The 72,089-nt window shown below is 40.0% G+C and overlaps 1 protein-coding gene across 1 annotated transcript; it reads right to left on the bottom strand.

Moving 5' to 3' along the window:
- Positions 1–46,186: 46,186 nt before the first annotated feature.
- Positions 46,187–71,879, bottom strand: CCDC34 (coiled-coil domain containing 34). Its single transcript, XM_011000236.3, is given in 7 exon segments — positions 46,187–48,981; positions 50,417–50,558; positions 51,110–51,268; positions 58,316–58,423; positions 66,554–66,689; positions 71,427–71,834; positions 71,836–71,879. Coding segments are annotated over 7 exon segments (1,212 nt in total). The 3' UTR covers positions 46,187–48,766.
- Positions 71,880–72,089: the final 210 nt, after the last annotated feature.

Raw genomic sequence — 72,089 nt, 5'->3', positions numbered from 1 at the left:
TACTGTTTTCCATGGCTGAACCAATTTACATTCCCAAAAGGTAACATGATTAAGATCCTTGTGATATATTCATTGGCCTGTGATTTTGTGTGTGTGTGTGTGTGTGTATTCCAAATAAGTATTGACTTCCATAGTGATCACCTCTTAAAGGCTAGTTGTCCCAAAGGTATAGCTGATAATTCAATGAATTTCTAAAATTCCTCTTTGGCGCTTGCCTGAAAAGTCTTCATATGTTTTATTAAATCTCCTCAATAATGGCAAAACAACAGCCTATGGAGGGAGGTTTTGATTTCTGGAAAAGCCAGCTGACATTTTGTACCAAGTCTGATAAATGAGCCTGGAAACCAAGTCGGACAGGGGTGTTTAGGTCAAAAATGAGGTAAAACTTAACTGGGGCCAAATCTCTCATATGTCTCCAAAACTGACTCTGAATTAGGTAATTCCAAACACTCTCTGAGCCCTGGCAGCAAATGCGGAGGAAGGAAATAAGCCTCCGATGAGCCTGTTTGAAAGAGGAGCGTGGTTTGGTTATTTGAAAACATTTGCGGAAAATCAACCTTCACAAACAAATTGCTCAGAATAACAATCCCACCTCCCAACTGGGTGGTGCTTTGGAGCTTGTAAAGTGCTTTCCTCAAACTGATCGAGAAACGTCCTTTTCAACAAGTACACACTCTAAGAGATTTTGCTATTTTCATTTTGAAGAGCAAGGCAAATGGGGCCGAGGAGGTGGGGACGTGGAATCGGAGCTCTCCTAGGGTCATGAGTCATGAAGGCTTTAATGAAATCGAACACCTCCCGGGACTAAGCATGACTGGAAAAATAAATACCAGCTCCCCGAGACAGCATCACAGGGTGTTCCAGCCAAGTGTAGGCATCCCCCCGAGCCCACCTGTTTGTGCTTCCTCAGCCCAGATCTGCCGGGGCCTGCCCCAAGACTGACAAACATCACTGGGCTCTGAAATTCCATTAGCACCACCAGAATGTTCGCCCCGTAGCTTCTGAGTGGGCAGAAAGAGAAAAAGTATTTTCTGAGCCCCACCTGAAGTTGACAGGAGCCAAGTGCAAGGAGGAGCCGCAGAGCCTAGAGCACTCGATCATGTGATCGGCTTTAGGGTTCTTCCAACGCATCAGGAGGAATCTAGAACAAATATGCCTGTTGAGCCTGTGTCTTGAGGGCCCTCTGTCTTACCACTCTGAACCATCTGGTGTCAAATTGAGTTTCCATTTCAGGATTTCAATGCCATTTTCTCTGGGAAGTGGGTATTCACCTGGGACTGTCCCAGGAAATCCAGGACTTGCCACCCTTCTTGTAACAGAGGCACCCTCCATGGATGAGCTCCAAGTCATTCCATGTTTCCCAGAGAAGGAGAACAAGTAGAACGTTGCCCATTTCTGAGCCAACTGAAACCAACCACCATGCCCTCAGGCTGGTGTCTGACAACACACAGCAGGTCCTGAAACCACAAACCACATCCCCCACCATGCTCTGACAAACAAGAAGGGGCCTGATATTTATTAGGACAGCCAGACATTTGCCTCCATGACTAAACATCCTTTGTCCAGAGTCCCAGGGAAACCCACCACCTCTCCACGTAGGCTTTCAAACCCCCACATCTCCATACCTCCCCCACCCCAAGCCCGTCTATTTTCCAAGTGAGTGGAGTGCCTTCCGTGACCATGCTGTTGGATGGCATCTGTGGATAACCGGGTTTAGGGACTTGGTGACAGATTTTCAAAGGTTTGCTTAGGAAGATGATCGATGATGGAGCAGTTCCTCTCATACCTGGATGTTCGTAGGAATCACATAGGGTTTTGTTAAAATGCAGATTCTATTTCAGTGAGTCTGGGGCAGGGCCTGAGACACTGCCTTCTAACAGGCTCCCAGGTGATGCCGAGGCGGCCAGCCGATGGGCCACATGGCGCCTGCAGCATCTGTTGTAAAGGCTTGATGATACCTTGGGTGTCTTTAGTGCTGACGTGAGGGAGAGCACGCCAATGAACTCTGTACCCACAAGGCAACACGGTGGAAGGAGAGAGAGGAAGAATAAAGGAGAAATCCAGGGGGATAGACGTGAGACAGGAAGGAAGCAGGCAGGGCACGGACATTCAAAGAATGACACAGCCATTAACACCAACATGGAGGAAAATTCAACTCCCAGTAGGCCTTGAGGCCCAAGTTGGTGGGAGATTTGACTTCCAGGAGACCTTGAGCTTCATTATACACTCGTTATAACATATTAGCATAGGAAATGTCACCCCCACAGGCGCCATGACAGCTCCTAGGCTGCCTATAAAAGGTTGAAGAGTGGGCGGTGGCCCAGTTCCTGGGAAATCGCTGCTCCTTCCCCAGAATAGTTGGAATAATCCTCCCACTTGTTAGCACATGAGGTTACCAAGCCCATAAACACTAACAGCCTCCCACCTGGAGGCCCCTGTCCCTGCTGAGAGGGAGGGATCGCACTGTGTCTATGGCGAGTGTAACTCCCTTTACTTTAAACGGAGCGCCCAAACCCCACACCTCATGGCCTTTCTCTTGCCTTCTAAAACAGCCTGCACTGTCTATGGAGGATGTGTCTCTCTGGATAAATCTACCTTTACTCAGCTGTGGCTCACACTTGAATTTTTTCCTGTGTGAAGCCAAGGACCCACACTTGGCGGGACTCATCCCAGGGACTAAACCGAGACCTGGGACACGGCCATCCTCTTGCCCCACATTTTTCCCTTATCAAGTTGAGAAGAAAGTGGGAAAGGGAAAAAAGAAGGAAGAAAGGAAAGAGGGAAACATAAGAGAGAGAAAAAAGAAGAGAATAAAAATACACAAAATTAAGTAGAGAAGAAGAAATAACTGAGAGTTAAGTGGGCTCCTCTGGCATACGCGGAAGCAGCAGCCCCATCCCCACTGCCTGCAGCAGCAGCAGTCCCCTGCGGTAGAAATCTCACACTCCGATGTTCACCGTTGTCGGCCAATGGCGCACAGACCTATAGCACATTGTCCTCTAGTCCAGTGACTTTCCAACTTTCTGATCATCCCTCCCCGGAGAAATACATTTTACACTGTGACCCATCACACACACACACATGCACTCATTCTACAAATGTCTTACAGAAATGGTATTTCCTATTCAATTCAATGTTCTACTCTAACCTACTTATCCTTCAGTTGATCAAATTGTAGTCTGAAAGGGGGAGACACTAGCCTAAGGTCTTAGGGCTGGTTGTGAGCAAGGGGGAGACAGGAACCCAGGGCTCCAGGCTCACTCTCCATCTACTTCACAGCCACTGTGCCTTGACTGGGTGAACTTGACGATGCAGACTCCACAAATGGACTTAAAGGCAAGTTGCCAAGCTGAGATTTGGGCTATGTGTTAGGATAAGATCTTTTTTTTTTTTTTTTTTTTTTTGTATTAATAGTTTCTCCCCCTTTATTTTAGGTTTCATTATCCCCAGCCCTCGACACTTAAGTAATAGTAATCTCCATGATCCTTGTCTTTGAGAAGGAATGAGATAGTGCAGAAAAGTAGAAAATTTTAAGTCTCTTCTTAGCTTTAGTTTTGAAGTCTTTAAGCCAGTAAGGGAAGATTTAGAGTTTAGCCAGAAAGAATAACTGTATCTGAAGAGAGATCTCCCAACCCCCAGCCACAAGGCATGAGAAAGATATCCCCAGGTGAGGGCAAAGTGAAGTGGAGGGATGGGAGACAAGAAAGAGTTACTGATACAGGAAGTGTCCTGTGGAAGGGTCTGCTACCTCCTAATACCACCACACTGAGGGACAGGGATTAGAACTGCAACATACGGATTTGGGCAGAGGGGACATTCAGCCCACAATACCACTTAACAAATCATTCCAAAACTTAGTGCATCAAAACGTTTCTTGTTAACTCTCTTGGTTCTGTGGGTTGCCTGGGACCAGCAGGGTAGTCCTCACTTGGGGGTCTCTCATGCAGCTGTGGTCGTGTGTCAGCTGGATGTCCAAGATGGCTGATGGTCACATGCTGACAGCTCACGACAGCGCTCAGCTGGGAGCTCAGCTGGAGCTGTCAACCAAAGTGCTTACCAGGAGCTTTTCCATGTGACTGGGGCTTCTCGCTGCACGGCAGCTGGATTCCAAGACAGACTGACCCAAGGGCAAGCATTCCAAAAGGCCCAGGTGACAGTGATGTGACCTCTATATTACCCGTACATTGGTAATTAGATACAGAATCTTGATGAGACTCCGCTCCTTTCTTTTGGCAAGACTATTTCCTGGGTGGTGGTGTGTACTTCCAGCAGAAGGGACGGTTTACCTGGTTGTTTGTCTTTTTGTAATAACAGCCCTTGATCATCAAACATCTAGATGTAGTCATTCATCGGGAGTTCAAATTTGCATATTTCAAAGACCATTCTGGCTATCGTACAAATTATCTTGAAAAAGGAATAAATGCCACAGTTATGTGCAGTGTCATGAGAATGGCAATCAAAATCAAGTCACAATTATATAAAGATTTATTGGGTACTTCATCCTGGTTTGGTCATTTCAATAGTCTAAAAATAAATGAGTTCATAGGAGAGAAAAGGAGTAAATTGTTCTGGCATACTTTTTCACTGATATTGTTCAATTATTTAAAAAAGATCCTCATTAAAAAAATTTTAGGGGGGAGGGTGTAGCTCAGTGGTAGAGTGCATGCTTACCATGCACAAGTTCCTGGTGTCAATGGTTCAATTCCCAGTGTCTCCATTAAAATAAAACCAATAATAAAATAAACCTAATTACCTACCCCCCCACAAAAAATTTTTTTAATTTTAAATAAAACATCAGCCCTTAAATGTTAACAAAAAATTTATTTACCCCACAACCAGGATGCATAATTAGTCTTAAATATTAAATTTCCTTAAATGATTCCTTTTTCTTCCCTTTCTCCTCTTTTTTCTTTTCTTTCTCCACTTCCTACCTCCCTCATCCCCCATCTTGCTTTCTCATTTTTTTCTATTTCAGGTAAGGAGATATCAAACTTTTTAAAAAGTAAAGGCAGCAAATCACAAATGGAACAAAATTATAAACGTTGTGATGAAAGATGCTTTTATCCAGAAGTTTCCTGAACTGAGGAGTATGTGCCCTGCTCTGGTAGCCATGGGCAGACCTCTTCCCGGAAGGTCAGGTTGCATTTCAGCAATAAATCAAACCCTATGTGCATCACCGAGAGGAGACAGAGCAGCGGCGAGGAGAGAACACAGGAGCTGGAGCCTGATAAACGTGGACCAGATAGGGCCCCAGCCCCACCACACACCGTGTCATACCCATGACAGTTCAAAGAGGAGAGATTCTTCTCCGGCTTTCATGAGCCTCACAATCACCTGTGGGTTTTGTTAGAATGCAGAATCCGATGCCGGGGTCTTGGAGTGGGATCTGAGATTCTGCATTCCTGATGAGCTCCTAAGTGGTACCTAAGCTCCTAGACTGTGCGTCCCTTGGACAGGAGAGACTCTAGAATCCACGGAAGTCCCTGTTTCTGCCCTGAAAGAATCCCATCCTTTGTAAGTTTTTCCTCTGTGGGACAGGATTCTCACCATTGGATCACAAGCACATCAAATGACATTGTCACTGCCTGAATGATTCCTACTAGTTAAAAACGCTTCCCACATAACTTTGTAATAAATGGTATCACTTACTCCTGGACCACAGGGTGTTTACATAACTTACTCCCAGTAATGCTGCATGTGAAAAAAGAGACCCGGCACTGCCCTGTGCAAGGAGAAGACAGCAGGAGGGTTTGGAAGCCCCCCAAGAAACAATACTCTTGTCTCTGCCTAAGAGAAGCCAAGATTTTACCACAGGGCTGAAGTCTGGGTGGCCCTTTGGGTTTCCAGTCTGCATCAGAGGCATACAAAAAATGACTTTATGATAATTAGTCTCCGCAACATGCTTCCAATGGATGCATTATTTGATCCATGTTATAGGTGGAGAAACTATAGACGTGGGGAAGTTATTTCTCCCAGCCAAGGCCACCCAAAGTGTCAGGGATGAAAATGAGTTCAAGAACCAAAAACCATGGGTAATCCGTCCTCAACATAAGCCATGAGACATTTTCTACGAGGAATGTTCAGGAATTCGTTCAAAAGTCTGTATTAAAAGTGAAGGGCAGAAAAGCATAAAAGAGCTCGAGATAAAATTTTTTGTTATTTGTTATAATGTGTTGTGTTTTGTACGTATTCTTCACCACAGAGGGTTTTCACAATCACCTTTTCTTGAATTATGCCCGTGTGACTCGAACCAGTAATTTAATCTCTCTGTGCCTCCGTCTCCTCACCTGTGAAAAATTGGGATAGAAATTAGGATAATCACTTCCTCTCCGGTGAAAAACTGGGATCTCACCAAGAATGAAATGAGATCACGCCCGTAAGGAATGTTAGCAGAATCTGGCATGTTGATTGGTATCATGTAAGTGTTGGGTTATTCCTACGCAGATGGTGTGACACATCTCCTCAGTGATAATGCAAGTTTGTCCTTGGTGGGAGCCACGGGGATCATTGCATCCGTTTTCTATGATGCTGGAGTGGCGCTGAGCTCAGAGTAGGCTTAAAAAACAATTTCCTGTCTGAATCCCAAGGGAAAAGGGATTCTCTCTCTCTCTCTCTCTCTCTCTCTCTCTCTCTCTCTCTCTCTCTCTCTCTCTCTCTCTCTCTGTGAATCGGTTCCCTTCCCAAGTTTCGTACTGTGCAGACATACCGCTCTAACTTTCCCAGAATAAGTGAGATGCCCAGTTTTCCAGAATATTTTTTAAGTTATAATTTCCTTATTTTTATAATCTTCCAAATGAGTTCACATACATCAGCTCATTTAAACCTTACAGCAATTCTATGAAGCAGGCAAAAATCTTAATGTGTCCATTTTTTAGGGATGGGGAAACTGAGACATACTGAAGTAGTTCCCTCTAGGTCATACTGATCAACAGTAATAATAGTTACTACTGCTAACACTTTTAAAGAATCAACATTAGGTTAAACACATGAAAAGGCTGATATTCAACCATTATAATAGTAAGTTCATATTGTCCAACCAAAATGCTAAGTGTATGTGTCATTTAATCCTCATATCAACCCTATAAGGTAAGAACAAATCCCCATTTGATCAAGGGGAATGAATATTTGGAGGTAAAGACATTTGCCTAAGGTCAAACAGTGGCGTCAGGATTCCCACCCAGGCCAAAATGACTCAAAGCCCAAACAATGAACGACTCTCCCAGACGGCCTAGGAAATGACAGAAATTGCACTGCCACCCGGATCTCTGACTATCGATGCAACATTTTTAGTACTAAAAACACTACGTGTTTATGCTCACTCTCTGTAACAAGCACAGAGGGGAGAAAAGATCCTCCCCATATTGAAAACGAGAACACAGAGGCTCAGAACATTTTCACTGCTTGGTCAAAGTCACCACCTCTTCTACTATATGGCGCCTCCAGGCTGATAAAATCTGGCCCTGAGGTGTCTGCTGTCAGTTTAGCCCCCCAGTAGTGATCTTAATCATGCCTTATGCAGAGCCAGTGCCGACTTCCTAGACACACACTCTGCAAAGGGATCCAAGCAGCAACCAAAGCAAGTCTCAGCAATGGGCCCATCTCCGTCTCGTCCCATTAACAACAATCAGCGGTTACTGAGGCTAACATGGAAAAGGGTTCATCAAAGGAGGTCCTCCACTCTCCCGAGTGTTTAGCTTTCGTCTCAATGGGTAACTCTAAATGGGGACAGCTGAGCATCACTGCAGTCCGGCTGGGGAACAAGGATGAGGCTCTGGACAGCCTTGCGGAGTGGGACAGTCCGCCACCTCCGCCATCACTCACATTCGCCATCTGCAGGGTCAGAGCCCTGATGCTGGGCGTCAACGAGGAGGGATGCACTGCCTCCCACTGGGTCCAGTCACCGCCAGTTCAGAAGACTTCATCTTGACGAACTTCGCTTACTTTCAAAAATATGCTTTTTTGATTCCTGCAAGCCAAACCCATGGAAAAATAACGGAAACCAAATGCCAGGGAAATGGCGCCAAGGCAAACACATATGAGCCCTGAAATAACAGGAGATACTGTGGTCGCGTCTGACCTTCTGAACTGTGCTATGGGTTGAAGCAAAAACAGCCCTTGCTGCTGCTTCAGGGGTGCGGGGTAATACTAGTTTATTTGTAATGCGAAAGAGCTTGGGTTTAGGGAGATCGCGTTTTGAAACTCGGCCTCCACCATGGGGCCAGAAATAATATCATTTTGAGGAATTAATTCTTTTTTAAAGACCACCCTTCACCTCCGTAATCAACATAAGCCCAGAATCTCCTGATTTTTATCTGTCAAATGATGACTAAGGCTCCCAGAGCTTCTTTTACAAATGTTTTTCTTCTGATTATACCAATATTTTGGTGCAGCCTAGCTTAGAAGCAAGAATGCAAGTTCACTTGTTTATTTCAGCAGCCTGCAAGAGATAAACACGGAAGGGCCCAGGTGGGAAGGTAAAATGATCACTCAAGGTCAAAAGTGAACACAGAGGACATTCCTGGTTTCCACCCTGACCAGTCCAGGCCCCCAGGAGTAAGGTAGTCTCAGACCTGCTGGGGGGCTGCCAACAGTCACAGACCTAGCCGTGTTCTGGGCGCACAAAACAAGTCACCGGGAGGAATTTACTCCATGTTAACATTACCAAGAAAAGACCACAAGCTACAGAGCTCATGCAAATAGAGCCTGGTTCCCATGGAAGAGATTAAAACAACTGCCAAGTTTGCCCCAGAATGAAATAGTCATTTTCATATTGTTTTTCAGATCGTATTTTCTTCCTTGAGTTACAGTATTTGCATATGTAGAAGATTTGTGTCTCAAAGAGAAAAAAAATGCATGGTAAAGTTAGCCTTCTCCTAATTATGGTGGGAAAATACCCTGTAAAAGAAATAATAATACAAATACCTTGTAGGGCTTACCATGTGTTAGGTTCACAGGGAAGCTTAACTATTTTTCAGGTATTAATACATTTAATCCTCACAACAAGTGATTGCTATTAGTGTCCAGAAAGTTTATTTTTATTTTAATGGAGTCAGATTTATCAATGTTTTCATCTGTTCTTTCTCTTGTTTGGGAATTTTTGAAAAATCAAAACATCATTTAAGAAGGAAAAAAAAATCCCCAAAATCATAAAAATATTTCTCCTCGATTTTCTTCTACAATGTTCCAATGTTCATATTTAGGTTTATAACTTATCAGAAATTTATTTTGAATGAAGATGTGAGGTAGGAATCAAATATATTTCTTTTTCCAAATGGAGAACCAGTTTTCCAAGTATCACTGATTCCCGGTACCACCATCCTTTCCACACCAGTAACGTCTCATTCCTCATATGTCAAGTTTACATCTCTGTGTGGGTGGGCTTCTGGGCTCTGTTCTGTCTGTTCCCATCGTGACCCCACATGATCTTAATGACTACAGCTTTATTGTAAGTGTCTATCTCGTAGAACAATTCCAACAAGCCTCCCCACCCATCTTGTCTATTCTTTTTGATACTGAACTCTGCCCTTTTATATCAATTTTAGCATCACTTGATTAAGTTCCAGGAAAAACTCTATTGAGGATTTTGCTGTAATTTGCAAGTTAATTTGAGGGAAATGGTATCTTCTTGATACTGAGGCATTACATCAATGAACATGGTCTCTTTCTCCATTCCTGTAGCCTTTTTTCCCCCATTGACAGAAGGAGTCTTTGTCTTGTTCCTGATTTTAAAGAAAAAGATTTTAAAATTTCATCCTTAAAAATGTTTGCTATAGGTTTTTAGTAGACACCCTTATTAAGTGAGCAAAATTCCTTCTATTCCTATTTTCCTGAGTTGGAAAAAGAGTTTTTAATCATGAATAGATATTAAATTTTATCAAGCACTATTGAGAAAGTCACATGGTTTTTCTCCTTTCACCTTTTTAATGTCAACCTATCTTTGCATTCCTATGATAAATCCAACTTTATTTTAATACATTGATTAATTTTCTAGTATTTTGCTTATTTAGGCACATATGTTTATAAACATGGCTGGTTTATAATCTTCCTTTCTTCTGCTCTCTTTGTCTGAGTTGGGAAGTGTTCCCTTTTCTTCTTTTCTTCTATTCTTTGATAAAATTGTCATCAGCAGGCAATTATCCGTTCCTCAAATGATTAGCCAAACTCATCTGGTCTTACAGAGGGTTGGAGATAAACTTTCAGCAACTGATTCTGTTTCTTTAGTGGTGAAGTTCATACTCCTGTTTGATAAGTCATATTTTTCTAGGGCATTGATCTTTGCTGTCTTTTCAGATCTATGGGCATAATATCTTCTTTTTTATCTTTATGACGTCTGTAGTTATGACTCCTTTTTCATTTCTAATAGTCTTTGTGAATGCTGTCCTTCTGTTTGAGTTTTGCTAAATTAGCTTTTATTTCAAAGCATCAATTGGAGTGGACACCGCACTCCACTCAGATTCTCTAGGGTCCTTTCACCCCTCTTCCAGATTCAGGGTGGTTTTGCATCCAATGGCCAGCACCTAAAGCTCTTCTTCAGAGGACAGTCCTCAGGCTACTGAAGCCACTTTGCCCACCTATGCAGAGCAACCACAATGGGAAGTCACATCCACTCCAGTTAACCTGTGGCCAGTAACTGACAGCTGTGGGAAAATGGGACCCACCTCCCCCTGCCACCGCCAACCAATAGGAACAGCTCTGAAGTGTAATTCATACTTCAGGAGCCCACTGTGGGATCAGGCTGAAGCTATCATCTGTGGGACCTGGCCCAAGACTAAACCTTTGCTTAGCTGCTTTTTTTCTGACCGGCTTTCACTGCCCCTCACATGCTTCTCTAGGTGTATTTCTGTAATAGATCAAGAGCACACTCATCTTCATCTCAGAGTTTGCTTTTGAGAGAACACAACAAGACAGCTGTTTTCTCTTTTTCAGTTCTCTGTATTGTGTTTTGTTTTCTGTGACTTTCATTAACACATTTCATCTTTTTATTTTCTTTTTTCCATTATTTTTGGAAGAACTTATTTTCTTGAATAGATGGTTAGCTCCTTAATTGTTAGTCCCATTTTTCTAATATAATCATTTAAAGCTGTAAATTTTATGCTAAGTACTGCTTTAGTGACATCCCACAAGTTTTCATGTGTTACATTTTCATTATTTTTCAGGTATAAATATTTCCTTATGTTCATGAATATTTCCTCTGCATGATAATCATTAGTCTGGTCACTGACATGTCCAAAAGGTCTTCTCTTTTGCCAGAGTCAGCTATGGCAGTAGATGTGCTTTGCCAACATAAGTGGAAGTGATGTGTGTCTTAAGGAAAACTTTAAGAGCCACATATTCTTCCCTCCACCACTGCAACTGGTCCTATGCCAGGTGGCGAAAGCTCCATCTGCTTGGGTCTCAGAGAGAGAGAAATGGGCAACAGAGCTCCCAGCTGACTTACGCTGGAAATGTACCTTAAATGGGAAGGTAACCTCCATTGTTTTAAGCTCTTGAGATATTTTAAGTCTGTGCATTCTTGCAGCATAATTTACACTAATCTGACTGTTGGATCTACCATAGTCTGCAGAAGTCTTTTTCTTTCTTTCTTTCTCGTTTTCAAATGGATAGAGTAATTCCAAGTGTTATTTTCTCTTCAAGTTTATACTTTATTGGCGAGTGGGCAGAAACTATACCCTATACATTACTGAGTCTTTGGCATTTGATGAGATTTCCTTTGTGGGCTAGCAAGTAATCAGTGGTTGGGTCACATATGTGTAGACTAGCTAAAGATAGCTAATTGGGTTGTTCAAAAGCTTCCATATCTTCACTAATTTTTGACCTTTTAATCTATCAATTACTAAGAGAGATGCTTTTAAAATCCTACTACCTATAGATTTTCACATTTTTCCTTCTAAATCAATTGATTTCTGCATTAAAGATATTTGAGGCCATATTGTTAAGTATATACAAGGGGGTGAATTGTTTATATTCGATTCTGAAGTGAATGTCTTCATCCCTAATAATGCACTTTGTCTTAAAATCTATTTGTCAGAGTGGTTGCTTCTGCCAAGGGCTCTGAAGTGATCACTGCCTGGAAGACCACTGGTTTGAGGTCACTTTTTATAATGATTTCTCAGCTGGGCAGATGTGGCAGGCAGGTGCAGGATCATACACATGGATAAATTCAAGTTCTAAACCCAGATGAGAGGGGCTTCTCTTCCTTGTCATCGTTCCGTACTGAGGGTAGGTTTTTTTTTTTTAGTCACCCTTTAGTGGAGGTATAACTCTTGACAGTTCCAGCTTTAGGAAGGAGAGCCAGTTCCAACTCACCCACCACAGCCTCATCTCCCATCCCTAGATGTAGCTGCAGCATCAACCCACGATCTTTCTCCTTTGGTTTTCCACCTTTTTTTTTGGTCCCTAACTTTTTTTGGGGGGGGGGCCCTAAGGAATTTATTTACATTAGGAGGATTTTAGGTCATCTAGTACCAGCAGAACTAGAAGTTGTCTTGATTATACTTTATAACTGCACGTCACTAACACTTCTGCCTTTCTAGGACATGCTCCTGTCCTTTGAAGGACAGACTCTTTATTCTACCTACTCCAAACAAGAGGATGATCAACATCATCACGTCCTAATTTTTTTTCCTTCTCTTTGTTTCATGTTTTCCCTGTCCCTCTAGTTTTCCTTGGAGGCAAAAATCAGGGGCAAGAGATTCCGGGAGCTCAGAAGTGGAATCAGTGAAAGAACACTGCTGATGACACTAACAGAATTAATAATGAACTGACATTTATTAGCATTTACATAAGCCGGGGCCTGAGCAAACACTTTACACATGTTCTCTCATTGGAACCTGGACACCCTATGAGGAACTGGACCACAGAGTGCTAAGCCACCTGCTCAGGTACACACAGCCAGGAAGTGGTAGAGATGCCAACCTCAGGCATTCAAAGCCAGAGCCTGCAATGGCCTGCAGTCTCCCGTGAACATTCCAATGTGAATGTTGAAATTCCTCTTCTTTATTTAATATCCCCTTTACTTCCCTCCCCTGACACAGTATCTACTTGGCCTTTTCATCTCTTCTCTGGTTAGACTGGCAAGGGAATATTATGTGAATAAGATGTCTGGCAGTAACTCCTGGCTATGCTGCAGGACCCGGCTCAGGTGACACCTCCTCCAGGAGGCTTTCATGGTTGCCTGCAGGGGGACCCATGCCCCTCTCAGAGTTCCTGTAAGCATACTGAACCACAGTTATTTCATTCTGTGAATCTCTCCTACTGGCCTATGAGCTTCCTGAGAGTAGAGACAGTCTCCCATTCCTTTTTGTATCTCAAGCACATAGCACAGGTCTGGGCACATAGGAGACATTTGGTAAAACATTTGATGAATGAATGAATGAATGATTAGAAATCATCTTTCATGGAGATCAGAGCCTCAGCTAAATATATTTCCAAGGATGTGGATGTTTCTTTACTATTCTAAAAAAAGTACTAACTTTACTTGTGTTCTGAACACATGCAACGATCTCTCTAGAGGTACATCTTTTTCTGATTTATATGTGAAGTCGCTTTCAAAATTGCTAAGGTGTCACAGGACAAGCAGGGATGCACCTAGGGTCCTGTGACCTTACTCAGCTCAGCATTGTCCTGGGCCTGGGGAGGTCTGCTGCCTCACGGCTTCAGTCCAACTATGTGTCTTCCATCCAGTTTGAGGAACATTCTGTTTTGCCCTGTGCCCAAGTGTCCCTCTCCCCCGTTGTGACAGCATGCTGACCAGATGTTGCTTCCTCTGTGGGTGGCCACTCTGGGAAGCCCTGCGAATTTTTGCAAACTGATCCATTTATCCTGGAAGCAGCATTTTGGCATCATTTTATTCTCCTCACCCCAGGATGCAACTTCGTGCGGATGCCCTTTTAAAAAATTGTAACAAATCCAGGCAGAGGTATAAATCCAGCTGACCATGGCTGGCCCTGTAGGCAACTCTGTTTCCCACTCATTAAAGGCGATAAACCATCTTGCTTTCTTAGAAATAGCATCGAGATGTCTCAGTCACCCGGCTCCTATTAAACCATGCATGCTTCGTGCTCCAAAGCCTGACTGGAAACGTTCCTCTTCTGAAAAAAGGAAAACCACATACACTCAGGAACACAGTTCTTTTTAATTGACCCCAGATGGGACGTGTTAGTACCCCTCCTCTCACTCCATAATAATTCCTTGTAATTAAATAACAAATATGTATTATATATACCAGAAGCATTTCTCAGCGTAGAAAAGTGAGGTGAGAACTGAGAAGCTATGGATGAGCAAAGTGGTAATTTTTTCATACTTAGATGAAGTAGAAAGGTTACACTCAAGGTGCACACAGCGGGGCTTTGAGGAAACTCACTGATCTCAGGCTTCTGCTCTGTCGGTGGGTCAGAGAGAAGGAAGTTGCATGGTTAAGAGCATCGGCCTCAGTTAGACAGGCTTTGGTTTGAACCCCATCTCTGTAACGCGGTAGCTGTGTGATGCTAGGCAAATTGCCTAACCACTCTGAACTTCAGTTTGCTCCTCAGTAAAATGAAACTAATTCTTCCTACATAGACGGTTGTTATGAAGATTAAATGAGAAGTTATGATGCCAAGGCAGGCAGATAAAGCAAGAGCTATCTTGTTAAGAGTGCCAAATCCATCAACAGCCAGGGCCATGTTGGATAAAGCCGGCTGCTGAGACACTCAGACAGAGAACAGGTAAGTTTCCATAAGGGAAAAGGGCAAGAAAGAGGCAATGAATGGCCCCAGGCATAGAACAATACAGCAAAGGGGAAACCTTGGCAATCAGGTCACCCATGGAACATAAAATTAAAAGGGGAGAATGGTGCTGAAAGCTGGGGAGTGGCGGTGGGGAGGATAGGAGAGAAGACTGGAGTCCAACTTCACCAGTTTGAAAATTCTGCTCTAGGTGAGAATTAAAGACAAGATGGATATTTTGGAAACTGGAGCCATTTCTAAGATTCCTATTGAATGATCTGATTGTGTAAAAATTCATGAGTCATCATGAATCCTCATCCTGCATTTCATTTTAGGCTTAAGTCAGGCTGCATTTGAGGAAGAAATGCAGGAAGTCGTAAGTCCCTGTGATAAAGTGGGCTCAAGTCCCTGCCAGCGGTGACTGCGCGGCTTCCCGCAGCCCACGCCGATGCTGGCAGCCCAGCTCTGGATTCGCCCCCAGTTTACTCCTCAGGGCAGGCGTTGGAAGCTAGCCTACTGCATGGAGCCGCCAAGGGCACAGAGAACCCTCAAGTCCTGGGCCTGAACAAGCCAGTGGCCCAACAATATGCCCTGTGTTCATATTCTATTCAAAACGAAGCAATTATCCCCAGTGAGTAAAACTGGGCTAGTGGGCAAAAGCCTCTGGGAGACGACTTGACCCAGTATCAGGAAAGGCTTCCTCACAGTCAGAAGTGACCAAAGGATAGACTATAATGCAGTAAGATCTGGGAGGAGGGTATAGCTCAGTGGTGGAGCTGGTGCTTAGCATGCACGAAGTCCTGGGTTCAATCCCCAGGACCTCCATTTAAATAAGTAAACAAACAAACCTAATTACCTCTCCTCTCCTAAAGAAGTAGTAAGATCACCATCACCAAATGTGTTTCAGGCAGAGGCTGGCTTGTAGAAATTCAGATTTTAAAGAGGAAATTGGACTTGATGAATTGAAAGTTCCTTTCTAATTTCCCAGCCCCTCAAAATAGAAGGCATGACCTCCAATTATAACAAACTTACCCTTAAAAAAAATTTACCCTTTAACCAAGAAAACAGAAATTGTGAAAATTATAGCAGATCCAAAGCAATATATAATAAGTCAAATTAAAGGTCTAAAAACTCGGAACAGCAATTCCAGCTTTCCTGAGAAAGTTCAAGACAAACCTGAAATTCCTTCACACCTGAAGAAAATTCAGTAATTAGCATAAGCAGTATTTAGGCTGGGTTCCTGGTAGTGAGGATAAAAATGAAGTACACAGATGATTTAGAGCCAGAGAATTTGGTACACAAACTCCCAGGCAGATTCCTATTTAAATATAGTACAGAGCATGATGCTTGCCAATAAAAAATAATAATAACCTCAAATAAACAGTTGCTTCGCCATGCCATGAGAAAAATCAGATCTTGGGCTCTATTTCCTGTGTTTGTGCACACAATGAATCCGTGCTCTGTATTTCGCTTTGCAAGAAATAAGAATTCAAAGTCATGGCTTTCCAAACTTCATTGTTAATTCAGAAGATAGAATATGTGATCTCGCGATTTCCCATAGGCTTTGGAATCATTATTTATTCATTCTTCATTTCTGACAATGAGGATTAGAAAAGGCATCCTTCATCCTACTAAAATGCATTAGCTTGAAACAGGAACTAGAGATAAAAATTACCTAGAGCCTTGTTACTCAGTGTGGTCCACAGACCAGCAGCCCTGGTATCATCAGCTCCTCCCACCCTCACGCCCACCCTCAGATCTGCTGAATCGGGATTTGCATTGTAACGCGATCCCGGTGATTTGTGTGTACCTTAAAATCTGAGAAGCCCTAAACTAGGAAACAGTGATTCTGTTGCAACCTTCTGACCTTCACCATCTGAAAGCTTTAAGAGGAAACAGCAGCCTCGGGAAAATAAAAAGAGGAGAAAATTACTCCGATCGTAATCATTAATGGAATCACTGATCGAGCCGTTTGCATTGTTTTAGCAAATTTTCAGTTGTTAACATGGTACAGCCGTGCTTCAAATGGGCTGGTGGAGCCTCTGGCTTGTTCTGACCCAAATCAGCTGATTAGTCTCGGTTAGTTACTAGGCTTCAGGGGAAAGGATAGAAAAGCCTTCAACAAGGGCCTCTACAAGGAAAGGCAGCTGTTTCTCATAAAGTGCCATGAATGGGCCTAGCAGGGCTTCATCCTTTATAACCTGCAACCTTCCTGCCTCTGGCGGCAGAGAGAAGCCCCTTCCTGCTAGGGTGGCTCCTGAGACACCAAGAGCCGCTACAAGAGCTCGGATGTGCCAGCGGATGGGAGATTTTTGAGCCTCCAGGTATGAGAAATATACAAAACAAAAATAAAGTATTTCCTAGAATACTTCCTCAATTCAAAATGACCACTGATCGCAGAAACACCATAGATCTAACAGCAGTTTTTTAGAAGGGGTGCTCAACACTTCTCTGTGTGTAAGTCACAGATATGTCCCCCATGCTTAAAACGTAAAATTGAGGAAGACAGGATTTGTGGGAATTGATCTTAGAACCCAGAAATTTTGGCAGACTGCTGCTTGACAATGTCATTGGCCAGGTTTGCTGATGGATATTCGTGATTAAGTCTTTACATCGCTCCCTGCAAATGCATACAAAAATATGATGTTCAATGTTTTCTGCAGGCATCTATTTTGCTGCAGGACCGAAATAGACCCCAAAGAGCTACAAGGAAGAGAAATATCAAGATCCTACCTTCTCCAAAGAAATCTGGATTGAAAATCAGGTAAGTCTAAGAGTTTTGTGCTCCTGCAAAACTTTGCCTTTGGTGACCTGGGGCCTGAGTCTGATCACCTAATGAGCCACACTTCATGAAGAAAGACCATCGAATCATGGGTGTGTACGTATGTGGCAGGGGGAACTGGGTACTAGTCAGAAGCAGAGGTGGAAACTGCGGTCCTAAAAGGGGTCAAAAATTGTCCCCCAAACACATAGTGAGTCAGTGAAATTGTGGTTCCCTAATGTGCAAGGTCAGTGTCTTTCACGCGGCCATACATACCTCCTGCTTCATTCTAGATTTTTCTGGTGTAACAGTCAAGCTCTTTTAAGTAAGTGGGATTCCTCCACCTCTAGCGCCAGCCTGGGAGAAGCACACCAATTATGAAGCGCAGAGAGTGTCATCAGGAAATCCCAAGTAGAAGTTCTAAGCGCAGACCAAAGCCAGGCAGTGACCTTCCCATCCTGCCTGGGTACAAAATCCTCAAATAACTAAGGCCACGTGTCCCGGAATGCACAATGAATCATGCTTTGTCAAGGGAAAAATACTTTTTTCCTATGTCCTTCTGAAAAGTTGGTTACTACCTTTTTTTTTTTTTCAATTTTAAATACGAGGATTTTCCACAAACTAAATTTATCATAGAAAAAGTCAGAAGGAAGAATCCTATGCGTTAAGAGTGGAAAAAAGAAAAACTGTGTCACCAGAAATTGTGGTCATTTTTGCATTTGTAGACCTTTATCTGAATTTTACAAAAAGAAAGAAAAAGAAGGAAAAATTGAGGTGGGTATTTATAAAAGGCAGAAGCTTTTAGAAGAATTCCTCTTAGAGGCCTCAGGCTTTCAAGGAGATGCAGGGCGTGTTCTTTCCCCTGAATCCTAAAGCTCCCTCTAGTGACCAAGAACACAACACCGACCACAGGTACACAGAGCAAACATTTTCTCAAGCCTCTCGCTCTTAGCTAGCACCCTGAAGTTTCTACCTCATTTTTCACGTACACCTGATCATTTAACACACAGGTGTAGGAAGTAGGAAATAAAGTATTCTTATGCCCATTTTAATAGATAAGTAAACTGAGGCTCAGCTCGGGCCAAGACTTGTGCAATGTCACATAGCTGATAAAAAGGGACCTAAGAACTGGAGGCCAGGTCCCCTGTGTTGTTCTGTTGCACTGTCTCATGTTCTGTGACGATCGTGTAAACTTATCCTTGAGTATTCTCACCAAAAGGTGCATGGAAGCACTTTTCGAAGGATTTACAGTAAGTGATTCTTGGCTTTCAGGGATCCCTTTGAGAATCTGATGAGAGCTATGGGCCCAAACCTACACATTTTCCCCTACAGCATCAGGAAATCCATGGGCCACCCCGAAGGGTATCAAGTGACCCTGTAGAACTCCAAGGACCCCACATTAAGAAGCCATCAACATCTACTGGGTACCACCTTGAAACAGCAAGAACTCAAGGAATATGAACTTTGAAATGCCTTACTCTTACCTTTAATTATGCTGTTCTGCATGCTTATTCAGTTATCCTTTCAGCATTGTTCAGAGTATTTAAAAGGATTGAAAAAAATTAGTATATATTTGCTGCCGTTTGAGGAAAAGCCTGCGGATGTTGCCATCAGTGCATTCTAGCACTCCCACAGGCATGCCTGGGATTAGTGGCAAATGGGGATGTTTCTAGGAAAGTAGCAATTTGAAAGCATTTTTTTAAATATAAGAGCACACCACAGCCTCACCGGCTGGCTCTGTGGAGAGTCTAAAAAGGCATCATAGTGAATATGTGAAGAACTTTTCTCAGTGAACAAAAACCAGTATTGCCTCTAAATTCTTAGTTCATTTCATCTTGCCGTTTCCAGTGGCTTTAGAAAAGCCTGGATGAACAGTGATGGTTTGCTGGTTCACGTAAGTCTCTTCCACTTAAGCTCGATGAGGGTGGGGACCACTTCTCTATGGATCAGTCATATTCCCAGCATCCAGCATGGCCCCCGGCACTAGTCCACACTCAACAGATGTTTGATGAATGACTCTGTGAATAGTCTTCACTGAGTCAGCTCCTCTGGAAAACTGCTCATTTTCCTCCTAATTAATCAGTGGCCTCTGGTTTCATGGGACATTCCCTGGAACTTGTCACACAGGCAACCTCAGGTTCCAGATACCTGGCTATTCCAGAGAACAGAGAAAGTTCTGTTTTCTACTCTGGGAGCCATACCCACAGTCTAGATTGGGTGATAAACAAGCCTAAGGAATGGTAACAGCTTCCCAATGGAGTCATCCTAGAAAGAGTAATAGAAGTTTAAAAGGGATGCTATTAAAATTTGAGTGAAAATGCGGTGCTCTAGGGAGTAGAAGAACATTCAGCCGTCAGGGCGAGTGAGAGTTCATCTGAGTTAGGAACGCCTTTGGACCATCTCACGCACCCTCTACTTAACACGACCTTCCATTTCTCTGAGCTTTTATCATGCAGCCTCTCTTGGCTTCTCACTGACCCTGCCTGCCTGTTGAGATGTCACCTCAAAAGGTATCTTCTCCAGGTTCCCTGGTCAGCAGCTCTCACCTATTTCCATAGCAGAGTTCCTACGTTTACAACTGAGCTCCGCTACAGTCTTTCATAATTATATATATTGTCCCCTCCTTTCCCACATGCAGTAAGCCCAAGAGCAGAAGGATTTGCTGGATTCAAGAATGGAGTAGGGCATACCTTAATTAAAAAATATATTAATGCTAAAAAAAAAATGCCAACCATCATCTGACAACACAGGATTGCCACAAACCTTCAACTTGTAAAATTTACAATATCTATGAAATACAATAAAGCAAAGCACAACAAAACGAAGCAGGCCTGTACCAAGTTCACACAGTAAAAGATTCAATATTAAGATGACAATTGCCCTCCAAACTGAGCTATAGATTCAAAGCAATCTTAATCTGAACTCCGAGTATGTATTGTATAAACTGATTCTAAATTTTATACACATATGCAAAGGAACTAGAAGAAGAAAACAAAGTTGAAAAAGAAGAACAAAGTTGGAGGCTTTACACTAGCTAATTTAAGGACTCACTTTAAAGGTTTAGTCATCCAAACCGTGGTGCTGGAGGAGGGCTAGAGGCATATATAGCTCAATGGAACAGAACACAGTCCAGGAACGATTCACACTTACGTGGCCAGTTCATTTTCAACAAACTTGCCTGGGTGATTCGATGGGGAAAAGATGGTCTTTTCAACAAATGGTGCTAGAACAATTGGCTATCTCCACACAAATGCAAAGAAACAAATTTGATGCTTACCTCATACCATATACAAAAATTAACTCAAAACGTTTCATAGACCTAAATGTAAAAGCTAAAACCATAAAATTTCTTTAGAAAAAATGTAGAAAAGAAAAAGTGGATTAGGGGAAGAAAGAAGAGGGAGAGAATAAGAGAGCTGGCAGCAAAAGGAGGGCTCGGCTGGCATTGTTGGCTCTGAAAAGGGAAGGGGCCGCGGGCCAAGAAATACAGGGGACCTCTGAAGCTGAAAGGGTGGAGAAATAGATTCTGCCCTAGAGCTTTTGGTAAAGAAGTCAGCTCTGCCAACACCTTGATTTTAGCCCAGTGGGATCCATGTCAGGCTTCTGATGACCTCTAGAATTGCAGACTAATGAATTTGTGTTGTTTTAAACCAAAGGGGGAAAAAAAAGAATGGACTGTTTTACTTTCCAGTTTACGTTGCTTATCTTGATCCTGGTAAAGGCTATTTTTTCAGTGACAACTGGCAACATCCCCATGAAAACCTGGGGGCTTCTCAGTGAAGAATTCTGGTCTGAGCCACTGCTAAAAGCCGGGATTTCAGGTGGCTGGGAGCTTTTCACCCACAGTGCTCCTCTTTTCCCAAGTGTCCTATTGGATGTTTTATTTAAATCAAAGTTGCCCAAAGTTTTGAGCACCACCTTTGGGATTTTTGCCATAGCAAAGTAGCACCTGAGCTATTTACTAAATCTCTTTCTTCAAAGTAACTCAATTTTTAAGGACCACTTTTGCTTTATAAGTAATATCCATAAAATATTAAGTTTGATGTGCTACTTGGTTTTTCCTAATGTGCTTTGAAACAAAAACAAAATTATTAAAATGAAAAAAAAAACCTTTTGCATTAAAATAAACTCCTAACCTATTAAAATTTCAAAAACAACTTTGCCTGCGTACCCACAAAAACCACATTCAGGTGTCATCAGTGGGATGGCTCCGCCATTTTGTGAAATATTTTCCTAAACCTTTGCCATACCTACCCCTTCATTCCCAGCAGGCTCCCCCATCTTCTGCCTTCTTAAGAAGAGAGCCCACCAGGCTTCAATTCCCTCAAGCTTTTCCCTGTATCTTCCCACTCCATACGCACCCCTGAAAGCACACCTGCATCTGCTCTCATCCTTGCTTCTTCCTGCTCTGCTCTCAGAATATGCGCTGCCCTTCTTTCTACTCAAGAAATGTCTGCTCACTGGTGTGCTGAAGCCCATCCTGATGCATTGCCTCAGGGATCTTACTCCACCAGCTAATTCCCCTTTTGCTTGTACCAAATTATTTTAATTTGGGAAATATATCATGCACACAAAAACACATGAGCATATCTGCTCAGATTAAATAGTAAAATACAAGCACGTGTGTGCCCATCACTCAAGTTAATAGAGCTACCTTCAGACTTGCTCTGTGTCTCCATTGTATCGCTCTCCCACTCAAGAGTAAGCTCTGGTCTTTTTTTTTTAAGATTTTAATGCCTATGTATGTAGACTTAAGCAACATATTATTTAGTTTTGCTTAGTTTTAAGTTCTATGTAAATAGAATCACATTGATGTATATTCTGTGGCTCACTTCTTTTATTCAATATTGTGTTTTGAAATTCACCCATTTTGGTGTGCTTAGCAATCGCTCTTTATTTTTGCTTCTGTTGTATATTTTATTTCATGACTAATCCACAAGTTTCCTTCATTTTCATTTGTGTAGAATATTCCATTACATGACTAATCCACAATTTATTTGTCATGTTACTGTTGTTAGATATCTGAGCTGTTTTTTAGCCTTTTGTTATTATAAGCAATACTATTTAGACATTTTTGAAAGCGTGTCCTCAATATAATCGCATATTAAGCATTTTTTTCAGGGCAGGGTGGCTTTCAAAAAATTTTAACACAATTCATAATAAGAAATACATTTTACAACACAACCCAAAATGATAAACAGAATATAAAACCTTACTACTAGCAATCCAAAAACATTACCAAAACAATCTATAACCTTACTATCAGCAAAGCATTCTGATTATTTCTATTTCTTTTCTGTTCTGTTTAATCCTATCATATTCTGCTCTAGATTTTCTGTTTGTTTGCTTGCTTGTTTGTACATTTTAAAAAAGACTGGTTCACCCACCAGTGTGATCTGACTCCAATCAAGAAAGATTAAAATTGCCTTATGACATATACCTAGGTATGACACTGCTGGATTGCAAAGCATGTACGTGTTTTAACTTTCCAAGGTAATGGTAAGCCTTGCTCCAATGGCACTCTCTTAATTTATAGACCAACAGGACAAATAAGTTACATTGCTCCCTGGCCTTGCTAACTTGCTGACAAATGAACTTTTAAAATGTTTTTCAATTGGTGGATATTCCATGATAGCTCATTGTGGTTTTAATTTGCATTTCCAAGGTTGCTAATAAGACAGAGCCTACTTTCATGGGCTAATGGACAATTTGTGTTTCCTCTTCCATGAAATGCCTGTTTATATATTTTGGCCGTTTTTCTATTGGAATACCTGCATCTCACATATTTGTAAAAGTCTCGTCTGTTTCTGAGGTGCTGATCATTTGTTGGAAATTAGTTACACATATCATCTCCCACTACATGGCCTGTCTTTTGACTTTCTTTAATGTGTTTTTTTGATGAACTGAAGTTATGTAATATAATTGAATTTATCAGTCTTTTCCTTTGTGATTTACATTTTTTAATTTAACATCCTTAACTTTTTATCTGTTTAATGTTCTTGTGTCAAGAAATTATATTAAACTACATAATCTTCTAAAATTCTATGCTTATGGTTCCACAAGTAAGTCTCTCATCCACTAAAAATTGATTTTCAGTACAGTACAAGGTAGGAAATCCATTTTGCTTTTTTTAACCTATATGGATCCATGTTAACCTACGTGGATCATGCCAGCCCTGCTTACTGAATGGTTCATCTTTTCCCCAGTGGTCTGCATTGACTTCATCATGAATCAAGCTTGCATGCATAATTGGGTTTGTTTTTAGACTCTATTCTGATCCACCGATCTATCTGTCTACCTCAGGACCCATACAGTATCTTAATCATTACAGCTTTATGAGTCCTGAATCTTGGTAAGGCAAGCCCCTCCACACCTTGTTCTTCAGAAGTTTCTGGTCTATTTTGGAACTTGTTTCTCTTCCATATAATTTTAGAACCACCTTTTCAAGTTTCTCATAAAATGCACTTGGATTTTGATTGGAATTACATTGAATCTACTGATAAATCTAGAGAAGCTGGCATCTTTATTGAGTTTTTCTATTCAAGATTTATGGTATATCTCTCCCTTCATTTATGTTGTCCTTGGGTGATGTGCAATAATGTTTTATAATTTCCTCCATAAAAGGGTTTATATTCCTTAGAAATTTATACTTTATGTTGACATTGTAAAAAGGCAACTGATCTGCTAGTAAGTAGAAATGCATCTGACTTTTCTATATTGATACCATATTCAGTCACTTTGTCTAACTCTCTCATTAAGTAAAATGATTTATCTGTAGAAACTTTTAGAATTATTTAAAATACAATGATGATCTTTTTTCTTACTTTCTAATCTTTATCATTTTTATTTCTTTTTCTTATTTTTACTGTACTGGCCTGGATCCACAGTAGATTCAGGTGCTAGCGAAACTCTCTGTTTTCTTCCTAATCTTAAAGGAAATACTTTGAACATCTCAACCTAAAATGTATTTGCTGTATGTTTTTGTAGTTGCCTTTATAAAATTAAGTTCCTTTCTATAGTAAGAGTTATTATTTCAGCTGTCATTTCTATAATTCTTACTTGTGTCTCCTTCTTTCCTTGTTTTTCTAAGACACTAATAAAATATAGTTGAGATACAATAAACTGCACCTGTTTCAAATGTACAATTTGATAAATTTTGACATATGTACAGTCAACTCGAGCAACTCAGTTGGAAAGCACCCATAACTTACAGTCAATTGTCCATGTCCACAGTTCTGCATCTGTGGGTTTAACCAATCATGCATTGGTGTAGTACTGTAGTATCTACTAGTGTAAAAAGACCCACCTGAAAGTGGACCCATGCATTCTTTTTCATTGCCAAGTAGTATTCCATCATATGATAGACATTTTTTTTATTATACAGTGATGGACATTGAGCTGTTTCTAGGTTTTGTCTATTAAGTTTCCTTGAGCCTTCTTTTGGGTTGCATTTAAGTTACTTGAAAACTATTTGATCCTGTTGGTCTTGCTTTTAAACTTTGCTATGTGGGACTACAGAAGCATTTATTCTTGGACTGATCCTACCCCACTAGTGAGGCAAAGCGCTTGTGTGTGCTCTACTTGGTGGCTGTGGTTATGAGGTTTTGGACTCTGGCTGGTAGAAGTAGGAACTATTACCAGCACTACATGAGCCTTAGGGATTATAGCCTCTAATCCTTTTAGGTGGTTCTTGCCCCAGCCTGAGGTAGTTTCCTCACAGATATGCACTGATGGGTGCTTAGCTGATAACTTTAGGGAGGATTCTCTGCAGATTTCCAGGGTCCTCTTTCTGTGCAGCTCCACTTTGTCTAGGACAGTACCCTGCCATGTCCATCACATTAAACTCCCCCAGACTTCCAGCTCCTTCACCTTAACTCAAGCCAACTGCTGCTCTCAGCCTGGGTTCCACTTCCCTGCATGTGGGCTGGAAATTCTCTTCAGGTAGTAAGTTAAAGCAATTGCAGGGCTCACCTAGCTTGCTTACCATCTCTTGGAGATCACCATCCCTTGGAGATCACTGTCTTTCATTGCTTGATATCTAAAGTCTGAAAAACTATTGTTTCGTGTTTTCCCCCTATTTTTCAGTTACTTCAGGTGGGAGAATATCTCAAGTCCCTGTTATTCCGTCCTTGCTGGAGGCAAAATTCTTGAACAGTGTCCTTATGTCTTTTGTGATTTTTAACTGTGAGCTGCAAATTTTCCCTAGAACTTTGGAGACAATTTTTTGAGGCTTGATTTTGAACTGATTTCCTTCAGAAAGGATTTATATTTGCTTTTGTCAGTGACTTGGAAATATAATCAGTTAAGGACTATTTTAAAATTAAATTCTTCATTCGAGTTGTGCAAACAAGTGTATGCTTATAAATTCTCAGGGGCATATTCCCCACTTCCACTCGACACAACTGTTGAGAGAAGAAAGGAACTACCTCCTTCTGCACGGTAAGCTTTGTTTCTTTTTGACCTTTATACAGAGCTTTCAGCCTTTGGAGTCCCAGACTTAGGCATGTTTCTTCCACTGGGAACACTGTGTGGTTGTTACATCTTGTACCCCACGCTCCATGCAGCCATCAAAAGAGAAACTCAGCATCTCCAGGGTTCAGAAAACCGCAGAACAAAAGCCAGATTTGGGGCTGGTTTATCACCCAGATAAACCTTCTTTCTTATTGTTCTAGGTATCTGTAGATTCCTTAATTTCATGTCAGTTCAGCAATTTCTTTTTAAAATTTCACTCTTGAATTTTAGCTATTTCAGTTGCAGGATGTTTATTCTGCCATGCTGATGGACTCGGGACTCTCACTTGTATCTTCAGCCTTTTTTCTTTTTCTACAGGCTCCTCATCAGCCAACAGCACATTCAAGTATCTATCACACTTAGAAAGCACTGGTTTAACAATGGATCCTGTCTCATAGCTACAGCCTTTTCTCACACCTGCCAGATTTTAAAAAGTGTTGTCTACACCCATCTGTTTCCTAATCTTTAATGCACACTCTAACCCACTTCTTCCAAATCTCCAATAAAACTGATCTTCAGCAAACCAACAGTGATGACCTCCACCTACTGAATTGAACAGTCATTTGGATTTATTTTACTTAACTAATCTATAATATCCAGCACTTTGGAGCATTCTCTCTTCTTTGCCTTTTTTTTTTTTTCACCATCTTTCCTAATTCTTCTTCTGCCTCCCCAATCATTCCTTCAGGCTGGATCCTCTTCCTCTATCCATTTCTTTTTAACACCCTGCAAAAGCTTTTCCCCAATTTTCTCTTTGTAGCATCATCTTTTGCCAAGTCTTGTGAACCAGACACTATAAACTAGTTGGCAACCCTAGAGCCATCCTTCTTCTTTTCTACCCTCATAAGTAAAAGTACCATTTTTAGCTAGTACCATACTGCTCAGAATGTCTTATATCCCAATCTTCCTAGCATTTAAATAGAGCCACGTGACTAAGTGAGGGCCAATGATGTAGAAATGTTGTCTGGGATTTCCAGGAAGATCACTTAAAGGAAACTGGTGAAGCTGGGTAGGGGCTCATCTCTGTGCTTCTGTCTCTCCTGCATCTTCTGCCCTGCAACATGGACGCAAGGATGGCTGGAGCTCCAGCATCCATCTTGGAACAAGAGGTGACTTTGAAGTTGGAAGCTATGCCGTAAGAGGATAGAGCAGAAAGATAGGAGCATAGGTCCCTACTGACCCCATAGGGCCATATCAGCCTAAACCATGTACCTCCAGACCACTTTTATGGGAGAGAAGTAAACCTTTGTGTTTAATCCTATGTTTTTCTGGAGGACAGGGGTAGTGTTGTAAACAGCAAGTCTAGGCCAAAGTAATATATCTGCCAACTCTTAAGCCTCAGTCATCCTAGACACTTTCCTTTTCCTTATCTTTCACATCACACAAATCCTGCTGATTTTGACCCCTAAATGTCTCCCAAATCTTCCCTTACCCCTCATTTTATACTACCCAAGTCTAACTTCCAGGCCTCAATGTTTTTTGCTTAGACAAACACAGCAACTATTGAAATAAGTCTTCTAAACCATAAGCCTGTCTTGTCTCTCAACCATTTAAAACCCACATAAGTTCATTATCTATGGAATAAAGTCTAAATCCCTTAGCATTGCTTCCTTGGCCCTTCATAGTCAGATACCTGCCTTCTTTTCCTTCCTTTCCACTTCAAACTTTACTGCCAATAATATATCTTATATGATGAGTTCTTATATATTAAACACACCGAGTAGTTCCATGTCTTTATGCCTTTGTACACATTGTACACGTGGGATGCCTTTCCCCTTTTCCTCATCAGACTCTTTTCATCCTTTAATTTCCAATTCATATATAAGCTCATTCAGCTGTTCTTCGATGTCCTCCATCCCTCTCCCACATTTCCTCCTCTCTGCCGTCTCTATATCTTGCACGTATTACTGTCACTGAGTTTGTTATGCAATATTTTTTTGTTTATACTTTTCCCTTCCCTCCTATACAATGAGTTCTGAGGATGGGGAAAATCCTCTACTAATCTCTGTATGCCCAGCAAACAGTAGAGTGAAATGCCTAGCTCATAACCTTTGTTGAAAACTGTGCACTGAAGAAATGAAAATGTTTTAAGAAAGTTAGCAGAAATCAGTAAGTGAAGCATAGTAATTATGATAACTCTCCAGAAAAGACATTTTTCTCTAAAGAGTTGGGTCATGGCATTCTAATGAATTTGATATAGACAAAAAATCACCAGTAAGATGAGAATAATAAAACATCTATCTAGAGGTGGCGTGGAGTGAATTCTGTGAGCTTTGCTCATGGAGGATTTAGCAAGGTGTTTGGAACACAGTAAGCCTCCGCTAGCTTTAGCTGTCATGATTATGATTATTATTGTGTGATTCTGTCATAGAGCACCAAGAACATACTATGAATGTTAGAGAAACCTTCGTGTGGTAGGAAGACAGCTAAGACACCTTTAAGACTCTGTTGGGAAATAGTTTCACAAATGTAAAAAATAGGGGCTTTCCTTCCTTAAAAAAGAGTTTACTACACAGCTTCTTGAAGTGGTAGTTATTGCTTGAGAGTGGACAATAACCATCTATTTGCATGAGACCATTTGGTTGTTGGCATTGAAGCCATAAAGCTAGCTATGTGACCCGCCTTTGTTTTCCAACCTGCACGAGGAGCCAAAACTCTGAATCGACTTCCAGAACTCAAACCATATTTCCAAGAAGTTGAGCTTGGGTGTTTGCTTGCATTTTACATAAATGTATGGATAAACGAAGCAATGTTTTAGCAGGATAGGAGAGGAGCGTGCGTGGGAATTTAAACAACAGACACATTGTCTAGGTTTTCTCTGGTATGAGGGATTAAAGGAATGATCATAGCTTCACACATACTGCATGTTTGTGCAGTCATTATGCTTTACAATTGGTTCTGGTTTCCCCATTAATGCCAACAATTCTTTTTTAGAATGTGATAAACCTTTTTGGCTTCAGCTTACCAGTTCCAAACATTCCTTGGCCTTTTTATGCTTAATGATGGAGTTTTAAAAGCTATACTTTGTAGAACTCTGGGGTGGGTTTGTGTATGTGTGTGTTTATGAGTGTGTGTCTTAGAGCCACGGATAGGGCTGGGATACAGAAGAGGAAAAGAGAAAATGGGGCTTGAGGACTGACTATATTTTAAACATCAACTCACACAGCTGTCATTCATCATCAAAAAAGATAAATTTTAAAAGGATGCAAAGGAAGAACAGTTCCAAAACATAGTTTTAAGATCCTTACTGAATTTGTTTAGGTGACAACAAAACCTGGTTGCACACAGACATGTAGAAAACATGTCTAGATCTGATTGTCATTCTCCGTCCTTCGCTAGGTACATCCATGGGACTGGCCCCGATGAGGGAAAAGTAGCAGCAATTATTTTGATGGATCATATGCAACAGGGTTGAAATCAAACTTGCCCCAAATTAGTTTACTCCTTTTTGATTTCACTTGGATGTTTAGGTTTAGATTACCCTAAGTAAGCCCCAGAAACCTGGTAATTTTTTTTAACTCCTGTCCTTCTCCAGTATTTATTAGTAAAGGCATCATGAGAAAAGGGAAGAATTACTATTATTCTGATTCATTGCTAACATTTCCCTTTCTCTAGGTACCAATATCGTAGTATTATCAATGCCTGGTATATGTCAGGTGTTGTGCTAGGTATTTTGAAACCCAGTTCTACTATCAACTACCAAGTTAGCTTTCCTACAGTAATGTTTTCTTGAGCATAAAATTGGAGATAATAAAAGTACCTACATAATGGAGTTGTAAACACTAATTTAACATAAAGTGCTTAGAATTAATGCCTGGTATATGGTAAACACTCAATAAATGTTCATTATGATTTGCTATTATTTAAATTCATCCTCAAAACTACCTTTTGAAGCAGATATTTTAATCCCATTTCACAGATGAGGACATTGAGGCTCAGAGGCAAAGAAATGGGCATAAAGTTACTCAGCTAATAAACCTCATAGCTGGAATTTGAACCCATTTCTGCATGCCTTTGAGCCCCATGCTTCACATAATGCTATACTCCTTCCTCAATCTGCTAACTTTTTATTCTTGCCTTGGGCATATGGTTTTAACCCCTCTGTGCCTCAGTTTCCTCATCTGTAAAATGGGGGATAATGATAATGCCCACTTCTAAGGGTTATTAGAGTAAGACTTCAATAAATATTATTATTCTGATGTTTGTCCTAGTGATGACCTTCTTTTCTAAAACTTGGGGCTACTCTGAGCCTTTTTATGCAAGTTCAGGGAAAAAACATGACTAGCTACACAGTAAAGTGATGACCAGTTTTAACCTCATCTTTCACTCAGTGACATGATCATTATAGTAAAGGTCCTTTTAATCAGCTTAGCATTTTATTTATTTCTAAATTTCTCTTTGAACGTCTCTTGGAAGAACCCTAACATCTTTATGTAAGAATAACAGACTCAAACCACCTGAAATAACAAAAGTGGGGAATTTTTAAAGGGGATCTGTTTATTCTGGAATACCATGAAAGAAGTCAGCTAATTCAGCAGATTACGAGCTTCAAAGCAGTTCATCTTGACCAACTTGGAAGCCCAAACAGTCCTCACGGTCAGCATACAAATGTGAAATTAACAACTGGCCTGACAAGTACATTGTAAAAGTTGTATGGAAGAGAAAAGACTTAAGTGGGGAACTGGGGAAAGAGGGACCGCTTCGTTTTGATGGGAGCCTCGTTTATGACTGCTGACTTGCCATTTCAACAGCCATGGTTAGCACCTGATGCTGTCCTGTCTGGCTTAAGTTGTTACCCCTGGTTGGATTTTTTTTTTTTTTCCTAAAACAGATTTCATCTTTCTTCTCTTAAATAGCTAAGTATTTCAAATGACATTCTGAAATCCAGAGGACAGAAGAGGGCATTCTTCAAAAATAGGCTTGTCAGAACTAAAACTTATAAAGACAAAAAGTAAACTCTTACAAGAAGTTAAGCATCAAATCTTTGTCAAAGAATTGCTTATCGTATATGGCATCATCTGCTCTTGATTGTACACATTACTGGAGGGGACCAGTGACCCGGATGATCCAAAAATCATTTATTTGATATTGGAATGTGTTTTTTTGGGGGGGGGTGTATTTACATTTGATCCTGGGTATATCTAGAGTTCTGGGGATTGGAAATGGAAACAAAACAAGGAGGTCACATTGTTTGATTCAGAGAACCAGGAAAAGCCATCCAGATTCTCGACCTTGAACTTGCCCCCTGTTCTGCTCTCAGTTCTGCCAGGATTTGAGACTTCTTTGCCAGACTACCAACTTTCCCTTTTTCAGCCTGCAATGTTTGTGACTTACAGCTTCCATTAAGTGAAGGAGAAAATGGTGTTTGGGAGTGGAAAAGCCTTCCCTTCTAGTGCCACTAGGGCCGTACCATGTGTGAAATAAAAAAAAAGCAGAAATTGGATGATGTGAAATGGGTCACTGCGCTCTGTACTCTCAGTTTCCTTTCTGCACAGGCTGATTCTAGTGAGGGTTAAAGGCAGTCCTGGGATCAAGCCCTCAGCCTAGCCTGTGGTACATATTTAGTTCTGTAGAAACGACAGCTCCCTTTTATTGGCTTGAGATTGAAGGGAGCTCTGCTTCTGCCAAATCACATGGTGAATTACCAATCTATAGAGAAGAATTCAATATAATCCCACAGGAAAAATAGATGGTAAATATCTTTGCAGAATAAATGAAAAAATACCATTGCTCCACTAACCAACTGGAGCCTACATAAAGTGATATATTTTAAAAGTGCAAAAATGTCAAAAGGTTAAAAGGGAGGAAAACACTGTAGTGCAGATGAAAAACACAGCCAGAAAACGCCTGATTTTTCTGACAAGAAGCCTACGCTCAGTTGCTTGCAATTATTCACTTTTATTATCCAAAATATAACACATTTGTTTTATTTTAATTACTTGCAAGCAGCAAGCAATGTACTGTGTCACTTTTCTTTGGTGATCGTTTCATGATATTGCTGGCTTACTTGTTAATGGTTTGTTTATTTAACTCCCAGGACACGAATGTCTGCATTATCTGATTGCAATACCTCTGCTCAATCCATCCCAGAACTTCTTCACAAGAGCAAGAAATGATGCAGGGTTTTAAAAATATCGCTAAACACTAATTATAACTTGGAAGGTGTCATGCAGTAATTCTTCAACTGCACTTTCTTCTCTTCTGCTTTCGGACAAGAAAGTAGCATTTCATTACCTAATTCTGTCTAGGAGTAACTTAAGTGTTAATCATAGTCAGTAATGTTTTTCAATGATTTCATTCTGTTTCATTTCAGTGATTCTCAGGTCAGTTGGAATTTCTTACATTTCTAGGATTTTAATCCCATGCCATTAAAACTGTGCAACATCAGTAACATTCATTTGTGTACTCATGCAGAAAAAAATTAACTTCCCAAATATTGAATTGAAATGATCCTTCATTAACGGTGTGACTTAATTGGGGTTGTCCCTATATCCAGCTTAAGATGAACTTCCAACCAACCTGAATTATTCCAAATGAAGGAATTAGCTCCTTCTGAAATAATTACAGTGGTTCTCAAAATTTAGAGTACATAACACTCCAGGAGAGCTTTTTTTAAATGCAGTTTCCTGGACTCAACCATTAGATCATATTAGTGTATAAATTCAGAGGTGGGATTCAAGGATCTCTGTTTTTAACCAACACTGTAGGCAATTCTTACATAGGTGGTTTGCAACACATATTTTTAGAATCACCAACTTATACTAGTATATTGATTAGATTTGAAAAAGGAATTTAGTGGCCATAACATAAAACTCTTTTTTTCAACTTGCTGTCTGTTAATCCTAATCATAATTATACTGCAAAGTGAATTTAAACACTTTTAAACTTGTTCAGCTTGATACTGAGAAGTCAGCTACCCTTAAAGGGGCATTGTGTTTTTTTTTAACATCGTGAGTCACTACTTCAAATATTTATTGCACGCTCATTACATATGCTCTGCACTGAAGCATATAAAAAATAAACACGACTAGATTCTGTTCAGCGGGGCTTTATAATCTAGTTAGGGAGGCAAGATACAACCATAAAGAGGTTAAGTTACTTAGAGTGAATGATTAAATGGCAAATAAGGGGAAATCAGAGGGGCACTGATAGGGATGAAAGTGAACAAAAGGGCCTCCCATGACTGCAGGGACGGGGAGAGGGAGGTAACACAGACCTCGAGGTTAGAGAAAGTCAGAGGAGTGACTACATCGGAAGGATTACACTCTTGGACTGCCAGAAACACATGACATCTCAGCAATGCATATTTGGCTTCAGAGTTCAGAGATGCCAACCATAATTAAACCCAGATGCCTATACAGAGTCACTGCTCACTGTAAAAGGGGCAAAGCTCCAGTTTTCTCAAAGGGTCCAATTTTTGAATGTCAAAAATGGAAGAAACTAAAAAGAAGCCTCACCCATAATCAATATGTATCAGAGAATGAACAAAAGTGAGGGAGAAAAAGGCAAGAAGTCTGATGTAGAGGCACATTTTTAAGAAAAATGGAAAAAGGTTTTCATTAATTAGTCAAGTTTTGTGCTGGAACAAAGTGCAAGAATGGAGGGGGGATGGATATGCCCACCCTCATGACACAGACCAGAAAATGTCAAAAGAAGAGCCAGGGGCGTGGGGGGCACATGAGAAAGCAAGTGAGTAAAGCAGGCTTGGGTGGGAGGCAATGGGCAGTGGTAAGATCTGTGGCTGAAACAACCCAAAGTCCATAGAAAATATCAAAAATACGGTATTAATTCAAACAAAATCCTGTACACGGATATTCATGGCAGTGCAATTCATAATAGTCAAAAGGTTAGAAACAAGCAAATGTCCACAAGATCCTATGAGCAGATAAACAAAATGTGGTAAGTCCATACAATGGAATATTTTCAGCCAGAAAAAGGAAAGAAGCACTGATGGATGCTACGTTGATGAACCCTGACAAATTGTGCTTCGTGGAAGAAGCCAGACGTAAAAGGCCGTATGCTGAAGACTCCATTAACATGAAATATCCAGAACAGGTAAATCCAAAGAGACAGAAAGCAGATTGGTGGATGCCGGGGGGGTTGGGGGGGCAGAATGGGAGTGACTGCTTAATTGGAACAAAGTTTTATTTGGGGTGATGAAGGGTGCTGAAACTAGATAGAGGTGGTAGTTGCCCATTAGGAATTCAGTACAATGGGAATGTACTAAATGCCACTGAATCGTTCACTTTGAAATGGTTAACTTTGTCCTGTGAGTTTCATCTCAATTTTTAAAAATCTATATTGTTTCATGATTTAAATTACTAAAGATAGATTAATTTAAACAACGATTTGGTTTCCTGCCAGTGGTATTTTATGAGGGATTGCACTGAATCTGTAGATTGCCTTGGGTAGTATGGTCATTTTAACAATATTAATTCTTTCCATCCAAGAACATGGTGTATCTTTCCATCTGTTTGTGTAATCTTCAATTTCTTTCATCAGTGTCTTACAGTTTTTTGAGTACAGGTCTGTTACCTTCTTAGGTAAGTTTATTCCTAGGTATTTTATTCTTTTTGATGCAAAGGTTGTTTCCTTAATTTTTCCTTCTGATAGTTCATTGTTATTGTATAGAAATGCAATAGATTTCTGTATATTAATTTTGTATCCTGCAGATTTACCAGATTCATTGATGAGCTCTCTGGTGGTGTCTTTAGCATTTTCTATGTGTAGAATCATGTCATCTACAGTGACAAGTTTTACTTCTTTCTTTCCAATCAGATTCTTTTTATTTTTTTACTTCTCTGATTGCTGTGGCTAGGACTTCTAAACTTTTATGTTGAATAAAAGTGGTGAGAGTGGGCATCATTGTCTGTTCTTTATCTTAGAGAATATGCTTTCAGCTTTTCACCACTGATTATGATGTTAGCTGTGGGTTTTTCATATATGGCCTTTATTATGTTGAGATGTGTTCCCTCTATGCCTACTTTCTCGGGTGTTTTTATCATAAGTGGATGTTGAATTTTTATCAAAAGCTTTTTCTGCATCAATTGAGATGAGTGTATGGTTTGGTTTTTCTTCAGTTTGTTAATGTGGTGTACCACATTGGTTCATCTGTGGATATTAAAAAATCTTTGCATCACTGGGATAAATCCCACTTCGTAACAGTGTATGATCCATTGAATGTATTGTTGGATTCAGTTTGCTAATATTTTGTTGAGGATTTTTGCATGTATGCTCATCAGTGTTATTGGACTGTGATTTCTTTGTCTGTGTGTTATCTTTGGCTGGTTTTGGTATCAGGTGATGCTGGCTTCATAGAATGAGTTCAGAAGTGTTTCTTCCTCTGCAATTTTTTAGAATAGTTTGAAAAGGATAGGTATAAATTCCTCTCTAAATGTTTGGTAGAATTCACCTGTGAGGCCATCTGGTCCTGAACTTTTGTTTGTTGGGAGTTTTTAAGTTACAGATTTAGTTTTGGTACTGCTAATTGTTCTGTTCATATTTTCTATTTCTTCCTGGTTCAGTCTTGGGAGATTATACTTTCTCAGAATTTGTCCATTTCTTCTAGGTTGTCCATTTTATTGAAATATAGTTTCTCATAGCAGTCTCCTATGATCCTTTGTATTTCTGTGTTGTCAGTTGTAACTTCTCCTTTTTTTCATTTCTGATTTTATTAATTTTTTTCTTGATGAGTCAGGCTAAAGGTTTATCAGTTTTGTTTATCACTTCGAAGAACCAGCTTTTAGTTTTATTTTCTATCATTTTGTTAATCTGTGTTTTACGTATTTCTGTCTAATCTTTGTGATTTCTTTGCTTTTACTAACTTTGGGTTTTGTTTGTTATTCTCTCTCTAGTTCCTTTAGGTATTAGGTTACATTGTTTATTTGAGATTTTTCTTGTTTCCTGAAGTAAGCTTGAATCTCTAGAAACTTCCCTCTTAGAACTGCTTTTGCTGCATCTCATAGGTTTTGGGTCATTGTGTTTTTATTTTCATTTACCTCTAGGCATTTTTTGATTACCTCCTTGATTTCTTCAGTGACCCATTGGTTGTTTAGTAGCATATTGTTTTGTCTCCATGTGTGTTGTGTTTTTTGCATTTCTTTCTTGTAGTTGGTTTCTGTCTCATAGTGCTGTGGTTGGAAAAGACGCTTGTATGACTTCAATTTTCTTAAATGTACTGAAGCTTGTTTTGTCGTCTAGCACGTGAACTGTCCTGGAGAATGTCTCACGTGCACTTGAAAACTGCTTTTGGCTGAAATGCTACTATATATATCAATTAAGTCCATTTGGCCTGATATGTCACTTAAGGCCAGCATTTCCTTATTGGTTTTGAGTCTGGGTGATCTGTCCATTGACTTAAGTGATGTGTTAAAGCCCCTAAGTGATGTTACTATCAATTTCTCCTTCTATATCGAATAATATTTGTACCTGGCATTCTTTGATAAGGGAGATTTGGCCCGCCCACCCCTCAAATTAATTTATTAGTTATTTAATTTATTATGGATATGGATCCATGGATATTTATTTCATTCTTTTGATTATAATCCAGTGTGCTTTTTGTTTATTTGTCACCCCAAATGTTCCAGCTTCAGCACCAACGGCTCTTTCAGTTTGGGCCCTGTGTCCTTCTGACATGCTCTCATCTCCTCCTCCCACCCTTACTTTCTGATACCACTTGATGTTCCAGTCTTATCTTACATTTTTTCTGTCCCAGCCCTAGAGGCAAACAGCCATTTGTCCAAGGAATTCTGGCTCCTTTTATTGTTGAATGGCATTTAGAAACCAAGATCTTGGGTGTGTTCATCACTACCAGGTGCCAGTGCTTCTCAGCCCTCCCAAGGAACAGGACTGGAAATTACAGTATATTAACCACTGTAAACACACCTATCTACACTTATATCTGTACCTACCTATTTGTATAGTAAACCCTAACTCCCACCTCCATCCCACCTTTTTGTCACTTCTTTTTCTGACGGTGAAAAACCTGGCACCTGGCTCCCACTATCTACAACATATTTACTTTTTGGTCCAACCCTAGCAAATATGTAAGGTGTCAGGATTGCTAATGAGTATCCCTGAAAGAAAAAAATTTACTAGTGTTTGCATACGCTTCTTTTTGTCTTTATCCTTACAGGATCTAGGCAAAACATTGTTTTCCATAGTTACTAGGTCAGCTCCTTTCTTTCCCTTCCCCCGCAGAAGGAGTCTGTCCTGTATTTGGAATATAGTTGGAGTCACTTGTAATAAAGTTGGATTCGTTCCATCTTAGATTCCCCTGGCATTGTGGGTTCTGGTTTGGTAAGGTGTCTTGCATGCAATAAAAGTTATTCTTGTGGTGCATGATTCTCTGAGTTTTGAAAAATGCATGGAGTTATGTAATCATACAGTACCATACAGATCAGGCCCATCTTCCTAAAACTCCCATTGTGCAGTGGGGGCGGCATTTTAAATTCTTTATCCAGATTCATACTCCTTTAAAAATCAAATGTGCAATTGACTAAAATAATCATTTCTAGACTAATATTCTTTAACAGTCACTATTTTTTCTTTTTTCACCCAAAGTTCATGTTATACTGCAAGGAATCTCCATGATTTATCAAAACTCTAAAATCCTCTCTTGAAGATACATCAAGTTATCAGTTATTAATGGTATGAATGGATCAACCAAGGCACATTTTGTATCCCCAGTCCATTTCCCAACATGCCTATTTCCATGTTCATTACAGTCACGGCAAAAACACTCCTATGTTAATCCAAAGAAAATCAGAAAAAACAGGTACAAAAATAACTTTATAATACAAATTACAAATATTAGTATTTTTAAAAAAATTCTCCAGTGCTTTGAATTTGAAGTTTCCATGTTGCTGCTCTGCTCTTGGACTGAGACTGGCAAAAGTGGACTGGAACTCTGCTCCCTTCTCCCATAAAAATTTAACAAGCATTTTTCTATTTCTGTAAGCCAGAACGTGTTCATTGCTTTCCTAAATTCTTTCATTTAAATACGGAATAAATGAGGGTGAACCACTTAAAAGAAGCAGACGTCAGAAGCCAAACAGGTGGAAATGAAGTTAAGTCATAATTGCTGGTTAAAATTCTGACGGAGGTCTTTTCAGAAGCCAAGACATAGAGACGCGCAGTGGCTAGCAGGCCTCACTCGGTGACTCGGTTAGGCAACAGATAGGAATCCTGAAAATATTCAATCTGCAGACTGGGTAGTCTTTTTTTTTTTTTTTTTTTTGTAATCGAAGTACAGTCAGTTATACTGTGTCAATTTCTGGTGTACAGCACAGCGCCCCAGGCATGCATATACATACATATATTCATTTTCATATTCTTTTTCATTAAAGGTTATTACAAGATATGAAATATAGCTCCCGTGCTATACAGGAGAAATTTATTTTTTTAATCTATTTTTATATATAGCGGTTAGCCTTGCTCATCTCAAACTGCCGACGTGGCAGTCTTGAAAGCGCTCTCCTGAGCCTGTTGCTCCTCAGAAGGGTATAGGGAACTGGAAGTCAAATTTCTACTAGAAATCTTGGACCAGCTTTGAGTAGGGGGAAAAGCTCTTAATCCCCAAGCACATCACCTGTCCTCATCGCCCAAGAAAGCTTTGGTACCTGACCATTGGGACTATGTGTACTAAGCTGGGGGGTCCATGTAGAGAGAGGCTTGAGTGGTGCTGGCTACGGGTAAAGTGGGTAGAGTCAACCGTGAGAAATTGTATGTAAAACTGTATGTGCATATGTGTATCTGTCTGAGGACAGAGTCAACAGATTTCATCAGGTTACCAGAGGTTTCTGAGTTATATATAAAGGTCAAGGACTACCTGGGTTGAGTTCTGGCTGGAGGGTTGGGGTCTCTATAAACGTGCCCAATCTGATTCCTCCTGGGATGCTGCTTCCCAGGAGCAGGTGTTCCACCTGGGAGGAGCTTCACAGGACAGCTGTGGTCCCAGCCTCCCTGGAGTACTGGTCCCACGGTCAGTCCCTGCTTCTTAAAGCATTCCTGGTTCTGGTTTTTATTTCTCCTTCTGCAAACCTTCCATCTCCTAAACTGGCATCTCTTAATCACTTCATGTTTCCTGAAGACAGATGTTGTCTAAGAATGGGTCGTCTGTCGTTTGTTTCCTTTCTGCCCTTTTACATTGGAGATTTCATCTATCCTCTTCAGTCAGTTTCTCCAGCATGTGCCATAATTTCCTATTTCCAAAACATGCTGGGACATTTCTGTTTGGATACATCACACCTTCCTCAAATTCACTAAATGTAAAACAACAACAACAAACTTTTGTGATTGCTTAAAATTACCCTTAAAATTCTTTCCCAATATTGATATTTTATGATTCCAGTTTCTGTTAATTATAATGCGCTCCTCCAAATGACTTGGGTTCAAAATCTGAGTAAATGAAATCAAAGTATTATGAGAATTTTAAATCTAGAAAACTTAGAGAGCAGTGAATCTAGATCCCTTAAAACAGCTAATGACAGTACAACATTGCAGGATAAATGAGACAAGTACACAGGGCCCTTGAGGATGAAAGGAGGGTCCCAACCCGGCCAGAATAGGAAGTCAGAGGAGGCTTTGTTGACATAACTTCAGAGGCGGGGCTTAATGGCTGCTCTCAAAACGTCGTTAGTTAAAAGGACAGGATTGCAGGAGAAGGTAAAACGTGAGGCATTCCAGAAAGAAGCAACAGAAATAAGCACAGGCATAAGAGATGGGAACAATATTGTTTATACAGGGAACTTTCAGAAGTTGGGAGTATAAGGAGTGAAAGCAACAAGGCAAAAGATGAGATGAGGGAAGTAGGGCCAGGTCAAACGGTGGTCCCATATTCCATACAAAGGGTTAAGCCCCTTGGTAGGAAAGCACATATCAGGACGGGGGAAGGGGACATGGAGAAAAAGCAGTGGTGGGGAGAAAGTCTTTTTCAAGTTGCCAGGCTGAGTTCTTCTCAAAGTCTGACACTCTTCTTCCAGGAGAAACATGTCCACATAGGTTGAAAGTCACCACGTATAATGCTCACTGAAGGATGTGTGTCATGCTGGTGAACACTGTGGAGGTGGTCGGGGGAAAGGGGTGAGAAGCAGTGCTGTAGGTGGGGGAGCAGTGTATCAGTCACATTTGCATCTCCCAGAGGTCACCCAGGTCGCTGTGGACAGGATAAACATGAGGGGACAAGATTAGAAGCATAGTGACCAGATAGGAAGCTGAGAGAGCAGTCATCCAAGTGAGAAATGACTGGGGCTGTGGCAAGAGGGATAGAGAGAAGTCAGATTTGAAAACTAAGACATTGGTTTCTAAACTTGTCTGCACATTAGAATCATCTGGGGAGCTCCAAAAAAACAAAAAACAAAAAACTTGTGATTTTATTGATCTGGGATGTCACCTGGCCCTTCGAATTTTTAAAAGATCCTCAGATGATTCTAACGTGCAGACAGGGCGAGGGAATCACTGATCTGGGGAATAAAATCAGCAGAAATCAGTGACTCACGAGACGGAGCTGAGGTGGCGGAGGCATGTGAAGGATGGCAAAGCCCAGCTTCCTAGCACTGGACACGTGGCAGAGCTGGGAGAACAGGACAGGCTGCTCTCTACTCTGGCCTGTTTGCCATTGAAGGTGCTTCTAGATTATTGTCCAGTGTATCTCAATGCAGCGTTCTGTGTTCCTTTTCAATTGTTTTGTGACACTAATACTTGGGGAAAACATGAACCACTGAGACCTCTCTTCCCACATGCTGCCCTAGACTGACTGAGCCCAGCAGGCTCCCTAAGGCAGGTCTGCACCTGCAGGTGTGGACTCCTCTGGTGGGCAGCTCAGGCTGGGGGACTCAACGGCCGTGCTGAACTTTTCTTAGAACTGCACTGCAGCCCAAGATTCTTATTTATTTATATTTATTGAGGTATAGTTGACTTACAATGCTGTGTTAGTTTCTGGTGTACAGCATAGTTTCGATTCTACATGTATATGTATTCTTTTTCACTATACGTTATTACAAGATACTGAATATAGTTTCCTGTGCTGTACAGTAGGTCTGTTGTTTATCTATTTTATATACAGTAGTATGTATATGTTAATCCCAAACTTATAATTTATCCCTCCCCCTCAACTCTTTCCGCTTTGGTAACCACAGTTTGTTTTCTATGTCTGTGACTCTATTTCTGGTTTCATTTTGTATAAAGTTTTCTTGTTGTTGTTGTTGTTGTTTTTAGATTCCACATATAAGTGATATCATATGGTGTTTGTCTTTGTCTGACTTACTTCATTTAATATGATAATCTCTAGGTCCAAGGTTCTTCCTCCCCATCCTTCCTTCCCTCTCTCCTGCGCAGGGGTCAGATCTCCATTATAGTCTGATGGCTCTCCCTGCCTCCTCGGGCTCCCTCCCTATTTTCCCTCACAGGCTATTACTCAAATAATCTCTTACATGACCAATTATGTCTTGGGGTCTCTTTCTCAGAGAATCCAAACTAACAGAAGGTTGTAACTTTATTACATTTTAATTTTTCTGTTTGATTCTTATGAAATATGGGAAACAACTCTCCATAATTTCAGCCAAAGACAACTTAAATGAGTTTCCAAGGAGCACACTGGCAAGCCATCAAATCTAATTAGTCAGACCAACCTGGCCAGAGAAAAGCCAAAGTATGTCGGGGTTTTCCTCCATGGAACACACATGGAAGATTACTGCAACATCTTCACAAAGAAACCGGTTACTGTAAAGGCTCCACATCTTGAAAAGACTGACATCCCATAAAACATACACATATCTGAAAATGCTTCTGCAACTTTCAACAACCAAATGTTTTATAAAACAATTGCAAAAAAAAAAATGGCATCACAATGCAGAAAACACCCCAGTGGCACCCATTAGGAATTCCTCTTCATTGTACAACTTGTTGGAAACTTTGTACCCTCATAGAATCTACTGCCAAGGGCTGTAAGTTACTACCATCATCACTAAATATATACAAAATGATACAAGCAGCATCTTCTATGTGTCAAAACATTATATGAGGCACTTTACATAGTATGTTAACCTTTGCAGCCATCTTATGGAGAAAGGATTATTAAGTCCATTTGTTAGAAGAATAAACTGAGGCTTAGAGAGGTGGACACTTGTCTGGTTCTCACAGCGGAGGTAGCACAGTACATTTTCAAACTCAGGTGAGTGTCTGTTGCTCCCCTGAGCTAGGCTGCCTCCCAGCAGAAGCTGGACATAGCCCACAGGAAGGCCACCTCAAGTCATTTGTTTTCATGTCACACTCTAAGAGGGCGTGACGTCACCCTCACCACCCTTACAAGGGGGATGCAGTGATCTAAGTCCACATTCTAAAAACACAAAAATGCACCACACAGAATGTAGAAACTTAGAGCAGAAAAGGGCCTTCGAGATCATCTAATGTCTTCATTGGACAGCTAAAGGATTTGGGGAGCATTTCTCCTCTTTTACTGAGAGACAGACACCCTTTGGCTTTACCTGCATAGGCACTCTGCCTCTCAGCCCACACCCAGAGAGGAGAGCCCTTGGCTGAGGGAGTGGGAGCTGTAGACAGGTTGGCGCTGGCCGGTTGTTTTGGTAAATTTATTCAAACTAAGAAAACATTCCGCTCCCACGCCACCCTGTGCTGCCGCCACCAAAGAGAAACAAAGATGGCGCCCACCTCCCTCTGGCCCTCAGGTGGTGCCTGGGACCAGGAAGCTGGTGGGAAGGGCCAGGCCTCTCCTTTTTTCCAGGTTCTGGCCTAGTTCTCCCAGCTTAGAGCACAGGAGTGAGAAAGGGAAGGGAGACAGCTCTGTGGTTTCTGGGAAAGAAAAGGGCAGTGTTCCTTCCCGAATTTTTTTCCTGCACATAAGGTACCGCTTTCTCCCAACTGACAGATAATTGAATATTTTCCCTTCTCGAGTGTCCCTACCCGCTTCCAATTTTAAGAGGAAATTCAAGATACCACTGCCCCTTTCTGAAAAATTTTCTCTCAGGCAGACTGCCATTATCAACAGTAGTAGGTAAATATTCACTATAAAGCAACTTTGTGCCTTTTCGTTTTTCTTAAGCCAACATATGAATTTAATTTAGAATATTAATGGGCACAGTACACACTTGAATATTATTTGCTGTGTTCTCCCTCTCTGAATAAAGAAAGAAATAATTTCTAGTTTAAGTCACAGTGTAATTTGTTAGCGTACCATAAACTACTCTTCCTCTGCTTTGTTATTCACGTGGGCCACGAGTACCGTAAGAAAAAAACCTTTGAACTGCTACTGAGATCACTAGCAATTTATTTTTCAAATAAATAGCCCCATCTGTATTACTTTAGATGCTGAGGCCATGGATGGTCTATTTTTATCATCAAACTTCAAGGTTTACTTCCCCGTGTAATCCTAAAGATTTTCTTTAGAAATGACTAAGATTTTAGAAATTCCCCTTGTAACTTGGTATTAGTGTGTCCATGGATAGGAGCAGTCTGAGAGTCCCTTTGACGTTCGCAGTCTATCATCTCACCTATCCTTGGTCTTGGAAAGAAGAGTTTCACGTGGAATCACCATTGTTTTAGCCCATTCCTAACTCTCCAGCCACCAAAATGATTACATGCTAAATTTTGTTTATTTGGGTTATTTATTTGAGCCTATAGGTCAAAACTGGGTCTCAGCTTAATCAATTCCTCCTGGAAGCATTTCCTGACCCCAAAGGTTTGCTTCCTCCTAAGGTGCCCTCATAGTTTGTGCCTTAAGGTAAGGACTAGTTTAACAGCCATCTCTGCTAGAATGTAAGCTCTAACAGGTTCAAGAGGAGGTCAGTCTCGTTGACTACTGCACCCCCAGAATCTAGCACAGTGCTAGAAATGCAAAATATACTAGTGGAATAATCGAATAGAGGTTTCACTCATTCCATTTGAACTCTTCCGCACCAACTGATATCGTACAACAGCCCCCTCTGCCTTACAACATCCCTCTCTCAGAGGGAGAGCACCCTCCTCTTAACCTTCTTCCCACCTTTCTCATTGCTCTGCCAATGCCTTTGTTCCTTCTTTGTGTCTTTATCCCTACATTCTTTTCTTTTATCGACGCATAGCTGATGTATATTATATAAATTACAAGTGTACAATACAGTGATTCACAATTTTTAAAGATTATATTCCATTTATAGTTATAAATTATTTGCTGTATTCCCCATATTGTACAACATATCCTGTAGCTTATTTTATACCTAATAGTTGGTACCTTTTGCTCTCCTACCCCTATATTGCCCCTCCCCCCTTCCCTCTCCCTGCTGGTAACCACTAGTTTGTTCTCTGTATCTGTGAGTCTCCTTCTTTTATGTTATATTCACTAGTTTGTTGTATTGTGACTCCACATATAAGTGATATCATACAGTATTTGCTTTTCTCTGATTTATTTCACTTAGCATAATGCCCTCCATCTATGTTGCTGCAAATGGCAAATTTCCTTTTTTAAGGCTGAGTAGTACTCCACTGTATGTAAATACCACATGTTTATCCATTCTTCTGCTGAGGGTCACTTAGGTTGCTCACATACCTTGGCAATAGTAAATAATGCTGCTATGAATATTTGGGTGCGAGGATCTTTTCAAATTAGTGTTTTTTGTTTGTTTGTTTGGATATATGCCCAGGAGTGGAATTGCTGGTAGTTCTATTTTTAGCTTTTTTGAGAAACCTCCATACCATTTTCCACAGTGCCAGCACCAATTTATATTCCCAGCAACAGTGTACAAGGGATCACTTTCCTCCACATCCTTGCCCACATTTGATATTTGTATTCTTTTTGGTGGTAGCCATACTGATGGGTGTGAGGTGATAACTCATTGTGGATGTGATTTGCATTTCTGTGATGATTAGCAATGTTGAGCATCTTTTCATGTGCCTGTTGGCCATCTGCATGGCCTCTTTGGAAAAATGTCTATTCACTTCTTCTGCCCATTTTTTAAATTGGGTTGGTTTTCTGTTTAAGTTGAGTTGTATGAGCTGTTTATATATGTTAGATGTTAACCCTTTATCTGTCACATCATTTACAAATATTTTCTCCCATTTAGTAGGGATTGTTATCGTTATTGTTTTCTCAATGCTGTACCAAAGCTTTTAAGTTTAATTAGGTCCCATTTGTTTATTTTTGCTTTTATTTCCTTTGTTTTAGGAGACGGATCCAAAACCACATTGCTGTGATTTATGTTAAGGGTGTTCTGCCTATGTTTTCCTCTAAGGGTTTTATGGTTTCCAGTCTTAATATATTTAGGTCTTCAATCCATTTTGAGTTTATTTTTGTATACAGTATTAGAGAATGTTCTAATCTCACTCTTTTACACGTAGCTGTCTAGTATTCCCAGCACCACTTATTGAAGAAGCTATCTTTTCTCCATGGTAAAATTCTTGCCTCTTCTGATACTGTGATAGTTATCATCATTCATTCAGTGGATCAGACCTAAAAGTTCTATCTGATTTTTCCTCCTTCCCTTAACCTGACATCCAAATGTTAGCAGTCTCGTTTGCTACACCTCCAAAATACACTCCAAACACATTTCTACTTCTTACCATGTCACTGCTGCCACCTTAATCTGAACTATCATGATGTCTTTCCTGGATACTTCAAAATCCCCCCAGGAGTCTCCCTGCTTCTGTTCTTTGTCCCCAACAAGCCAATTTCCTCACACAGCCAGAGTAATCTCAAAGTATAAGCCAGATTTTATCAATTCCCTCTTCAAACCTTCCAAAGGCTTCCTAATACAATTAGAATACAGTGTGAAGTGCTGAACTCATGACTATATGTGCTCTCACCCTGCCCGACTCGCCAACCTTGACTCCTATTTCCTCCATCGCTCTCTCCACTCCAGCCACTCCAACCTCTCTTCAAACACACCAAACTCACTTCTGCCTTGGGGCCTTTGTACTGGCTGTTGTCCTCTAAGTGGAAGCCTCTGTCTCCAAAGTTAGCAAGGCTAGCTCAGCTGCATGTTATCAACTCAGCGAAGCCCATCCATCTGGAGAAGTGGACCCTCGCCTCCACCCAGTCACTATCTATCCCAACACCTTGTTTTATTTTCTCTACAGCACCTAGAGCCAAATAAATTATTTGCTTACATGTTTAATACATGTTTCCTATCATTGTCATATAAGGGCCCATAAGGGGAGCAGGGACCCTCTCATATTCACAGATGAACCTCCAGCCTCTAGAATACTAACCAGCACATAGTAGGTATTCAATAAATATTTATTGATTCAATTTGAAAAAAAGAGAAAACAACAGTATTCACGCTGTTTTATCACAGGGGTAAATGAAACCCACCCCAAGCACTGACAAGTTAACTTATTTGTGATCTATCAGTCAAGATTTGTTACTGTAAACTGACTATACTTTAATAAAGAAGAATGCGAATTTTTAAAAAAGTTAGTATGCTATCCAAGGTCAGTTATGTAAATCAATTATCACTGAAGAAAAAACATTGGTACATCTTATCAGAACTATCATTATACAAAAAAAGAAACAAACTTGCATTTTTAGGTACTTCCACTTATTATTTAACTCATGATAAGTTTCTAATATAGATAAGGTATTGAACATTGAAAAACCAGAGGCACCTTCCAGATCAGTAGACATAAAGCCAGGATACATACACTCAGGTCTGTAACACTCAGGTCTGTAACACCTGTGTTCTTTCTAGCAGATGATGGATTTGACATTACAGGTAATCTAGATATTTTAGAGCAGTTCCAATAGAGCAGTAGAAGTCAAAGAGATATTTTTTACACTTCAATAGAAATTTCACATGTCGTTAATATAGTTTGTAATGCCTATAATACCCAGTATCTTGACTTTCAGAGAAACTTATTCAGGTTAAAAACACTAACCTCCCAGTAATATGTGTATTGACTGGTTTGAAGAAGTCTTTGATTAACAAAAATGGAATTTAAATAATAAAGTTTGGTAGTCAAAATCTTTTAAAAATAACATCACTGAGGAAGAGAAACGGGCACCACAAGCGAGCAGGATGCAGTCCAAACTCTGCGGCACACAGAGCCTTTTCACTCTGACCCTTGCTTCTCTCTCAGCTACTCCTCACTACGTGCACGTGAGTGTGGGCAGCCTCGTAACCGACTAGAAAATCCCTGCTTATCTCTCACCAACTCAAATGTCACCTCCTCTTTGTAGCCTTTCTTAATCCCTTCTCAGGGTGAACTATCTCTTATCTTTCCAGATGAACTCTGAGCTTGATGTTAAGTATAGCGTATTATAATAGCTTTTATTCTATTACATGTTTTCCTGGCAAGGCTGTAAATGGTTTCTGAATTAAAGAAACATACCATTCAAATTCCTAAATCAATATGCATAACATCTGTCACAAAGTAAAAGTTTAACTAACATTGGTCAAACTAATTAATTACTGATTGAATGAAATGTCTAATTAGCATTATGGTTACAGCTGAAAGCTGCCTAAATGACTTAATCCATTGTGTGAAACTGAAGATGTTTTAGATATAAAAAGTTTATCTAAAATCCCTAGGAACACAGGCCCATATACACAGTTTTTTCTACCCAAGTTTATTGCTACCCTGGCAAATTCTACATTCTCTCTGTATAAGTGAATTTGCTCAAGTAGAATGATCACCTGACAGCTTCACCGTATCTAAGAGGTTCTGAGAAAGATGGTAGGCCTCTAAATCTCACCAATATTTTGACCCAGTAAACCCAACCGACTGCTTCCAAACTCTTCTCTGCTTAGAAGTGAATTTTCTGAGACTTCTGGTGAAATGAATAGCCTTCAGAGATCCTGCTGCTGTTTCCTAGTGTTGATCAACACCACCATAGGTTAAGCACCAGAAGCTTGGCAGAAGACTAACCTCGCAGAAACATGGAATATATTCTAAATAGGAATCATTTTTAAATGAACTCATAGGACTTTATATTGCCACAACAAATTTTCATTTCTTGATGGCCCCCTAAAAAAAGATACAGACTTTTAAAATTTAATAACAAGTGCTGAGTGCTATTTTAGTAATCCTTTGATCTACTATCTTAACATATATTTATTAATAAGCTTTTTGATTTCAACTTCAGTTCAAAAGTCACTGAAAATTAAACATTAAAAAGAATGCACTGATATTTCTAATTTCAAAATTAGCAATCTAATTATAATGTGTAAGTATTTGTGCAAAGTACAGCAAAATATTATTAGTATCTCAAGATTATTACATATCAATCTAAGACTGTGAGCCCAAAATGTTTTTAAATTTTCCTCTCAAAAACCCAACCCTCATTTCCCTGTTACCAAACATGCCTCCAGTTAGTGATTCAAAATATTTACACAGGGAAAAATATACCAAAAGTCATCAACAGAGACTGTTTTTGATTATTCTGGGATTCTAATCCGTTTAGATTCTTCTAAGAATTATCCTCAGCATGTAGTTCAGAAATGCTTGTTTGAATGATTTAATCTTACTATGTTCGTAAACATAAACAACATATAGTATGAAAAAACACATGACAAATTGTTAGTTTTATTAATAGTAGAGGGGTAGTTTTAATACACGCTAAATGCAAACACAGTTGTTAGAGATTCAGTCACTTATCCTGTAAAACAATATGCCAAGATCAACCTTAAAGCATTTATAAAAATGTATAAAATATCTTCCTCAGTTAACCCTATACAAGTGCAAAAATTTGAACCTGTCGATAGTCAAATTAAATGTTGAGCTACTGACTAAGCAGTAAAAACTAATTTCTGATTTTAAAATTAAATAGCTCCAGGTAACAGCATGGAATTGCCCACGCCTACTATCTCTGTATTCTGCACAGAGTTCCAAGGCAAAGGGTGCTTCTGTCTTTATGTGTTACCAGTGAGGAAGACCTCTGTGGCTGGCTTATCACGGGCCTTTTAGTCTTCTTCCCGGACAGAGCCTTTGCTTCTTTGGGAGGAGGCATAGGAATTGGTTTCCATGGAATTGGGTTATAAAAGGCTGGTTCTGGATAAGAATTTCCACTGTAAAAACCTAAAATTATTAAACAATCAGAAGAAAACAAGAAAACTTCTTGAGATCAAAAAGACTACTTATTTTAAAATTCTTAGAAAAATGTTAAAATATTAAAGGGCAAAATATCACTGATAAACCAGTTTGACTCATTTAAAACTTGAATGTAAATATTTTCAAACAAGTAATACTTTTCAAATACAGGAACTATTGCAGTAAAGTTTAAAATATAAGTGATGATTTTAAAAGTTTGAAGGTTAATGTTAAAATCTATATAAATAAAAACTCATAAAAATTTTTAGTAAGAAATTAATTTTAGAACCCTTAAACTGAACAAAATCTTTATTTTTCTTAACTAGTCTGGGAAACCACTGTTTGTGTACTAGTTTCCCCTAGTTGGACAACTAAAGTTTACAGCAAAAAGAGTGAACCACTGAAATTCTAACTCACTGTCACTCAAATTAATCAGATTTCATAATATCACTGTAATTTTGATTATCAAGAGCAGTAGCACATTTGCAGACAAATGTTTACTAGAATAAAATTCATTAAAATGCAAAAAATTTAGGACAATAAGCCATCATTTCAGCAATTAACTTCTAGTCAATATGTATATTGCCACCTAAGTTTTAACTTTATTATCCAATTGTTTGGTTAAAACCACTCTTATGACTCTTTTTCCAAACAAGAAAGAAAAAAAAAAAGGCGCAGACGACGCTCGGTAGCTGTGACGGATGACCTCTGTGACACACAGGAGAGGCCTACATCCTGACAGCAGGAATGTGTCATTCAGACACAGGCAACCCACTCTGACTGCACAGATATGTCAACACACACTTCACCAAGATGGTCAAAACAAAGTCTGGAATATGTTCTATTGTGTGAACAAAACAGAATGGGAGTATTTTTAATAATAAATCACTTAAACAAGTGAAGGCAGCTGTCAGCGAGGTATGAGCTTCCACCGTGAAGTACAAAGGAAAACCTGCATTGCCATTTATAACCATTTATAACCAGCCCGAGCCTGAGGGCCAGCCAGTTTTGTCTGCTTCACGTGCTGCCTCGTATTCCACCCTGCAGAGAGGACGCGCCAGACACTGGGAGCTCTGCCTCAGAGAGGGTCAGAAGCAGGGGGAGAAGATGACCCCTTAAATATATCCCAATTAAGGCTTTAAAGAGCCAAGGAATGTAAGAAAATTTTACTTGTTTCTTAACGTCAGACATCATTACTGTGCAATTTTGCTGCTATTGCCTTTAAAATGTATCTGATTTTAGAGAAAGACAACAAATTTGAGGTAGCTCCACAGGAACACAGTATATTATAATCTTCCAGAAAATAGTAATTTGAAAGAAAAATGATTTTTACACGTTTCTATTTCTGTCAAAAGGAAACCTAATGTATAATATTTGCTCCTGCAAACCGTATTTATGTAAGCCACATAACATAAAAACCAACCTGTAAGTTTTCCATTGGCATAACCATAGCTCTTTGCAGCTGGACGAGGTTTATTTTTCGCATTTTCCAACCATTCCTTAAACTTTCTTTCTGCTATTTCCTTTTTCTCCTGTAATTCAGCCTGCCGTTGTTTTTCTTTTTCCTTCAAATGACAAGACCAAAGAATCTCCGAGAATATTCTGTAACTAAAATTTCATTCAAATTCTACTGACTCTTTTCCAAGTAGCTCCCATCCCAGTGGCTTACTGATCATAAACACTGGATCACGTTTCCATAGTGAGCAAAGCTGAACATGATCAGGGATGTGATATGAAGGTGGCTGCCTCTCAACCATAAGACATTAAACCCAAGAAGAAAAAAGCAATTTGCTGTTTTAAAACACAACAGTAATTTATAATGTTATAAAACTTCCCACAAAAGTGTACTAAATAATATTTGAAAGCATAAACAACAGTAAGTTTGAACCTGACTGAAAAAAAATCATAGGCTTATTAGTATTTCTCAACTTAAGAAACTCAGAAACGCACATTCACTTCGGAAGCTGTATCACAGTATAACAGGTAGGGACGGCTGCGTGTATTCATGTTGTGCTAAGACAGTGTCAATTTTCTATTAGAGACCTTTTATACAATAGAGTTGGCACATATGAACGCCAAAGTCATGCATTCCAGCTGATCACTTTAGTAAAAATACCTTTTCTTTCTTCTTCTTCTCGCATTCTTCAGCTTTTTTCTTCTTTAACCATTCTTGATATTTTTCCCTTGCTTTTTCTTGCAAATGCTCTTTTTCCAGTTCCTTTGCTGCTTTTTCCTCCATTTCTTTACTAATTTTTTGTTCCCTTTCTTTTCTTTTCTTAAATGAAAATGAAGAAATTTTAATTGGAATATCTGTAATTATCCTTGCATTAGGAAGGAGTGTTATATGCAATAATTTTCTAAACTTCAGTTATTTCTTAAAATAGGTGGTAACATAGTGGTTGACACCACGTGGCTTATGAAAATGTGTAACCTATCTGCAACTACCTGGTCAATTTTAGTCTATCGCTTGAGTACATGAGTATACATCTCACAATGGCTGTAATAAAGATCTTGCTCAATGAAGTACACTCAGAGCCTGGGACGGTGCTGAGTAAACAGTAGGTGCTGAATAATTTAGTGAGCAGAAATTACAATCTATTAGACCATCCTGAATCTTAGTGTTTTTTTAACAGATGTTTACCCTCAGTCTAAAATAGGAGCCACCTATGTACACATTTCCCAGACAGTTTGCTAATATGAATAGCTGGATAAATCTTCACCATCAGTGAGTTACAGAGGACAAATAAATGTTTTGGCCTATTAAATACTGCTTTAAGGGCACAGACAAATCTCTGGCTAAATAATTCTTATAAGTCTTAGATGAAAGGTTGGCAAACTATGGCCTACAGACCAAATATGGGTGCAGACCACCCACTTGTATTTGTAAATAAAGTTTTATTGAAATGTGGCCACACACATTTACTTAGGTATTTATTGTCTATGGCTGCTTTTCCAACACAGCAGCAAAGTTGAAAAGTTGCAACAGACCGTGTTGTTCGCAAAGCCTAAAATATTTATCTGGCCCTCTGCAGAAAAAAATTGACAGAGCCTTTATAATGCAATGTTTTTTTCCTCTTCTCATTCAAAAGATAATCTACAGCTAAATTCTAAATAACCAATGACATGGCTAGTTCTTTCTATCAAAGGTTTAGAAAATAATCTGCAAGGCATAAATAAAGTGCATGCAATACAAATGCCATATACATCACCCTTCATGGAGCAAAGAAATATGAGCCAAGACTAGAAATTCTTCCTTTGAAAGCATCTTGTAGAATACGTTAATAATAAACAATTTCAATAAGACCCAAGTAACAAACATCAGTTACATACAACATATTCCAGGGCTGTGCAGGAAAGGCAAGTCTTAGAAATCAAAGCCCGAGTCATTCCCCAAGTTGCTACATTTCCCTCTTGTTGGGCAGTCAACAGCTGCCAAAAGAAATCCATCCTTTCTTGCTGAGAACACAATATCCGTTGAAATAATACTGGAATTTAAGTACTTCCGACAGTCAGAAAATCCACAAGATTAAAAAGGATCCTGGAGCATATCTCACTCAATCTCTGTCTGAGTCATGAGACTCCTCTACAAGCTCATCAACAAGGAGTCATCTGGCCCCTATGCTGTTTTCAGTTTTAACAGCTAACATGTATTCCGTACTAACTCTGCCTGTCACTCTTCTGTACACTTTATATGTATGTACTGTGTCAATTAATTCTTATAACCACAATAGGAGAAAGATACTATTAAGATCTCATCTTAAAAATGAGGAAGCTAAGGCTAAGAGAGGTTAAGTAATTTACTAGAGGTCACACAGAAGGTAAGTGGCATATCACTAGAGATCATACACATATGAGAGAATGCTGAAAACAATTTTATGCCAATAAATTTAACTTACATGTCAGAATTCCTTCATATATACCACTTTCCAAAACTGATTCAAGAAGAAATAGGGTAACTGAATGAACCTCTACTTGTAAAAACAATTCAGAATTAAAAACTTTCCCACAAAGAAAACTCCAGCCCCCAACAGCTTCACTGGCAGACTCTATAACACATTAAAGGAAGAAATAATACCAAGTACTACATGAATTATTTGAGAAAACAGAGAAAAAGAAACAAAAGATATATACTACCCTTGTACACTGAAAACTAAAAAACATTACTGAGATAAAGATGACCTAAACAAACAGAAAAATCGTATTTATAGATTTATTCTTTGGTATTATTACGATAGCATATTTTGTAGAATAATCTACATACTGAATGCAATCCCAGTAGTATCAGGCACTATTCCAGCAAGCATAATTAGGAAAAATGATAAGCTGATTTTAACCTGCATATGGAAGGATGCAGAGAAACTGAAACAATTTTGAAATAGAAGAAAAAAGATGGAGGATGAACACTATTTAATTAGAAAAATTATAAATTCAAGAATGACTGTATAAAGCTATGGTATCCAACTAGTGTGGTACTGGCACAGGATGTAGATCAAAGGGACAGAAGAGAGTCCAAAAATAGACCCACCTATGTATGGTCAATTGATTTTAAATAAAAATGCCAAGGTAACTGAATAGGGAAAAGACTATCTTTTCAACACACAGTGTTGGAACAACTGGATATTCATATGCAAACAAACAAACAAAACCCAAGAACCTTGGCCCTACATTAAAATTAACTCAAAAATATACATACAGGTAAAAGGTGAAGTTATAAAATTTCTGGAAGAAAACAGTGAATAATATTTTTACAACCTTGGCACTGGAAAACATTTCTTCAGTAGACCACAAAACCCAGAAGCTATAAAAGAAAAAACAGAAATATGGAATGTAACTAAAATATAAAACTTCTGCCCTCTAAAAAATACCATTAAAAAATTAAACAGGAGGAAATATTTACAATACATATATGTGACAGGACTCAAAGGAATATATAAACACAAACAAAAACCCCAAGAGAAGTAGAAGTGGTCAATACTGCTATGGGCTGAACTGCGTCCAACCAAAATTCTTACATTGAAGCACTAATCCTCAATGTAACTGTATTCTGAGATAGGGCTTTTAAAGAGATAATTAAGGTCCTAAAGGTGGGGCCCTAATCCAATAGGACTGGTGTCCTAATAAGAAGAGGAGGAGACATAGGGATGGGCATGTACAGAGCAAAGGGCACATGAGGGTATGGAGAGTCATCTGCAAGCCAAGGGGAGAATAAGCTTACAAAAAAGATGCTAAATATCATTAGATCTCAGGAAACTGAAAAGCAAAACAACAACAGCATACTATACACACTTAGAATGACTTAAAATGAAAAAGACTGACAATCTGGCAAGGACGTGGTGCACTTGGAACTTTCGGAATGGAAAATGGCACAAGCACTTTAAAAAACAGTTTGGCAATTTCTTATAAAGTTAAACACATACTTACCATACAACCCAGCAATTCAGCTCCTAGGCATTTACCCAAGAGAAATGAAAACAAGTGTCCACAAAAAGACTTGTACATAAGTGGTCATAGAATTTTACTCATAATATCCCCAAACTGGAAACAACCCAATTATGCATCAACTAGTTGCTAGATAAACAATTTGTGGCATTCCACATAATGGAATACTACTCAGCAATAAAAAGGAACAATCTTAAGACACGAAACATCAGGAAATTTTAAAACAAAAGCAGCCTGACACAGAGTAATAATATATATTCTATGATTCTATTTATATGAAATTCTAGAAAAGGCAAATCTAACTGACAGGGACAGAAAGCAGATTTTCTGGTTTGCCTGGAGCTGGGCTTGGTGGGGGTGGGGTGTGGGGGTGAAGGAAATGTTCTCTATCTCGACCATGATGGCGGCTGTAAAGGGACAGAAGCTTGTCGAACCTAATCCCACTGAAAATGGTGTGTTTTGTACGTAAATGATAGCTCAATGAAGTTGAATTTGAAAGCTCAGACAGCTCTGCAGGATTTAAACTACAGAAGAGAGAGCAGAACGCCTCTAGTTAGCAGAAGGAAGGACAGCAGGATTGAGAGCAGCCAGCCATTCAGCGGCCTCAGACTGTCCAGCACTCCGGCTCTACACCACACACAGCACAATAAATTCCCCTTTTTTAAAAAATGATGCCCTGAGGGAAACTTTGTTTCTTGCAACTAAAGGAAAGTAACAAAACAACTGACTAAAAGTTTCTGAATTTCTATTTTGGTTCCTTCAGTAGTACCTGGCACATAATAAAAGTGCTGAATGCATAAATGATGCACTGATAACAGTGTTATCAATCATATGCTTTGTTGATTGGAGTTAATTTTTTTTGAATTAAAAAAAGTAGTTCCATGGTTTGAGAATTAAAAATCACTTTACTTTTAAATAGTATTTTTTAAAAAAATATTAAGGCAAATGCTCTTTTACAAAATATGTGATGACACACCGTACAAAGCAAATCTAAAAACTGGATTCGGACGGCAGCACAGATGTAAGAGCACCAGAGGAGATAAGCCATTTATTTGAAAAGGCTTGAACAATTTACAGTTGTAATATAAGAAACTAGTTTTGCTAATGGATACATAAATTCTTTTTGTCTAATTTTTTGATAGAACACAGTGGAAATGACTTAGAGAAAAGAACGCCACAGATATAGCTGAAATGTGACTGAAGCTGGAGGCAGCAGAGGACCACACACCGTGCAATGTAAACAGAGGAGAAAAAAGCTAGATGCCAGACAGGCAGAGAAGAACCAGAGGAGCAGTCTTTACAAATAGAGGTAAATGTAACCAAGACTGAAGTAAGAAACCTGATAGGTCCCAAAGAACAAAAAAAAATGAGAGTAATCAATTATTCCTTAGCATGCACAAGAATTCTGCAGAATAAGTAAATTTAATTCTCAGGGTTCATTTCAAAACCCTTCTTAACTTTATGGAATCTTGCTTTCGATAATTAGTGATTTATGTCAGGGCAAGCCATTTCCCTCCAAAAGAAAATTTTTCCTCAAATAATTGGATTAGATCTACCGCCAGTAATTAAAACAGAATATATCATCTCTACTGTCTTAGACAAACAACAGCCATGTCTGATTGGCATGGTAAAATAAGCTTAATGGAGTCAGAAGATAAGAAGCTTTTAGAGGAGAGAGCATAGTATTCAATACATGCAAAACTATTTTATTTTATAGCTATAAAAAAAAAGTATCACCCAAAGCTTGGTAGTGGTCACACAGGCTTATTTTGATTGTGGCATTTATTCACAAAGAACTCTTTCTTGTATTATGGGATGTAGCAAACATAAAAATAATAATTTACTTCTGAAGTAAAAAAATACATTTATGGTTATAACATATGCACATCTAGCCAATTTCTTTCTTATACTACTTGGATGAAGAAAACTATGTTATCTTCAATTTACTGAAATTATTTACAAGGTTCTCTTCTTAATGTCACTGGGTACTGCATTCAATAATAGTTAGGAATCAAAAATTAGAATTAATTTAAAATTTCTGTCTTAAAATTTAAACCTTTGACTAAATTCATCAAATTAGATTAAAATAATAAAAGCAGAACCATTCTAATCTGCAAAAAAAAAAATTACAACAGAAAACAAATGACAAGATAAGTATTTTTTAAATTTCTAATTTGTGACCCAATACAAGAATGTATTAAAATTGAAAGGTATGGGGAGGGCATAACTCAAGTGGTAGAGTGCATGCTTAGCATACACAGGTCCTGGGTTCAATCCCTTCCTCTAAAAATAAACAACTATGTAAACCTAATTACCACCCCCAAATATAAATAAAAATAAATAAAACTGAAAGGAAGATAATACATTTATCCATTCACTCATTGATTCCAAAAACAAATGTTTACTGTATTACAAAGCATTATATTAAATCTTGCAATGGATAAAAAGTAATATAAAAAATAATTCCTATCCTTAAGAGTCTTAAAATTGCAAGGGAAGTGAAGGCATGTGCATAATACAAAATAGCAACAAAATACATACATAAAACAAGGTAGTATTATGACAAAGTGACATCAGTTAAACAAGGATTCAGAGAAGGAGTGAGTTTCCAGCATGTATCAGTGAATGTTTCATGTAGGAAATACTCTGAGTTGGATAATAAAAGAAAAGGTAAGATGGACCATGTGATGAGATCCCAAACTAAGGAAATATCATACAACAAAAAAAAGGAAGTGAGAAACAGAATGGAGGTGTTCTCAAAATTTCTCATGAACACACATCCTTGGGCACTGAGCAGTGCAGTCCAAAGCCCACAATTTCTTTGAAATCTATTGTGTACCTTAAAAATAATATATAAAATTTATTTTCTACTCCTTAATGGAGTATCTGTGCTGGTTTTAATACAAAACTGACATTTTTCCTCTCAAAATTTTCCAGCAAAACTAATACTACAAGAAGATGGGCCATGCTTATCCTGAGTGTGACTGCTCCCCAAAGGATGCCAGTCAGAAGCCGAGAGCGTGGAGTGAAGGGCAACACAGGTGGAAGGAGACATGGCTCAGGAGCAGAGAGTGGAAGGTGTTTAGCCCACCAGGCTAGACTGTTCAGACATCATTCAGAGGACAGTGTGGAATCATGAAAAATATATTTCAAACCAGGGAAAGACATTTGACTTTTTAGCAAGATTAGTCTGGCAAGGACACAGAGGATGAAGCCACTTATTCAATAAATATGTGGGGGCATTTTTATGTGGCAGGTACTGATCTAGCTGCTGGATAACTGAACAAGAGGCATAAATCCCTGCCCTTATGGAGCTTACATTCCAGTATGGGGAAATAAACAATAAATGAGTCGAAAAACGTAATGAGACCAGACAGGACGAAGAGATCACAAACAGGAGAGCGGTGATTGTAAAGGAAAGGCAGGGATGACTACAGACAGGGGACAGACTTGGCTTCTGATTCTGCCTACGTGACTGAGGTGATGACTAACATCAGTACTAAGCTCAGAAATCAAGGCGTTAGGATGATGGTTCTATCGGAAAAGAGTGGACAAAAATGGGTTGTTTCAGATTTGCAGGCCTAGTGGTGCCTGCCAACCTCACAGATGACAATCCAAGACTCTGGGAGTTTAGGTCTGGAGATACAGACTTCATGACGACATGCAGCCAGACAGGAGTGGAAGCCACAGGACGGAAAAGGAGAGAAGCGAGAGGAAAGGGCAAAAGACAGACTTGATACATGTCCATGAGGGTAGGAAAAAAATCAGGTCAGAGAAGAAAGACTCCAAGAGCAAATGAGAAAAACCCAGGTGATGATGAGGAGCTGTGGGAAGACCCTGCAAAGGAGATGTCAGTGTGCACATGCATTTTCATCCTCCTCACCTGTTCATTCTTCCTCTGAACCCATTCCTTGTGCTTTTCTTCAGCAATTATTTTTCTCTTTTCACGTTCTTCCACTTCTTTCTTTTTTTCTAGCTGTTGATTTAATTCCTGTGGATTTTATTCAAACAAAAGGCAACATTTAATAGAGGTACTCAAATCACTTATTTTTCAAGTCTGAGGTTAACCAAATTAAACAAGAATATAGTTTCCTTTATAGAAAATATACCATTACTGACAATAGCTTACTTAAGTAACTAGTCTATGATGAAAAGAAAGCATTGGTTAAAAAGTATAAGTCATTTTTTAGAAATGCAAATAATTGCTTGGCAGCAAAACACTAGTTTCTTAGACTAAACTTCAGCTAAATTACCCTCATTGAAATCAACTTTCCCACACATAAATTTTGGCATCACTGTATACTACTGGCAGAAGCTCAAGAGAATTGCAACTTTTTTTTTTTTACAGTTCTAAAAAGCTTCTTGATTCTTGATGAAGATAAAGGATAGGAATTAAATAATCCCTAAATTAAACTTTTAATTCAGAGTTACACCAAAGAAGAAATGTAAAGAAGTCGTTCCATTTTCTGTAGGGAAAACAAAAATCTAGGTTTTTCTTCACTGATTTTATAGCTGCTGGAGTGTAAAACAAAACCACATTCATATCCCAGATTATTTAACTGCCTTGCTGTCACTCGAATCTACACGTTTGGGCATTTCCTCAGGAGAAAGAATGTGGAAAGTATGGCCAAATAAAACTACAAGCTGAATGCCACCACTCTGTCACTCATCAGTTAAATTACTGCATTAGTTGAGAATGCTGTTCAAACTAGACTCCTTGGACTCTCCTACCATAATTACTGGTTATTTTTCTTCTCCCTCCTTAGATACTAGCAACTGGATACTTTTCACATGTCTTCCACTGGACCTCACTCCTCATCGCCATGCCTCCCTTTCCCAGAGACCTGCCTACTGAGCATGGGTGGTGGTGGGGAGGACAGTTTTTCAACTCAGCCAACTCCAGGGGATTAAATGGAATGAAGAGAAGACCCGGCACCAAGAACATACCTTGTGCACTTTACAACCACTGGCCGCAGGATACCTGTCTTCCATGACCTCTCACCCTAAATTCCTGCTGCATAGAAAACAGCTGCCCTCACTCATTCAGAAAGTCCTCCAACTTTTAAACACTACACTCCTTCCATCCTCCCAAAGTAAAATCGCCATCTTGGTTTTAAAAGGATTCTTCATTACCTCTGCAGCTGCCATTCCTTGATTATTCACTTAAGACTTTTTTTTTTTTTTAATGGAGCACCTACTATAAAGACAGTGAGAAATGAGAGGCTGGGATGAAATCCCAGAAGTCTCTGATCTAATCTGGTCCTGTATACACAAAGGAATTAAGCTCTATATTGTGAGGTACTGTGTAGAACAGGAGCTTGGAGAAAGAAAGGGAAGGGGCGACTAGAGGAGAAAGAGCATGATCCAGGGTGGTCAAAATGAGCACCATGAGAGGAGCAGTGAGGAGATGCTGGGCTAGAAGGGAGAGACTGGGGGAGGGGAGGGGTGACGAGAAATTAGAGTGTGGTACTAACTAGAAGGAAAAGGTCTCTTGAGACAGGCAGAGTAAATTAAACACTATGAAGCAGGAATACATGGCAAAAGGGGTATTTAAAACTCTTAATGATAAAGGTTGAAGACTCCATTTGAAGGGATCAGAACTATTCTGAGGGAGAATGACTAGGAGGTGGCCATAGTATATGAGCTGGAAGGAGATGAAAAAGGAAGGAACTGGAAAAAGATGAAGGGTGTGTGCGCGTATTGTGTGTGTGACAAGTTAGATACAGATTTGACCACCAATTTTCCAAAATAGTCCTAAATGTTATCGTCAAGAAAAGAAATTATTTAAATATACAACTAAAGATATGATTGATTACATTTATATACGCTTTTAAGATTCTTCATACAAACTCAAAAGTCAGAAAAAAAATCAGTCTTTGTATTCCTATTTCATGGTTCACAAATTTTAGTTAATGTCGACATAAGAGTTAAAGACGAAGTACCTAGAAAACGCCACCACTGACCCAAACAGTGCTCTAATCTTAGGAAGTCTGTTCAAGTAATTTGCTACCTTAGAATATACATCGCATTCTGAGAAACAACCCTCCCTTCCAAGGCTGGCCCCTCTCAGAATTTCCTACCCTGAATGCCTCCATCTGTTCTCCACCAAGGCAAGCCTCTTCCAGACACAGCTGGAGCCTTCTCTCACAAGGCCCCTCTGTCGTCTTCTGGTAACCACTGAATTTCAACAGAATTACAGCTATTTTCCCAGAGTAAACATTTGATTATAGAAAACCAAAATCCAAAGAGGATCCTAAACATGCATTTGTATTTCAATAGCTTTTGCCAACTTTCAAAGAATATTTTACCACTGAAGGTAACAATGAGAAAAACTGAACAGTTCTGAGTTTCACTAGTTCTGTATCCTGCCCTATTCCTTCTTTAAGGGCTGATGAATGAAATGGTCAAAGGCAAGATGATGGGGGGGGGAGCACCTGTATTATTCACATATTAGATAATTTTTATAATTTAAAACAGACCATACTAAAATATTAAAGCAAATGTTAAAAATTAAAATTAGCCAAAGGCTGTAGAGAATTTAGGGCAGTCTGCTAAATAATTTTTTTTAAATAATAAAAATTAAAGTAAAAACTATATGCTCTACAAAACCAACATGCTAGTTTTTCACAATACTATAATGTTTAATATTTACCATGTTTATCACCTCAACATAGTTACAAATGTAAAAAGACCATAAACATGATTTTGATGGGTTAAAATAATTTTTAACTCAATCTTATAGAGATAGCTGAAACAAATCTAAATATCTGTTGCTGAACACAAATTTATGAGCAAGGATGATCTTTTTAATGATTCAACTGTCCTTTAAATTTTCCTTTAAGTTTTCAAGGAAGAAAATAAGAAAGCCAGGGTAAATTCAAAATTAAATACTAAGTCTGACTCATTTACTTCTAAAATTCATCTTGGTATTGTGGAAAAAATAAATAAATTGAAAGTCAAAAAAATTGGTATCTAGTCCCAGCTTTGCCACTAACTGCAGCCTTGGCAAAGTTACTTCCTGGCTCTCATGCTTTCATAGAGATCTGAGATGAATTGTTCCTTATGGTTAAAAATCTGTGCTTTTAATGGTATGATTTATAAACAAATTAGAGAATACAGTAAATAAGGACAGAGAAATAAGGAAAGCATGACTGAGGAAATAAAACAAAGAGAAAGGCATGAAAAAAATGTGAATACCATAATAGCTCAAAATAAGTTTATACCAAAGTGAGTAGCTGACCCATATGTTATGATATCCCTGGCATGACTGATCCGGGAAGATTCACACGAAAATATTTTAATTGCTTCAGAGTTAAGTAATGATGTAGCCATTAAGAAATGTCAAACTACTAAATACATGAAAAGGATTTAATCTTTCAACCAATTATACTCTGCTACATGCTTAATCATTGTGGCGGGGACTTCATATTTTAGTCTGTTCTCAAAATAAATCCTTAGTAGTTATTATCATCTCCTTTAACACATAACAACAGCTAACTTACACTGAGTGTTTCCTGCATGTTAGGCCATCCCTGCTCTTCACTTAGTCCCCACAACACTATGAGGTGAATGCTACTCTCCCCTTTCACTGACAGTCCAGGCAGAGAGAGGTTAAAAACCCACAGTCCGAGTTTCGAATCCAGAAGGTACGGCTCAAGAATATATGCTTTTAACCACTCTACCATGGCCTCTCTACCACGTGGCTTATAGACGAAGAGACTGAGGTTCAGAGAAGTTAATCAGCTTTTCCAGGTCACAGAGTTAGAATAGCAAGGCTAGAATTTCAGCCTTGTTCTGTGAACTCCAAAGCCCAAGGTTCCTTATAATTTTCTGTAATTTAATTAACTTTTTATTGGATGCTGACTCCAAAATTACTTGAGTGGCCCTCCTTTTCTTAACATAAAAAGTGATTCCTAGTAGGGCCAGAGGTAAAGCTAAGTACCATAAACAGAGCTCCACTTTACCACTGACTCACTAGATCACTGTTTCCCTAACTGTGGTCTAAAACCAATTTACAGGTTATGACCAGCCTTAAAAAAAGAAAAAGAAAAAGAAAAAAATAGACTATTACAAGGTTCTGCACAAAATTAAGATATTATTTCAGATATGTATGTAAGCAGGTATTACAGATATGTATGCATTTGTATGTAACACGAAGCAAAGTAGATTTCTCACTGTGAGTAAGTATTTTGAAAGCTACTGAACTAAATAATGGATTAAGTAACATTAAACTTTGAGGTTGAGGTAAGAGAAGTAAGAATCTGGGGTCTCAACAATATACACTAATTCTGAAAATAAATGAAAAAGCTTTAAGAAGGGTATGACTGGAGGGAGCGGCCAAGATGGTGGAGGACAAAGACCCTGAGCTCACCTCCTCTCACAAGCACACCAAGTCACAACCATCTGCAGAACAACTGACGATGAAAAGGACTGAAACCTGCCAGCAAAGGTCTTCTACAACTAAAGACCTAAAGAGGGAATCACAAGGAGACGGGTAGGAGGGGCGGACTATATCAAATCCCATGCCCCGGGGCAGGCAATCCACAAACTGGAGAATAATGCAGAGTTTCTCCCACAGAGCTGAGAGTTCGGAGACCCACATCAGGTTCCCCAGCATGGGGGTCCAGGCAGGGAAGTTGAGCCCCCAGAGCATTTGGCTTTAAAGGCCAGCAGGGTTTAACTGCAGGAGACCTGGGGGAAATAGAGATTCCACTCTTAAAGCGTGCACACAAAATCTCATGTGTACCAGGACCCAGGGCAAGAGCAGTAATTTGCTCCAGGAGCCTGGGCCAGACCTACCTTCTGGTCTTGGAAAGTCTCCTGGGGGGTGGAGGGTGGGGTGGCTTTGGCTTGCCCTGGGGACATGGACACTGGTGGCAGACATACTTGGGGGCGTTTAGCCATGTGAGCTGCTGGTGGCTGCCATCTTGGCACCTTAGGGCCAAGATCTGGCCCCACCCAACAGCCTATAGACACCAGTGCCGGCATGTCAAGCCAAACAACTAACTGGACAGGGACACAGCCCCACTCTTCAGCAGGCAGACTACCAAGAGACCTCCTAAGCCCACAGCCACCTCCAGACATGCGCCAAGACCCAGCTCCACCCACCAGTGGGGAGGCACTCATCCTTCCCACCAGGAAGCCTGCACAAACCTCTAGACTAGTCTAGAGGCCTGAGGATTGAGTCCAGCAACAGCAGGCCAAACTCTGTCATGGGACCAGCTGGGCCCTGGCCCTACCCACTAGCAGGCTAACACAACCCGCAGGACACAGCCAATCCCACCCCTATTGTGTCAGGGACAGCCCGTCACCCACCCATGATTTGAAACGAGCTCTGGAATCCCTGGGCCCTGTAGGCAGACTCCAGGAGGCTGCTCTGCCTGCTGGTAGTCCAGCACTAACCCCGGGATCTGGCTCAACTGCCAGTGGGTGGGCAACAGCCCAAGAGTCTTCAGGACCCTGACTCCACCCACCAGCAAGCTAGCACTAGCCCCAGGGCCACATAGGGTTCTGCAACTGGCAGACCAGGCCCAGCTCACCAGTGGCCAGCAGCAGCTGCAAAAGGCAGGGCCTGGCAACCAGCCGAGTGAGGGGCCAACGAAGCCTACTAGACTGTCCACGTAGTCAGTCTGCCACAACAGAAGGATCATGCAGCCCTCTTAAGGGGAACCCCTAGAGCATACAGTGTGGGTGACCAGAGGGGACTGAGCTGCATTTTGAAATGAACTAACTGGCTGAACATTTTGTATGTTCCAGCATTAGTCTGTTCTCTCCTACAGAATGGGAGAAATCATGTGCAAATGATGCAACCAACAAGAGATTAATCTCCAAAATATACAAACAGTACACATATATATAATGGAATACTACTCAGCCATAAAAAATAATGAAATGCCATTTGCAACAACATGGATGGACCTAGAGGTTATCATACTAAGTGAAGTAAGTCAGACAGAAAAAGATAAATATCACAGAATATCACTTATATGCGAAATCTAAAAAAAATGATACAAATGGCCTTATTTACAAAACAGAAAAAGATTCACAGACATAGAAAACAATCTTATGGCTAGCAAAGAGGAAGGGAGGAATAAATTAGGAGTTTGAGATTAACACACTACTATATATAAAATCAGTAAACAACAAGGACCTTCTGTATAGCACAGGGAAATATATTCAATACTTTGTAGTAACCTATCATGGAAAAGAATCTAAAAAAGAATATATATACATATATACACACACACATATACTAAAAACTGAATCACTTTGTTACACACCTGAAACCAACACAAAATTGTAAATCAACTATACTTCAACTTAAAAAAAAGACTATGACTAGCAATGATATCAGTAACAATAACAAAAACATACCAGCCTCATTTAACCCTCTAAAAACCCTGTGACCAGGTATTATTCTATCCTTATTGTGCAGATGTGGAAACCAAAGTGTAAAAGTTTAAATAAGTCTGCCTGACGTCAAACCATAGGTCTTTCTCAAACCCTGTGCCCTTCTAAGTAGAAAGAAGTACTACTGTGCACTTTTCCAGGAATAAATTTGTATTTTAAAATACAAAGTATCATGCAATAGGGAAACAGCAAAATGTACTGGTTTCTACAGTCATTTGAATCATGCCAAGACTGTCTACCTGGATAGAAACCCATCACAGAAAGAAAAACTAGTTTCAAAACTGAAACGGAACGGAATGCGGAGGAAGGGGGTGGGAAGGGATAAATTGAGAGTTGGAGATTTGCAGATACTAACTACTACTATACATAAAATAGATAAACAACAAGTTTCTACTGTATAGCATGGGGAATTATATTCAATGTTTTATAGTAACCTATAACAAAAAGGAATATGAAAACGAATATATGTATGACTGAAACTTTATGCTGTACACCAGAAATTGACACAGCATTGTAAACTGACTATAATTAAAAAAAAAAATTAAAAAAAAACTGAAATGGAAAATTTATTCCAAGGAAGATCACGGAGAGTCAAGCTTTAGTTCCAAGGACTTTTATGGCAACAGGGATACTAACAGATTAAACTGAAATATCCAACAATAGTGAAATAGTTAACTATAGTCTATTATATATTTAACATATTTTAAATATATTTTAGTAATCTTAGCCAGTCATTTTTAAATGATGATGTAAAAATATTTAGTGATATAGAAATATATTAATAATGTAATATGCAGAGAAAAGCAGGTTACAAAACAGTGACCTTGTTCATTAAAAACAACGTACCCCTCACCACTCAAATCTACGTGGGTTCTGTTTGGGAAGGCAGACTCACTTCAGACAGTGAGTCTGCATACTGGAGGATGCCAAAGTATCCAAACCTATTTGGTTGCTAGGTTGTAAACAGCAAACAGTATGAATTCAAAGAATAAGAGATTATTGTGAAAATGTATCTCAAACTGTTTTTTGAGTTTGGAGAGTGAGAGTTCAGAGAGAATCACAAATACACAAATGTCCACGAGCGAGGCAGCGGGCACAGAGAAACCGAAAACCCATGAAAGCCCAGCGGATTCCCATCTCCCAGCACAAACTCACCCTACGGCACGTGTTCTGAGTGAAAAGGGGGTAGATTTCCTGTCTCTATTTCAATTTTTGTTTCTCTTCTCTCTTAAAAGTTTTACCAAGTGTATGCAGGGGAATTTACTTTTGTTAAATGTACATATGGTGACACTCCACTGTATGTGTCTATGTGTCTATATAAAGATATATGTACATTTTTAAAAATTTATGAAGACGAACATTTGGAAGGCTGCATGAGATAATATTAAAAATGGTTATCTTCAGGGGATGGGATTAGAGTTTTTAATTTTCCTAATTATGCTTAGCTGTGCTTTCCAGGTGTTCTTATAATTAACATATACTATTTCTACAATAAATTATTAAAATTGATATAGCAAACTGATACAAAGTAATGCAAAAACTTTGTTTTGAGGAATAACATGAACGTTTTGTTTTGTTTTGTTTTGTTTTTATTGAAGTATAGTCAGTTTTCAATGTTGTGTCAATTTCTGGTATAATAACATGAACATTTTAATTTCGACAGCAGCTCCACTTTGTGAGCTCGTGGATTAAACAGGAAGACTAGTTTTACCTCCAGGGCCTTCTGTTGCAGACGGTCACGTTCTACTTTTTCTTTGCCAACAAACCATACTTCCCATGGCGTCAGGCTGCTTTCTGGTAAGAGCACCTGTTTCTGTTCTTCTTGGTTATCTTCGGATTCAAATGCACTATTACAAAAGAGAGGATATGATAGCGTTTGTACTCAAAACTCTTTGGGTTAACAGTGAAAATCACTGAGCTGTACAATAAAAGCCAAATTCCATGATACATTTACAGTACTGTGAATGAATTCATGTATATTTATATGTAAAAAATATAAATATAAATATTAATATATTTTAATATTTTACATATAAATATACATGAATTAATTATATATAAATATACACTTGAAAAATCATGAACAGGAAGTCCAATATTTCCATCAGTTTTATCCTTCAGACTGTCTCTGAATTCCTGCATCTTCTAAAATCATATTATTTAAAAATCTACTGGCATGTGGGTTACCACATCCAGGGCACCTGTCTGAATGACAATTTTTTATTCTTAAAAATCTTGTACTTGGACAACTAATTAAACACATGATCCTAGTCAGATCTTGGAGCAGACTTTTTCCCTTTTCCTTCCTTAAATAGTTCACAAAGGAAAGAATGTGTCTATCCATAGAGAGGATAAAGCCAATGTGGCCACAATGAGGGATTCGGGGTGAAGAGTGAACAAAAGTTCTTTATTCTCTTAACTTTTCTGGTAAGTTTGAAATTGTTTTGAAATTAAAAGGTACAAAAAAAAAATAGATGGCCCTTGTCTTCTTTAATGTTCTGGTGGACTCCGTTTTGCCAGTTCTCCCCGCACAGCTGGGTTATCTCCTACCACAGTCCCCACCTGCACCACGCACCTCTGTCAGTCTGTCTCTTCTGTGTACATGGAAAGCAGCTGCTCACTCAAGCTAAAGAAAGGAGGGGAGGGGAAATACTAGGAGTACACACAGACATAAAGACTACAGGGCCTTGACCAGACACACAAGCCTCATAAAACTCAGGAAAAGCAGAACTATGAGCACCCATGGAAAGAAGGGTTGTTCAGGACCCAAGGCAGCTCTAAAGATCAGGTTATTAGAGACTCAGCCCCTCTCTGTCTCTTTAACGTTCCTGCTTCAGGCAACCAACTGCCTCGCCCACAGCTATGCACAACTTTTTCCAGCTCATAGCTTCTGTTCACTTGTCTTTTTCTGCCACTATTTCTTCATTCACCCACGTCCTTATGGAATTTGTATTCTAGTGGGGAAGGGACACTGTTGATGTACTGTTTATTTCTTACATACATCTTTCCTTCTCAGTTTTACCAAACACCCTCAACTGCTCTCATGGCTCCAACTATCACCAGGTGCTAGTGATGCCCGAATCAGTCACTCCAGGCTAGATCCCTCTCCTGAACTCCAAACTTTCATTTCCGTCCCGATCGCTCCACTTAAATATCACAATCAGCCCAAAACAAGTCTAATCATCTTTTACCACCACCAGCTACCCTCCCCACCAAGAAAAATCTTACTCCTTCTCTTATGATCCTACCTTGATGAAGAGTACCAACATCCAGCCAGTCAGCCAAGCCAGAAACCCAGATTTCTGACTCCTGCTCCTCGTCCACATCTGGTACCCCTCCCCACACACCCATATAATCACCTTGTCATGTCCAACCTACTTCTTTTAGTTGTCTCCAGCCATTCTCCTTTTCTCCAACCCTACAACCACTTCCTGGACATAACCCCCTTTCTCCTACCACTTCAAACCATTCTCCAGTTGCCTGATTCATCCTCCAAATGCATCCTCCCCATGTCAAAGTTCCTCCGTGGCTCCTCTGCCCTCAAGATGAAGTCCAAACTCCACAGCCTGACACCCTTGAGTTGGCCCTGCCTATCTTCCAGCCTCTTCTTCCCCCAACAGCTGATCCGGACTCCACATTTCAGCCTGGCTGAAGTGAGGCAGGCTGATGAGCGTGCCATGCAGCTCTGCCTAAAACTCAGAAATTCCTTCCACCTCCACACACGGCCAAAGAGCTTAGATTAGGGAGTAAGACATTTGGGGTGAATCTCTACCTGCTGTTTCCTAAGCCTCCATTTCTAATCTGTAAAATGGAGGAAACAGTAGCGGCCACCTCACAGGTACTGTTGCATGAAGGGCTAAGTTCAGTTCTGGGCTCTCAGTAAGCATTTGGAATGTGTCGTTCACTAGTGCTAGGAGGGGTATAGCCAATTCCTACTCTCCCTTTTAAGATTCAACTCAGGCATTAATCTTTATTGCCTCACATTGAAACTCTGCAAAAAATCTGGACTAAGTGCCCTGGGCTTTCTGTCACTTGTCCATCTCTGCCAGAGGCCATGCATTCCTTGCAGACAGAAGACATGTCTTAACTCATATTTTCATTTCAAGAGTCTAGCTTAGGGTCTGGAATATAGTCAGCTCCTAAGAAATGTTTGTTGAAAAGAGGAAATCTGTGAGATCATTTTTTTAAAATTATACTTTAAATATTAAATTTCTTGCCGTATCACTTTTAACGAATATATTCAAAATGTGTGGCACATATCCTGCAGCTCCACCCATAATCAAGAGAGGCTTGATAAGCAGATGTTTATGGCCAACATGTTTAGGCTCAGGTTTCCTAATGGATAGAGTGATATAGAAACCAGGATAAAGCTGAATAAGTAGTCAGCCCAATGCACATTATAAAAGACTCCAGGAAAATACTTATTATCTTGTCTGAAGTCACCTGTAAGCTTCATCTCAGTCCCGTCCAAAGCACTTGAAGGCCAATGCATCCTCCAAGCTTGGCGTTATACACCTAAAAGCCCCGGAGCTCATCTCTGTCACATGCAGCTGGTGCCTGAGTCTATCCCCCCAAAAACTTACCCTCTTAATTTTGCCAGGCATATCCCTGTGGCAGGTGAGGATGGAAAAAAAGGCATAAAATCCCACACAGCTCTATGTACATGCCCTGGTCCACGAGAGGATGCTCACTGCCCAGAACTACGGCTGGACTGTGACTCGGCTGCCTGCTATCCTCATCCCATCACCCCAGAACTGTCTAGGGCACCAACTAAAAATCAGAGGTAAAGAGGAGGAATGAGGAAACATTCTAAACACTTTCCTGAAAAGAAGTGCTAGGTTTTCTGAAGCATTAGAAAACAGGCACCCCGTCTATCTGTTCTCTAGGAAGCGGGAAACAGGCATTGATTCACCAGCATCTGACACTTGCCACACACAGGCCTGACGACTCCTGCATTCTTCCCAGACCACATCCTACCTATTGCTTTGACTGACAGGGAATGAAGTGTGATAAGGAAGGCAGCTATAGCCCTGGGGTGTTAACAGCTCACTGGGGCTGTGGCTAAGATTTGACATAAATAGGACTGGCTTCTCTCATGGTGAGCTCCATTTGGTCAGGGTTTGGCTCTTGGAAGCTACTGCAAGGTCTCAGTGGCTGAGCTGTAGTGTCGATGGCCACCATTACTTTGGTGGCTTAACTGTGTCTACATTGCTTAGTCCCGCTGATTAGCTTCAGAAGGTATTTTCCAAAGCCTTAAAATTTATTTTTAAAATCTTTGGGACCAACTCAGTCCTGAAGAATCTATACAAGGGCCCACATGGAAATGGTCTCCTAAAACTGTTTCTTGCTGCTACAACCACTGTGGACAAGTGGTTTGCTTGGATACTATTACTGATCTCCATTCCTACCAATGTACTTACTGTTTACTCCTCTTAAGAGATTCACTGCTGTAACTGTGTATATGAGTCACTTCAAATGGTTCCATATTCCATTCACTCCCTCTGGGTGCTCATACATACACAAACCCATAGCATGGTTTCTCTTGTCTGTATGCCTTAGATTTCCTGTATCGTACCTTGTGCAACTTGACAGTCAGAAACCTGTAAATGCTTTCTGAAGATGATATACGAGTCTACCCCAGAGTGGACCTGTATTACTAAGCCTACCTCAAAAAAATATATTCCTGCAGGGATAGGCCCTAAGCTCCTATATATACCCAACAACAGGCATATAGCATAGGGAAGAGAAAACTTCATCAGTATTCTTTGGTAATAGGCCCAGCTCTGCTAATAACGAGGCATATGCCTTTGAATTCAACTTTTTATTTGTAAACTGAGCCACAGTTTTGTTACCTGTAAAATGAGCAGCTTGATCTAGGCTTTAATTCCATGAGAGTAGACCCTGTGTCTATCTTGTTTGTGGGCCCCAGTATCTAGACTAGTATGTGGCACAAATGTTTGCTGAATGAACAATTGTAGACATAAACAAATTAAGATGACTTTAATAATCCCTTTGATTCTAAGACTCTTTGATTGAAATGACTTCTAAGTGCTCAGAGCAGATTCAACATTATCTCTGGGTGCCAAAATTGACGTTGCTAACCTCTCTGCTTCATCTCCTTATTTACAACATAAAAGCTATACTGCTTACTGCAACCTACTTCACTGGCAATCAGATTTTTTTCAAAATAGCTACAGGTATTACTAAGGTGCAGTAAACCACATTTTGGTGTTAAGGTTTGGACAAGAGTTCTAGTGTCCACAATCTGATTTCTGAGTACTCACAAAACTCCTGAAAATGTAGCAAAATTTTGTATTTAAGACTGTGTGTTTCTGTGGCGAGTGAGACTATAGCAATCATCACATTCTCAGGAAAATAGGATTAAGAACGACGGAAAAATCTGTGGTCCTGCTCAAGAATCGGCCCAGGACTCTATGTGCCAAAAGGAGCAGCACCTGTGCATGCAGGTGCCTGCGCAGCCCTTGAGAGAAGACAGAAGGGCGTTTGGCCACCAGAGGAAGGTACTCAGAAGGGTCTGAGGATTCTTGAGAGGGGCTGCATAGGCCGGAGGCCGCGGGGTTTACCTGGCGCACCCCTGTAACTCCATTCCTCTCAGGCTCTCCACCTTAGCCTCTGAGTCCTGAGCATCTTCGTCCACATCTTCCTCTTCGTCCCCGTCACCATCGTCGTCGTCAAACGGGAAGCTCCGGTGGCCGAGGGGAGACAACAGCGACAGGGTGGAATTGCTGCAGCTCAGCGGCGGCGACAGCGAGCACACCTCCACCGCCTCCAACGCCTGCCCCGGGGCGCCCGTCATGAGGACGGAGAAGGAGCCCGAGGAGGGCCGAAACCTGGACCTGCACTGGCCCAGGAACCGGGTGTCGGGAAGGGGCAGAGGAGCCCCCCACCGCCCCGCCGCCCACATCGGGCCCGCCAAGTTCAAACCGGCGGAGCGGCGGCGGGGGACGTGCTCTCCCAGCAGGCCCCGCGCGCGCCGGCCCGGCCAATCCGGGCGGGCGCGGACCCCGCGTTGCCATGGCGACGCATGGAGGCCGCCGGGGCTTTGTCCGAGTCTGCGGAGCGTGGCTTCCTGCGCCGCGGCCTCTCTCCGCCTGCCCTCCCTCCTACACGGCCTGGGCCCGCGCAGCTGCCTGTGACTTAACCCCGCGCCCTGCTCACGGACGAGGTCTGGCTCCCGGCTGACAGCTTGGAGGCCCCGTCCCACGTTTGCTGTGGTGTAGCAGTTC

This window comes from Camelus dromedarius, chromosome 12 (genome assembly GCF_036321535.1).
Source record: "Camelus dromedarius isolate mCamDro1 chromosome 12, mCamDro1.pat, whole genome shotgun sequence".
NCBI classification, from domain to species: Eukaryota; Metazoa; Chordata; class Mammalia; order Artiodactyla; family Camelidae; genus Camelus; species Camelus dromedarius.
The sequence above is the reverse complement of the archived record's forward strand: the minus strand, read 5'-3'. Positions and strand labels throughout refer to the sequence as shown.